The following is a 61,582-nucleotide window of genomic DNA, read 5'->3' on the forward strand; positions in this document are numbered from 1 at the left end:
CCTAGGTTTGTCAGGATTTAATATCTTTAATAAGATGATTCAGCTTGGTGATGAAAAAGGAATGAACTTGTACTTGACATAATCTCTGGTCTCACTTGGGAGCCATGTTCCTCTTCTCTCTGTTTAATGTTATGATCAAGAGGAAAGGGAGGGAGGAACTTGTTGGGAATGAAAATAAAAGTTGTTGGATGAAAATTATTTGATGGGAAAAAAGTTTGAAGGACACTAAGAAATTCATTTTGTTGAAGCTGATCTAATGATAATCTACTCTGTTCTTATTGCTACCCAGCCAAGGATCTCTGAAAGGACTAATGCAAGATGGTTAGGAAAGCATTTGATTATTCTTGCTTAGTATAATTCCCAGTATCAGTGTTAAAAAGATTCAAATTATGATTCCGGATACCATATATGTACTGTACAGACAAGGCAAAGATACTTAGGAAGGCCCAGTTGATTCAGTGTGTGACCTACCTAGGCCAGGATAGTTTTTATTCAGTGATCCATGCCCTAGCAACCTCAACGCTGGATTAGTGATAGCTGCTGTACATGGACTTACCTTTGCCTATAGCCTAGAAGCTGCAACTGGTATAGAATGCACCTGCCCAGTTATTAAGATGGGTAGCTGTGAAAACCTACATAACATCCTTAAAATGCTGAACTTCCTGACTCTAAGCTATTGGATTCACTAATGTGTCGATTTTATAAAAATCTAAATAGTTGACACAAGGACATGTAGTCCTTGACTTACAACAGTTTGTTTAGTGATTGTTTGAAGATCTAACAGCACTGGAAAAAGTGACTTACAACATTTTTCACACTTATGACCATTGCAGCATCCCCATGGGCATGTGATCAAAATTCAGCCACTTGTCAACTGACTCATATTTATGACAGTCGCAGTGTCCCGGGATCATGTGATCACCTTTTGTGACTTTCTGACAAGCAAAATCAATGGGGAAGCCAGATTCACTTAACAACCCTATTAATAACTTAACAACTGCCTGATTCACTTAACAACTGTGGCAAGAAAGGTTGTAAAATGGGGCAAAACTCACTTAAACGTCTTACTTAGCAATATAAATTTTGGGCTCAGTTGTGGTTATAAGTCAAGGACTACCTATACATAAAACATGCTTCCTCCAATATCATCCGACCATGCCTAAAATCCACCTAGAGAGGACCTGCTTCTTGTTTCATCTATAACAGCAGTGTTCTGTGGGGATACTACAAATGTGTTGCAAAAATCTAGACAACTATTAGAGATGGAGAAAATTCTTGTTCCTGGTAACATTATGAAACTCAGATACAAATTATAAATAACTTGGCAGGCCATACCTTGTTCCACATGTACTGTATGTATGTATGTATGTATGTATGTATGTATGTATGTATGTATGTATGTATGTATTTTTACAAAATTGTCAGTCATTGTTGCCCTTTCTGCCTAGAGTATGCAGCAAGTTTCAAGGAATCTTTAAAGGGCCTGTTTAAAAACAATAGTTGGCTGACTTCATTTCTTTTGTTGACAGTTTAAATATTTGCTTGCTCCTTCCCCTTGGAAATTTGTCTATTACTTCCACATTTGAAGGTTGCTAGGTTATTGCCTGTTTTATTTGGGTTATTATTTTTTTTAAAAAATGGCATTACGTCAAGTGCATGGGCCCAGGCCAGGCAAGGACTTCCTTCCGGCTGTCCCGGGGCCGTCTCCGCCCGTGCCGATGGGGCTCCATGGCCAGTTCACCATTATGCAGGACAGCCAGCAGGCTGTGCTGCTGATGGACACAGTCGGCCCCCATGCGCTCACTAGGCTGTGTGTGTGGGGGCCAATGGTGTCAGGCAGCAGATCCGGAAGCCACCCATCCTCACACTGGTGAGGGCGGCGGCGGGGGAAGGTAGGATCTGGCATGAGCCCACCCTTTGCTGCTGCTGCCCCACATCGTTCCACATGTGCCTCTGGGATGTGTGTGCGGGATGATGTGGGGTGGCAGCGTGGAGGGGTGAACGTGCGCCACAGCTCACCTTTCCCTGCCACTGCCCCCACCAGCGTGAGGATGGGCGGCAGAGTTTCGCTTCCAGATCTGCTGCCGGCCAGGCTTGGCAATGTAGGGATCACCGCTGCCGCCTCCTGCTTTCCTGTGTGGTTGGCCGGTCAAGGGGCTCAGAGCATCAGGGGGAGCAGCAGCAGCCGCCCCTGTCAGAGCCACCGGGTAGACAGGGTCCGCACCAGGTGAGAGCTCCTTTCCAGCTGTCCTGGGGCCGTGTCTGCCAACGCCGACAGAGCTGCACTGAGGAAGGGAGATGGTGGCTCTGATTCCCCCCTGACAGCTGCTCCCTTAGCCCCTTCTATGCAATCCTATGTGACTGCAGTGTGGATGAGAGGCTCGGCTGGCGGGGGGATGGCTTTCCTCTGTGGAGGTGTCCCAGCCCTCCCGCAACCACTCGCCAGACCCCCTCACCTTCCCCTAGCTGGGACCTGATGACCCCCACCCTCCTTCCCCCACCCCAGCTGATCCCCCCGAGCAGCCCAGCCCAACCAAGATGGAGGGAAGGCGAGGCAGAGAACAGTTGTTAAATGATTTGAAACCCACCACTGGTCGCTTCCAAAGGCCGCTCACTCACTCTCCCGCCAAAACTACTCCTTTTATAGGTTCCCTCACCCCGCCCAGCTCTCACAGCTTTTCCCAGACTATGCATGCATGGAGAGGGGGAGGGGAGCAGCCCAGCCCTGTGTCTGTGGCAATGGCGTGCATGCCCACAGGGATGGGTCTGTGTGCCACCTGTGGCACGCATGCCATAGATTTGCCACCCCGGGCTTAAACAATTGTTCCAACTTCACAAAGAGTTGTTCCAGCTCTAGTGGACATAGGCCAATGCTATTCCAATAACTCCACATATGCTTTAAGTTAACAATCCTTCTAGAATGATTAGAACATTTCCAGTAACATTGAAATAGCTGTTTTGAATGTAGAACAGAATATTTCAAAACTTGAAATGTTTCAAATTCAAAATATTGTGTATATCTCAGCATGGAAACATAAAAATGCAAGATGAAACCAATACAATAAGACCATCAGCAAATCAGTAGCAACACATCCTACAAAAGAATCAAATGTCTAGGTAAGAATGTGAAACCTTGGTATCATCCTTATCCCTTCCTAGCCAGCCATATAAAGTCAGTACAGGTTTTTAAACTCCAGAATGCAATTGCTCAATAAATTTCTTACATTTGCTTACACAATGATCAAGGATAAAGAGAAACACCACACCTTACAGTCTTATTCTCCTGGGTTTGGTGTTAAGCATCTGAAGTATTTTTTAAAGGAATGTTCCATTTTGGAACTTGCTAGTGGGGTTTTGTGAGATAAGAATAAACATAGGAAACAATTTAAAAGATGAATTTTTCCATAACAGCATTAGATGTTACCTATCTTGTGAGCTATTTTATGTTTTCCACAGGAGCATGAGAATATATTAATATGTCACATTTCTTTGTCTCTTTAATTATTATATGCAAAGTATAATATTTTCTGCAAAGGTTTTCATTTTCTGTGTGCTTTATGAAAAAGTACATTTTTTCTCACTTATTTAGGAAAAGGATGAGGAAGGGAAGCACCAGCAAATTGTGCTGCTGTCTCAGCATTTCTATGGAATTTTTGAAGTAAGCCTATGATTTGGAGACAATACAAAGTTTATATTAATAACTGAATTAGTTTCTTGGGAAGAATAGTTTAAATGTTGGGTTTTTCTATTTCAACATAATGAAAAGTTCTATAGCACCCGTTGAGATCCATTTTCATTGCTTGTTCAACTAAATTATCTCAAGTTGTTGAGAGAATGAAATTGGGGAGGTGCAGGCAAGTTAAAAACCATATATATCACTGTAACTTTCTTGAAAAAGAAAAAGGCCATTTCTGAAGATTATATGATTTTTTAAAATTACTCCAAAATTGTGTTTGAATAAGTGCATAACACTGCATTATTGCAATCTTGTGATGTATACAGTCTTATGTCTTAGATGTGGAAGCAACCACTCCCATAACTGGTTTAAAAACTCAAGCAGAGTACTATGAGCTTATGCAAATATGTTTCTAGTGAGAATCCAATAGAAGACTCATTCAGCTGATGAACAAATTTCTCTGTTTATAATCATTTGTCTATGTAAATGGTTGTTCCCTGAAAGATCTTTTTGAGCATTATAGCCCTATCCACTCCCTGCATACTCTAAACTGCCTAAGGGTATGGTGCAACCTAAACAAGGAGAACTGCCTATTTAATTCCTCTGAAAATTTCACATGATTCTTAAGCAAAGCAAAACTTTCTGATTTGAACAACAAGTTTCAAACTTGAACAAAATACTTTACACATTCTGAAGTATTGTATATATGTTACTAATAATAATATACTGCTTACAGTAAGCAATGCTATTCTGTAAAGAATCATTTGCTCCCCATTTTTGGAGTTATAGATTTCTTTATGTGCCCTCATTAAGATTTTAATATATTCACCAACATACTTTCTGAAAGTAAAGTGGATAAATATCAAGATGCTGACTAGGCAGTCTAAAGATTTTGTGCTGAACTTATGTCTGAAACCTAGCATAATCTTGGCAAGGATGTGTCTGTAAATTGATAAGATTCGCCTACACATGGTAAGAATGAATGGTTCTTATATAAACTGATGATAAAATGAAATGACAATAAAATAGAAAGATTTTGCTGTACTGTAATCTGTGCGTGATTATCTGTATATAGAGCACTACTGTATACAGTAGTTACTGTGATAGTATTCTCTACAGAGAGTGGTTTTTGTGATTGTGTGTGTGTGTGCTTTCAAGTCAGTGTTGACTCCTGGCAACTGCCTGGACAAACTCCTGCAATTTTCTTTCTCAAGAAAGATTTCTCAAACATGATTTGCCAATTGCCACTCCTAGGCCTAAGAGAAAGAGGATGATCCAAGGTCACCCAGCAGGCTTCATATCTAAGCCAGGTGTAGAACTCACAGTCTCCAGTTTCTAGTCTAATGCTTTAGCCACTACACCAAATAGGCTCACAGAGACTACTACTGGATTTAAATTCTTATTTATCAATGAGTAGTAGACAAATCTCCTAGAAGAAGCTAGGATTGGTCACAGTTCATGGAAATGAAGATTTCCACTATGTTTATTAAGGTGACCAACTTTTTTACAATGAAAAGGAGGACACAAATAAATTGAAGAAAAAAATATCGTAAAAGCTGGCTCGGCCCATGGAAGGTCAACCACCTGCCGTGCTCCCGCCCGCAGCCGCCCCGCCAGCACCGCTGCCCTGCCATGTAGAGCGCCCCGCGATTCCCAAAGCACCAGTCATGCTGGCTCCGGCCCCGGGGGGCAGCCCGCTGTCGACACACCCCTCCTGCAGCCGCCCCGCCAGCACCACCGCCTACCCTGCGCAGCCCCGTGTAAAGAGGGCCCCACGGCTCCCACAGCACGGGGGGCAGCCGGCCGCTGCCGCCCCTCACACCCCCACCCGCAGCACCCCCACTGCCCCTGCCTCTTGTGCCCACAGCCATTATTGCCCTAGCAGAGCCGAAGATCAAGATAAACTTACCGCTCCAGTCTCCTCCAGGTATCTTCGGAACTAATTAGGAGATGGTGTAGTTGGGTAGCAGGGAGGGGTGCTAAGTTCCTGCCAATTCGCCTTCACTGCAGACAACTTGCATGTGCAAAGTTTGCCGGCCGGGTGTTTTGGCGCGCTCAGCAGCAATTCCTATTGGCTTTCGAAAGCCAATAGGGGGAATAGCACAGTTCATGCAAAAGTTGAAAAAAAAAACCATCAAAAAAAGGTGCCGGAACCCCGTTCTGAGCGTTCTATGACAAAAAAAAAAGCCCTGCAGATTAGTCTTCAAATATCGAAAAGGAGGACATGTAGGAGAACACTTTTCGAGGGAGGACAGAACTTACAAAAGGAGGACTGTCCTCCCTAAAGGAGGACGGTTGGTCACCTTATGTTTATATTAATCTCATACCTGTCTGGCATAGGTGTATAAGTACATTTATGTGCTAAATGTAAGATGTTAAATATTAAAGTTGTCTGGACACAGGTGTTCATCTAGAGAGCTCTGCCAGTTAAGTGACTTGAGGTGATAGTCATAATGGTCAGTAGAGTGCTTTTGAGAGACTGCCGTGTACGATTTGGTCCACCACTGTTGTCCCAACACCTTACTAAGATTGCAGAAGAATGTCCCATTGAAGATGAGATCTTTGGAGGGCTTGCCTTGATGACTCCCATAATAAAGTGGTGATTGTTGGTGTGGATTTGGACACCTTCCAAACTGCATTAACTTCACTTGGATCAAGGAGTTAAGAGCAGAAACCTGATTTGTATGTATTCCTGGGCATAAAGACACAGTAGAGTTTGTGGAAAATTACTGAGGATTTGAAAATGATTGGAGTGCACAAGAATGAAGGTTGAATTTTGGACCAGGCTATAGAGCAGTATTTCTCATCCTTGACAATTTTAAGGCATGTGGACTTCAACTCCCAGAATTCCACAGCCAGCATTGCTGGCTGTGGAATTCTGGGAATTGAAGTCCACATGCCTTAAAATTGTCAAGGTTGAGAAACACTGCTATAGAGCATAGAATCAGTGGTGTGTCAAGGAGCCTGGCTTTTAAAGGCCTTGAGCCAGGGAAACTAAGTTAAGGGAATCTGGTGACCTCAGGCAGGTCTATCATCACAATAACTCCAAGTGTGAATGGAACTGTAACAGTTGTCTTGGATGAGAGAGAAAATTTATTCATTGTAGGCATAGCCCAACTCCAAACTGACTCTGGGCAGCATACAATCAAGGCAGCAGACTAAAAATAGAATATAGTAATTATTACAAAAACAAAGAAGAACCGGCTAGCCACACCCACATACAATATGACAGGGAATTCAAAGTTGGGGGAGAATCACTAATGAGGGAACTGTAGCTGCATACACTAGTAGTTAATATGATTATTGGGTGGGATTGGGTGTTTGTGGAGGTTGAAAAGTACTTAGTGTTAGTTACCACCTTTAAAGCGCTCCATGGCATTGGACCTGGCTACCTCCGAGACCGCCTTCTGCCACAGATTCCCTCCCATAGACCGGTACGCTCCCACAGAGCGGGCCTCCTCAGGGTGCCGTCGGCCAAGCAATGTAGGCTGGCGACCCCCAGGGGGAGGGCCTTCTCTGTGGGTGCCCCCACCCTCTGGAACGNCATTTTCTGTGTGCTTTATGAAAAAGTACATTTTTTCTCACTTATTTAGGAAAAGGATGAGGAAGGGAAGCACCAGCAAATTGTGCTGCTGTCTCAGCATTTCTATGGAATTTTTGAAGTAAGCCTATGATTTGGAGACAATACAAAGTTTATATTAATAACTGAATTAGTTTCTTGGGAAGAATAGTTTAAATGTTGGTTTTTTTCTGTTTCAGCATAATGAAAAGTTCTATAGCACCCGTTGAGATCCATTTTCATTCCTTGTTCAACTAAATTATCTCAAGTTGTTGAGAGAATGAAATTGGGGAGGTGCAGGCAAGTTAAAAACCATATATATCACTGTAACTTTCTTGAAAAAGAAAAAGGCCATTTCTGAAGATTATATGATTTTTTAAAATTACTCCAAAATTGTGTTTGAATAAGTGCATAACACTGCATTATTGCAATCTTGTGATGTATACAGTCTTATGTCTTAGATGTGGAAGCAACCACTCCCATAACTGGTTTAAAAACTCAAGCAGAGTACTATGAGCTTATGAAAATATGTTTCTAGTGAGAATCCATTAGAAGACTCATTCAGCTGATGAACAAATTTCTCTGTTTATAATCATTTGTCTATGTAAATGGTTGTTCCCTGAAAGATCTTTTTGAGCATTATAGCCCTGTCCACTCCCTGCATACTCTAAACTGCCTAAGGGTATGGTGCAACCTAAACAAGGAGAACTGCCTATTTAATTCCTCTGAAAATTTCACATGATTCTTAAGCAAAGCAAAACTTTCTGATTTGAACAACAAGTTTCAAACTTGAACAAAATACTTTACACATTCTGAAGTATTGTATATATGTTACTAATAATAATATACTGCTTACAGTAAGCAATGCTATTCTGTAAAGAATCATTTGCTCCCCATTTTTGGAGTTATAGATTTCTTTATGTGCCCTCATTAAGATTTTAATATATTCACCAACATACTTTCTGAAAGTAAAGTGGATAAATATCAAGATGCTGACTAGGCAGTCTAAAGATTTTGTGCTGAACTTATGTCTGAAAGCTAGCATAATCTTGGCAAGGATGCGTCTGTAAATTGATAAGATTCGCCTACACTTGGTAAGAATGAATGGTTCTTATATAAACTGATGATAAAATGAAATGACAATAAAATGGAAAGATTTTGCTGTACTGTAATCTGTGCATGATTATCTGTATATAGAGCACTACTGTATACAGTAGTTACTGTGATAGTATTCTCTACAGAGAGTGGTTTTTGTGATTGTGTGTGTGTGTGTGCTTTCAAGTCAGTGTTGACTCCTGGCAACTGCCTGGACAAACTCCTGCAATTTTCTTTCTCAAGAAAGATTTCTCAAACATGATTTGCCAATTGCCACTCCTAGGCCTAAGAGAAAGAGGATTATCCAAGGTCACCCAGCAGGCTTCATATCTAAGCCAGGTGTAGAACTCACAGTCTCCAGTTTCTAGTCTAATGCTTTAGCCACTACACCAAATAGGCTCACAGAGACTACTACTGGATTTAAATTCTTATTTATCAATGAGTAGTAGACAAATCTCCTCGAAGAAGCTAGGATTGGTCACAGTTCATGGAAATGAAGATTTCCACTATGTTTATATTAATCTCATACCTGTCTGGCATAGGTGTATAAGTACATTTATATGCTAAATGTAAGATGTTAAATATTAAAGTTGTCTGGACACAGGTGTTCATCTAGAGAGCTCTGCCAGTTAAGTGACTTGAGGTGATAGTCATAATGGTCAGTAGAGTGCTTTTGAGAGACTGCCGTGTAAGATTTGGTCCACCACTATTGTCCCAACACCTTACTAAGATTGCAGAAGAATGTCCCATTGAAGATGAGATCTTTGGAGGGCTTGCCTTGATGACTCCCATAATAAAGTGGTGATTGTTGGTGTGGATTTGGACACCTTCCAAACTGCATTAACTTCACTTGGATCAAGGAGTTAAGAGCAGAAACCTGATTTGTATGTATTCCTGGGCATAAAGACACAGCAGAGTTTGTGGAAAATTACTGAGGATTTGAAAATGATTGGAGTGCACAAGAATGAAGGTTGAATTTTGGACCAGGCTATAGAGCAGTGTTTCTCATCCTTGACAATTTTAAGGCATGTGGACTTCAACTCCCAGAATTCCACAGCCAGCATTGCTGGCTGTGGAATTCTGGGAATTGAAGTCCACATGCCTTAAAATTGGCAAGGTTGAGAAACACTGCTATAGAGCATAGAATCAGTGGTGTGTCAAGGAGCCTGGCTTTTAAAGGCCTTGAGCCAGGGAAACTAAGTTAAGGGAATCTGGAGACCTCAGGCAGGTCTATCATCACAATAACTCCAAGGGTGAATGGAACTGTAACAGTTGTCTTGGATGAGAGAGAAAATTTATTCATTTTAGACATAGCCCAACTCCAAACTGACTCTGGGCAGCATACAATCAAGGCAGCAGACTAAAAATAGAATATAGTAATTATTACAAAAACAAAGAAGAACCGGCTAGCCACACCCACATACAATATGACAGGGAATTCAAAGCTGGGGGAGAATCACTAATGAGGGAACTGTAGCTGCATACACTAGTAGTTAATATGATTATTGGGTGGGATTGGGTGTTTGTGGAGGTTGAAAAGTACTTAGTGATATTTGATTGAGTTGGGACGTCACTTTTAGTTGGCATCACTAAATTGCTGGTTTCCAGCGGGGCTGGATGAGGCCCTGTAATAATAGCCAGAAGAACTGTCAGGTTTAGAGTGTTGGATGATCTTTATTACTATAATAAAATTTAATATTTTACACTTACACTTCTTCTTATTGGCTTCCAATGCTGCTTTTAACCCATACAACCTAATATGGTTTAGCACTGAGGTAGCTGCAAGGCCATTTTCTTCAGTTAGAATCAGTCAGTCCAATTTGAGTATCCCAGAAGAAACAGCTGCTACTCCATGTTTTCTGTGTGGTGACACATGCTGAAGTTTGCAACTATTGTTATGGGTATACCTTTCTTATGGAAAAGATTCCTTTTAGAAATTAATCTTGTCCCTTTTTTTTGTTTTCTGCAAATTATGAAAAACAACTATTTTGGAGAGCTTATAATAAATAAGCATGTGCCAGTTGGGCTGGTAGTTTTAATTATTTGTTACAGTCGTGCTGATTTTAGTTTATCATTGATGCTTTAGTGAGCATTATGTTATTGTTGCATTTTTTTTGTTATTGTTAACCACTGAAAGGCCAGATGATTGCAATAGAATATACAGTGAATGAAAAGAGATGAAATACATACAGTACCTTACTAGGAGGGCATGTACATTGAATGGCAATTGTATAGCAACTTATGTGGACTGAGACAGTAGGGCAACTTGCTGGCAAATAGTGCAAAATCTTTAGTTCTCGGAGAATTGTTTTTCCAATAGTGGTAGTTTAAGTAAAGGTATAAAGTATGATATTTCAAAAGGTTTACAAATGAAAGGAGCAAGCTTCTTGTTCCTTATCAAAGCAATATGAAAACTTAGCATTTGCTAAATTACAAATGTTCATAAATATGACTAAAGTGTTAATTTGGTCACATTTTATGTATTGTGTGATTGCTATTGTCTTTTAATACATATTAATACTATAATATTTAATATTGTTTTAATATAATATATTGTAGACTGCGTAGTTAAGTAGGATTGAGATAGTATATCAATTTCATACTGTCAATAAACATACTACGGTAGCTTTCAATTTTAATCGCAGTTATGTTTCTGAGCATACTGTTTTATGTTTCTGTTTAATGTAAAAAAAAATCAAAATATAAGAAAAACGATGTTTAAATTTTTATAACCTAGCTTTCCAACTTCTTTATAACTTTAGAGAAAATAGAAAAGTCATATCTGATAAACATAGAAACTGCTTTCAGTGCATTGCAGCTATAGAATTCTAGAATAGAATCAGAACTGAACAGAACAGAACAGAATAACAGAATTGGAAGGGACCTTGGAGGTCTTCTAGTCCAACCCCCTGCGCAGGCAGGAAATCCTATACCATTTCAGACAAATGGTTGTCTAATCTCTTCTTAAAAACTTCCAGTGTTGGAGCATTCACAACTTCTGGAGGCAAGTTGTTTCACTGATTAATTGTTCTAACTGTCAGGAAATTTCTCCTTAGCTCTAGGTTGCTTCTCTCTTTGATTAGTGTTTATTCATTCCTTCTTGTCCTGCCCTCAGGTGCTTCTAAGTAGCACTGATAGTATTATCTGAATATTCAAATTGACCTTTGCTTTAGTTACAGTCATGAAGTTGATCTTCATTTTGGTTCCCATCACTTTAGTTAAGGATTATTTCTGGAAAATGTATCTTAGAGTTGTGTTTCTAGGTACATAAGGACAGAACAATGTGACTACATTACTTACATGGGGAATGAACTGCTTAAAGCAGAAAACAGTATTATGCAAATATTGTAAATCCATAACAATCACCTACTTGGTTTTCTAAATTCTGAAAAAACTACCACTCCTTTTTTTCTTACAGATTTCATAACATAAAGTATCTGATTTGCCTTCAGGAAGAATCCTACGTATTTCTGTGAAAATGGCATTTAACAATTTGACTTCGAAGGCTGTACTGATTTATGATGAATGGATTAAAGATGCTGGTATGTCCTCTTCTTGATAATGTTCCCTTAATTGTGTAATGTATTTCATTATAATTTAACACTTGCTCATAACAACTTATGCATAAATAATGCTTGAAGATATTTTTATGGAAACATGTAGACTGAGAGTAGTTGATAGATATTATTAAATTTGGGTCTTCACAAATTTCTTCATTCTTAATATAGTCTATTTGCATATAGTGTAATTTTTTTGAAGATGCTATTTTAGCATATACTTTTAACATTGTTTTTGAGAAAAGAGAGATGGAAATCATATATCTTTAAAAGATTCTAGTTAAGAATTGGCTTGTGCATTAAGCTGAACATGTAAGAAAGATTAATGTAAGGATGATACAAATAATCTAACTGGCATGTTATAGCAATAGCAATAGCACTTAGATTTATATACCGCCCCATAGTGCTTTATAGCAGGGCTTTTCAATCAGTGGTACGCATACCACAAGTGGTACTTTGGCATGTGGCAGGTGGTACACAACCCTCCTAGACAAGTATAACGGGGGAAAGGGAATGAGCTGAAGTGACGCAAGCCTGAGGGAGAGGAAGCTGGAGCTTCAGGACTGCCTGGGCTCAGCAGAAGCCCCAGGAGCGCTGCAGGGCTCCAGCTAATTGGCTGCAGCTGATTGGCGCTTCCGTAGCTGGAGGTGAATTGAAGAATAAAGGAGGGAGGAGGAGAGGATATAAAAGGAGGTGGTTTTGGCGGGAAAGGGGATGGAGAAGGAACTATGGAAGGAGAGCTCAGCAGGCAGGGAGGAAAAAGAGACAGTGAAGAAGAAGAAACTGTTGCTGGAAGAAAAGGCCCCCTGGTTAGTTTTCTTCAGCCAGGAGAATGCAATCAGCGGTGATGAAATGAAAAGCTGGAAGACCAGCATGTCGGAGAGGAGGTTGGTTTATTTAGTTCTGGATCAGCTGGCAGCTTGATTGGGTTACCATAAGGATTTTTGTGCAGTTTTTACAGCGTTTTGTAATTCAGAGGCTCGGTTTGTGTGCTTTGGTTATTGGAATATTTTAGTCTGTTTCACAAAGGCTAGCAATGAGTCCAAAGTGTTGGCTTCCGTAATTAGTTTTACCCCCTTGAGTTTGTCTATGGCTTTTAGCAAGTTTTCTTTGTAGGTAAACAGGCTTAATGTAAGGTTATCGCTTTTTGCAATTGCCGGAGCCTTTCAAGCTTGGGTTGCAACATTGTGACACACCTGAGGCAGCTTAAAGACACCCCCCCCCCCCGAGTTTAATGTTTTTTTTTATTTTGGGAGGCTTTTATGAGCCTTTCTTGCTTTGTGCTTGATTCCTGTGTCTTTAAAGGTAAGTGAAGGAACTGGGTGTGTATGTGTGCATTCTTACCACACTGTGGAAGGAGAGGAGAGGGAGACAGGAAGAAGGGCCGACCAGCCAGCTGCTAGTGGTGCATATTAATAAATACAGATAAATTCATTATACATTTGTCAGTGCAAAGGGAAAGTGATTCAGCAAAGGAACAGTCACCAAAGAAATTAAAACTGGTACTTTTTTCCTTTTTTTCTACAGTTTGTAATGTTTTATTAAATTATAGAATAAAATACAAAAATACAAAAGCAAATAGGACACAGTGGGGAGGGGAAAGGGGAAAAGTGAGGGGGAGAAGGGAAAAAGGAAAGAAAAGGCATTGACTTCCGATTTCCTCTGTTGCCGTAGAGAAGGAAGCATTAACATTGAACTTCAATTTTTTCTTTTCCATAATATTATAAACTAGCCATTTCTATAACAACAAATGAATTTAATCAGTAAAACCCAAAATCCTCTCTCCCCTTTTTTCAGTCATCAAGTTTTTGACACCTTGCTAAGCACTGGTGGTACTCAAATATCGTCATGTCCTAAAAGTGGTACAATCTGTGAAAAGGTTGAAAAGCCCTGCTTTATAGCACTCTCTGGGCGGTTTACAGAGTCAGCAATCCGGGTCCTTATTTTACCAACTTCAGAAGGATGAAGGCTGAGTCAACCTGGAGCCAGTCAGTATTGACCTCTTGGATATGGACACAGTTAGCCTGCAATTCTGCATTCTAACCACTGCGCCACCAGGGCTCCCACTGTTATTCCCAATGAATAAGATAAGGCAGTGTAATATTTGTTCTGCTTACTGTAAAGATAGCTAATGTCCAACAATCTTAAGGCGTTGACTTCTTTCTCATTTTTCACTAGCTACCAATAGTATCCTTTAAAGAGACACATCAAGATGCTGAATCTAATCTGGCATTTTCCACTCATACCCCCACTAAACATTCATTCAGAAAATGAGAAAGATGACACAATGGAACAGGGAATTTTTATAATCAAAATATATAAATACTTTTGTTTTTGGAAGCATGGGGGTTCACATGTTTTAGCAAATAAAATAATGATTATGATTCAATTCTGATATTCCTTGCTATTGTTTTTAAAAGCATGTATCAATTAAATATTGCAATGCTATTGTTTTAATACTTATGCATTATCATATTCTTTCATGAATCAGACACTGAACTGATGACAGTTGGTGCATTTGGGAAGATGGGGATTGAAGTAACAGGTGACCCTCAGTAGCTTATGAAAGTTTGTGAAAGAACTGAAAATAGAGAAGCTAATTACATATTGAGGACACATGGCAATTTTTTCCCCCTGAACTAGCTTCAAGTCACAATGCAGAACTAAATGTTCCTGCTCATCAAAGGCTTTCTGTCATTAAAACATAAAACTTCTCTAGCTTGGCCATCTTTTATATGAAAGGAAATTATTAGAAGATTTTCCACAACTGATGAAAATTAGTGGTCTGTCATTTACCACAATATAAATGGAGAGATAAAAGTCATGTTTTATTTGAATCTCATCCCAGCATCTATTAAACAGAAGTGAAATTATCTGCATTTTAACTGTTGATTTTAACCTATGCTAGAACACCTCATACATTGACAATATAGATGAATCAGTTTTTCCAATAAAAGAGAATACGTGGAGCGTAGAGTTGTACTACGCATTCTTAATGTGCTGATAATGTTATCTAGTTGAGTAGTGAAATGTCTGCAAGCAAACATCCAAGCTCAAAGCACACTATGAACTCTATGAATTAGTCTTTGTGTTGAAAACTATTGATCAAGCAGAGATGAACTTTTACCTAGATCTTAAAGGAGGAAGCAAATATTGCTAAATTAATAGAATACATTTATGAGGGAGGAAAAATATTTAACTACTGTTTCTTCTACTTATAAATCTCATGAACATAGGTAATTTGTAGATTCATACAAATATTTTAATGTTACCAGTTATGATTTTAGATTTGGCATAAATGAGAAGCCCTTGTGTAATGTATGTGTGAAGGAAACAAGAAACTTAAGATAAAAAAAAAAGTGTTCTTGAACAGATAAACACCCAGCTTAGGTAGGCAAACATTTAGGTTAAGAATATGCTTGTCAAAATCTAAAAAATACTTTTAATATCTCTTTTCCAGATCCACGACTTGATGGCTACCTACTCATGTCTTCACCTTTTCCACAAACACTTATTATTTCAGCTTACATATATTTTGTCACTAATCTGGGGCCAAAGTTCATGAAGGACAGAAAGCCTTTTGATTTGAGGCAAATAATGTTTTTTTACAATTTTGGTGTAGTGGCTCTTTCAGTTTATATGACATATGAGGTAAGTAGAAGATTGCTAATTTTTTCTAATAGTAAGAAATGTACAAAGGATTTCCTCAAAATATTAATGGTTTTATGATGTGAAGAGAAATGTAACCTAGGTATATAGAAGTACTTTTGAAATCCAAGACTACCTTTTAGTTTCCCAGTATAGTGTGTACTGCTATGCACAACCTCCTTGAGATATAATCAGGACTTATAAAATGAGTATTGCCTACTCTTTCTTCTATCACAGTCATATAACAGGTGTTGTAGATAGCTTTGGGTGTAACACACTGGGGACTACTCCAAAAAAATGAGGGATGGGACAAAAAGAAATTTGATTTAATTTCTACCTGAATAAAAAATACAATTTAATGCAATTTATGGGATTCTAACCCAGCCATATAGTTAATTATTTCTCTTTATCAAAGTGATAATATTATACGAACTCTGGAATACCCATTGCTTATAAAGACTGTAAGCAAACTTGGGTCTTTGATATTCTAGGTCAGGGGTGTCAAACTGCTGGCCCATATGCCAGTTGCATCATACGGAGACTGCGCCCAGTTGCCAGTTGCATCATATGGAGGCTGCGCAAAAAAAGCCGTGATATGTCGTGGCACGTCATGTGACGTGGAGAGTTTGACACCCATGTTCTAGGTCAACTTCTTGGAAAAAATATTATGAGACATAACTTAAATAAAATTCTCCTTGTTTCAAATTACATATGTCCCCTGGTAATTCCAAAGGTGCTTTTTCAAAAGACAACTGTACTTTGTTTTTTCTTGAAGACATTTCGCTTCTAATCAAAGAAGCTTCTTCAATCCAGAACTGAAGAAGCTTCTTGGATGAGAAGCAAAAGGTCTTCAAGGAAAAACAAAGTACAGTTATCCTTTGGAAAAAGCATCTTTGGGACAACCATGACCTGGATGACTGAGAATCTCCATAGACATGTCCCTTGGTAGGCTAATCAGAGTATACTTTTAGTAATAAATGATAATAAATAGTTATTTGAAAAAAAAACTTGGGTTTGTGTAGCCATTTAATATGTTCTCTGCTCAAATGCTTCTAGAAATTGGGATATAGCATTACTTGCTTGGCAAAGGGAAAGAAAGAGAGAGGCAGGCCATGGACATGCCCACTGAACCTAGTACACCATTTGTTGTCTACCAAGTGCTTTGGACTATAACTCCTGAATTCTCCAACCTGCTCACTATAAAGGCTGTGCTCGCTAGGAAGTTTTGAGAATTAAATTCTACACATTTTGAAGGCATTGTTTGTAAGAAAGTCAGCCTGCTTGTATATATTTAAGCAGTACACTCAGCAATTCAGGCTGAGTATACATGTCACACTAAGCCATTTAGAGCTTAGCAAATCTCGACATAAAAAGCATTTCCTTGGGGCTATGTAGTATTCATGAATGGTGTGTATGGTGTGGGTCCTCCTTACTGTAATTATTTATGCAATTCAATGTTTTGTATATATATATATATATATATATATATATATATATATATATATATATATATATATATATATATATATGTAGGTCTTTGGTCATTCAGAAAACACACACACACACACACACACACACACACACAGACATATATATATATATATATATATATAATTATTTTAAAAATGCAAGTCCCAGGTATATTCATAATAGAAAAAACTACTAAAAACGTTGATCTCCGAGACAAAAAGTTTTTTGTCTCAGAGATCAACGTTTTTAATAGTTTTTTCTATTTTATAAATCCTTTTCTTCTCTTTCTAGTTCCTCATGTCTGGATGGGCTACAGGCTATACATTTCGTTGTGATATAGTTGACTATTCCAGGTCACCTATGGCTCTCAGGGTGAGTATTGTAATGATACTATGTCCCTGGCCATTTTACTGCATTGCTCATCCAAAAGTGTTGCAAGAGACTGAATTTTGTAAAACTGAACAACTAGCCATGAGATACATCTACTCAAATTTAATATAAAGCAAGAGATGACTTCTGTTTAGGCTTATGGAAATTTCTAAAAAAATAAGTCATATTATATAGCTTCATGATTGCTAGGAGTCAAAAATGACTTGATGGCACATTATCAGTTAATCAATTATGTAGCTTCTCTTTCCTTTTAGAGGCTTCTCTGTATTCTGTCTCAGGAATAATGATATGGGGATATTTCAGTTCTACAAAAGTGTTGCATGTCAGTTTGACACTGTAGGTATAAAATATTCACTGTGCTTAATCAAATGGAGAATTTTCATACAGTACTGAGTTTAATCAATATTTTTGCTGTTTATAGATGGTTCGTATCTGCTGGTTGTATTATTTTTCCAAATTTATTGAGTTGCTAGATACTGTGAGTATGATTATATGGTTTAATAAATATATTCTGGTCTCTGTACATAATCTAAGGTTAATTAATAAATAATATCATATTTCAGGCATTTCTTTGTCTATTGAGAATTTTTCATCACTGGAAGAAATGTTAAGTTAGTTCTACTGGATGAGTGAAAACTTTCTGAATATTATAGTCTAATTAGTATGGAAAATCAGATAGCTTAGCTCTTCAGATATCCTTGGAATGCAAGTTCCAGAATTCTAAGCTATGCTAGCTGAGATTTTTGGGAGCAGCATTTTTAATACCTCTAAATATGTTAAAGGAAAAGTACACTATAAAACTGAGATCCAAAGAGTTCCAGAAAACCCTTTGGCTCTTTGTTAGAGGAGACAATCTTTCCAATTTTTATTTCCCAATCCAGTTATCCAATCTTATGAAGTTGGTTTGAAATAGAGTTCTGTATGATAGATTTATGATTCACATGCACTATTCAAGTGCTTTTAGGAGGACCCATGGCTCTTTAATAGGGTATATGACTTACATAATGGACAGAGAATATATTTTATAGGTCAGCAAGTGAATGGCCACAATTCCCAGTAGCTTCTATGACTGATTGGGGGGAATTCTAGGTATTGTAGATCAACAAAGTTGAAGGTTTTTAATAGCTAGTACTGGGAATAACTCTGCCAGAGATGGTAGAGAATTGATGATAAGGAGGAGACAATACTTGTTAGAAGGACCAGTAGCCTGACTTGATCTAAATCAACTTCTTTTATTTTGAACCAATTACTTTGGTCTTTGAAAGTGTGCTAAAGTTTTTAGTTTATTTTCACCTCTAAAATGTAAATCAGATGACACAAACTTTTAAATATACTGTATTGACTTTTCTATTCACATTGCTCATTTTAAATATGATTCATTTCAGATCTTCTTTGTCCTTCGAAAAAAGAATGCCCAGGTGACATTCTTACATGTCTTTCATCATTCAATCATGCCATGGACCTGGTGGTTTGGAGTCAAATTTGCTGCAGGTAGTCAAAACTTCAGTTTTCAAGTTGAAGATTGCCTTTAAATAAAGGCAGAGTTTTGTGGACCGGGGGGGGGGGGAGTTGTGTCAACAACTGGCCAAGTCACAAAACTAGTATTCTATTGCTTTGGTGCATTTGGTCTCCAGATAGCTTACCTAGCTGTTGAAAAAAGCAGTCTTTTTCTTCTAGTTTGTGTCAGGTTATTCTGCAACACTTGAATTCTCTCAGGTGCAAGATCTATCATGAGCCAAATCAGAGCATCAGCAAACCCATAATTAAGCTGAGATCTATAAATCCTTGAAGGTCTCAATAGTGTTATAGGAAAAAAATGAGAAGAGGACAGGAAGCAGATAGGAAAAAAAACAAAAACTGTGTGTGATCGATCATACAGCATAAAGACTGTTTGAAACCTGCTCCCCCCTGCCCCCCCCCCGTGTTAAACTCAAGTGCAAACAAGGTGAACTTCATGTAATGATAATGAATATTTGAGAAAATGTTCTTAATGATACCATTGCTTCCTATTTTGAGGAAAGAGATTATTTGGAAGAAAAGATGAAACAAAGAATTACTAATTATCTTTTCATATAAAAGAACTGGAAGAGGCAATTCTGTTAGTCTACTGGAGAATCTATGAAAAAATAAGGGAATGGGTGCCCAGCTAGAAAGCTCCTTGAGTTCCTGTCCTCTCTTCCCACTTTTTAATTCTGGCATTTTGAGGAAGGAAGAATGAATGAATGAATAAATGAATGAATAAATGAATGAATGAATGAATGGAGGGAGGAAAGAAAGAAAGAAAGAAAGAAAGAAAGAAAGAAAGAAAGAAAGAAAGAAAGAAAAAGAGAAAGAGAGCTGAAATTAGGCAAGTCAGAAAAGATAATGTTTATGCCTACCTATGGTTTGTCTGTAGTGAATAAAGAGGGGAGACTGGATCTTCATGATGCAGACACCAACTGCTACCTATAGAGCACTCCCCCATTCATGTCCCTTGTTCCTTCCCCCCTTCTGAGAGGCATAATAATATGCTCCTGTAGATTTCTAAGCCAATTATTTTTGTATTAGCAAAATAGATTATGATATTCAGACAAGGGAATGAGAAAGATTATTATTTGCTGCATAACAGATAATCAGCTTGACTCAACTCATAATGTCTTTCTTTCAAAATAAATATCAAGTTTATCAAAGCATATTCATATATTATTAATAACTAGTAGGGAAACATTTCAATTTGCAAATCTTTGTGATTGGGTTTATGTCACTCAGCAAGCTATTATTTATCCATGGTTTATTAAATAAATCATACTTTAGATTTAATACAATATGAGACATCCACATTATGATACACAATTTCCTAGGGAAGGAAGCAAAGCTTAATGGAAGAAGAAAATCAAATTTATGCAATAAAACTAAAATCTTAAGAGTCCTAATGAGTTTCCTTTGAAATGTACTATATGAAACCAACACCCATCTTAATTTTAGAAAGCATTAGGCTGAATTAATCTGCCTGAATAAATAATTGATTGTGGACAGTAACCAATTAACAGCATAAAATTTAGAGAAGGCTGATATGAGGAAGAGATTGCTTTAGTTTCTCATCTGTTATCTTGATTGTGATCAAAAACTCGTTGAATATAAGTTATCTGAGACTTTATTTTACAGTATAAGGAAATTTAGTAGCATAGATTTTTATCAGGAAAGGAATATAATGTATGATCTTTTTTCTACTAGGCAGTTTGAAGAGAGATAAAATTAACTCTCTGCTAATAACATAATAACACTATTGCTGCACAGAAAGTGTAATGGAAACTTGAAACCAACTTCCAGTGCAGGTAGTGTTTAAACATACTTGGAATAAACATTGGTCTATCATCTAAGAAAAACATTAAAAATAAAATCAACAAAAAATAAAACTAAATTTTAAAATAAAAATAAAATTAAAAATTAATAACAATTAATTAAACAGAAAACAAAAAAGCAGAACAAAAACTCAAGGGGTAGACTTGATGGACCACTGGGTCTTTTTCTGCCATCAGTTTTCTATATTTTATTCTGTTTTAACATGATCAAAAATGCAGTTTATGAATGCATGTAGCATAGGTTCAAAGGCTTTTCAGCAGTATGAATCCTCTAAAACAGAAGCTAATAGCTCATAAATATTTATGGGACTCAGTTAGTTAGCATGCCAATAAAGTACTAAATGCCAAACAAAATAGATGTGAGTGTTTTGGGTTTCCATTAGGTGTGTTCTATAAATTCTGCCTCTGTCAGAGCTAATAATTAAATATTTAAATGAGAGGTGATTATTTCCATATTTGATAATGCACAAAGTTCAGCCATGGAGCAGTAGTTGGCCCTGTGACAGCTCAAGGAGAAAAAAATAGTGCCTAGACTATGCACATTACAGATGTCTATTTCTACATATTTGTTTGGTTTCTAAAATATTGTGTGAACTTAGCTGTATGGCTTATTCAACAAACCATGCTTAAGCCAACATGTCTAAATCAAACATACATCAATAAAAATAATTATTTCATTTTTATATGTTAGTACTGTGAATCCACATTGTTACTCTCTTATAATGAATAAGAGATGCATTTAATTTAACCTGGAAAAAGCTACAGTATAGTGTCCCAAAGGTGCTTTTTCAAAAGACAACTGGACATTTTTTTTCCTTGAAGACGTTTTGCTTCTCATCCAAGCTTCTTCAGTTCAGAACTGAAGAAGCTTCTTGAATGAGAAGTGAAACGTCTTCAAGGAAAAACAAAATCTACTTGCCTTTGGAAAAAAATCACCCTTGGAACAACCTTGATCTGGAGGACTGAGAATCTCCAGAGACAGCTTCAGAATAGTGCTAAATACATTAAAGTAGCCAAACTATGAGCCTTTTATACCAGATTTCTAGAGGTGCACTTGAAAATGGGATCAAAAGCAGTATGATTGTGTTTTAATTTAGTGCATTACCCTTTAAAGTCCATTCATACATTTTCTGGACTTATACTAGGAGCTAAGCTGCCTTTCTCCACTTTTTTTTCCTGACAGATAAGTTGGGCTTATTGAGAGAGACTGACTGGTCCAAATTCACTGAGTAGGTTTTCATTGCAAATGTGGACTTGAAGCTGTTTCCTGATTATATTTTAGTCCAGCAATTTGATCACTATACTGTGGTGTAGCATATTACAAAGTATAGCAAAAAGAAACCCATTGAATGGGTAAATTATTTGTAACACATGACACAGAGGAAGCATTCCTCTCCAATGCCTATTTTATTTGACACAGAAGATCATAAAATTAGAAGAGACCTTAGAAATAATCTAGGCCAACTCTTTGCCCAGCACAAGATTCACTAAAGGGTCTTTAATGACCCTCCAGGTTTTGTTTGAAGTGAAGTACTCTGCTTTATGTGGCAGTTTGTTGACTGACACTCAGAAAATTCCTCTTGGCATACAGCCTTGTTTACTTCCTTGTAGCTATAACCCATTGGTTCTGATTCTGCCCTTTGGGCCCATAGAGAATAAATTTGCTCCCTTTTCTAAATGCAGTCCTTCAGGTATTTAAAGACTGCTATCATATCTTCCCTCTGTTGTCTTTCCTGGCCCCAGACCCTTTAACCATTGGGCTTGGTTTCCAGACCCTTCATCATCTTGGTAGCTCTCCTCTGAACTTGCTCCACCTTGTCTTTTGAACTATGGTGCCCAGAATTGTGCCAAGCGGAATCTGACCAGAGCAGAGTTTAACATTTATTCCCTGTGATCTTGACTCTGTGTTCTTGTTAATACAGCCTAGGATAGAAATTGCCTTTTTCACTTGCTGAATCACATTGCTGGCTCATGTTTGACTTTGACATGGATTCCCAGATACCTTCATACATGTTTCTGCCAAGCTGCTGATAAGGTTGCTGCAGCAACCTTTTTTTTAAAAAAAAGGATCTTATGTGCCTTTCTTTCTAGTGACCTTAAATCAGGGGAGTCAAACTGCCGGTCTGCGGTCCGGTTGCATCATGCGGAGGCTGCATCCACCCCAGCTCCAGCAATATGAAAAAAGCCATGATAGGTCGTGACACATCACGTGACACGGCGAGTTTGACACTCATGCCTTAAATCCTTGTTTTAGCCAGCACAGCTGTTAAGCAATGAAAGAGTCTGACTAGAACAATGGTAAATTTGTCTTTGCTGGAAGTTTTCAAACAGGCTGGTTGATTATCCACCAAGGATGATTAAATGGAATCCTGTACTGAAGAGGGGGTTGGACTAGATGACCCAGAAGGTCTCTTCCAACTTATATATTCTTTAATTCTTTGAAGCCAATGCCTCCCCATCCAATACTTAACGCCTTTTATTATACCCATTTCTCCCCATTAAATTCTATTCTATTCATTTTAGTTCACAGCTGAAGTCTGTTTAAAACATTTTTGCATTTCTTCTCTCTCCCCACCTCCTGCTTTGTATTATCTGCAGACTTGATAAATCTCCCCTCCCATCTCTCCTCCATGACATTGATCAACATATTGAACAGTACAGTGACATTTAACTTTGGATACTTCCTTGCAAACTGAAGTGAAGCCTTTAATGAGTGCTCAATCAGCCACTTGTGAGTGCCTCTAGTATTTTTACCACTGTAGCCCATAACTTATCATTTTACTAAGCAGAATATCATGCAACTTTGATGAAGGCTTTACAAAATGGCTACAGCTTTTCCCTGACTACTAAGCTAGAAAGTCTGTGAAAGAAGGTCAGCTTCACAGCCTTGCAGAAGATATTGACCCCTATGTTCCATGGAAGGAGGGGGCTCTACTTAGGCCCACGTATGGGGTACCTGAAGCAGAGACAGGGCTTTCATTTTGCAGACTCCCTACTCACAATGGGCAGGCTATTCTGTAGGAGATGGGCTTCCAAGCTCAGAGTCACATAGGAGTATAAAATTAATAACCAGCACTTTGAATTATGCCTGGAAAAGAACTGAGAACAATAATGAGTGTACATGGACAAATTTAGGGATATGTGCATCAAATTCTTTTTCTCTTTAGGTAGAATCCATCCTAAGCTGCTAAAGGCAGTATTCTCTGATGCCCGTTAGAAAAAAACTCTCCAGGTGAGATTTGAAGACAATAAAGAATGCAACCTTGCTTGTTCACTAAGAACACAATACAGGAAGTCCTCGACTTACGACCAAGGTTGAGCCCAAAACTTTTGTTGCTAAGTGAAACATTTGTTAAGTGAGTTTTTCTCCATTTTACAACCTTTCTTGCCACAGTTGCTAAGTGAATCACTGCAGGTGTTAAGTCAGTAACACGGTTGTTAAGTGAATCTGGCTTCCCCATTGACTTTGCTTCTCAAAAGGTTGCAAAAGGGGATCACATGACCCTGGGAAACTGCAATTGTCATAAATATGAGTCAGTTGCCAAATGTCTGAATTTTGATCACATGACTACGGGGATACTGCAATGGTCGTAAATGTGAAAAATGGTCATAAGTCACTTTTTCAGTGCCATTGTAACTTTGAATGGTTACTAAATGAATTGTTGTAAATCGAGGACTACCTGTAATTAATTTATGTAATAGAAAATCATTTTCTTTCAATAAAAAAATAAAACAAGTAGAGTGATATTGCTCTCCTGTTGAGAGAGATACAGCCAAAACATACGGGCAACAATAATGTAGGCAGCTTGGGTGAGCAACAGTCCTTTTCATCATATTACTATGCACAATCTGAAACAGATGGCAAAATTTAGTTAAAATGTGTGCCATAACACTATGCATCTAAAATAATTGTTCATGAGCTTGAATGTTGTGGTAAGCTGATGCTGCAACAAACTTAAATAATGGTAAAGTACTAAATGCCAAACAAATAGAATGGATGTGAGTGTTTTGGATTTCCATTCTATTTGTTCTATACATTTTGCCTCTGTCAGAGCTAGTAATTAAATATCTAAATGAGAAGTGATTATTTCCATATTTGATAATGCACAAAGTTCAGCCATGGAGCAGTAGTTGGCCCTGTGGCAGCTCAAGGAGAAAAAAATAGTGCCTAGACCCGTGGTGGCGAACCTATGGCATGTGTGCCACAGGTGGCACGCAGAGCCCTCTCTGTGGGCACACGTGCCGTCGCCACAGTCCTAGGCCTTCAGCTGGGTTTTATAAAACCTTTTCGCTTTAGGCCTCCGCCTCCGTGTGCAAAAAAAAAGAAGGTTCAATCAATCAATCAATTTCAACTTCTCGCGGGAAAAATAAAGATCTCGCAAAGTTGGAATTGATTGATGGAACTTTTTAGTCCCACCCAGTCTGCCATTCCCACCACAGCCACGCCTACTCAATTGGCCACACCCACCCGGCACCCGACAATACATAAGTGGGTTTTGGGTTGCAGTTTGGCCACTCAGTCTCTAAAAGCTTCGCCATCAGCTTCGCACACTACAGATGTCTATTTCTACATATTTGTTTGGTTTCTAGAATATTGTGAAAGAATCATCAGAGCTGCATGTGGGATTAAAGGAAAATAAATAACTTGCTGGACAAGCTCCATACAAATTATTTAGGCACTCTTGCTTAACACGGCTCCAGTTTTAACTTGCTGTAGATTCTGCTATAGGCTTCCGGTTTATTACTTCCCTTAGGCTTGACAGAAGATCTAATTAAAAGCTGCACAAAAAGCACTCTATTCAGTTTCCACTGTTGCAGATTGAGTATAATCGATGTGAATTTTTGTGAACCAAACAGCAGTATTAGATATTTTGAAAAAAATTTCAGACCTACAACAGCCATTCTTTAGGCATAACCATATCCTGTTTAAAACATGTTGAGCCCTAATCACTGATTCCAAACGTTGGCTGTTCTCCGTCTTGATGAAAACTAGTTAATAATTTCCCCTCAATAATGGCAACGAGATACCAGTTCTCTGTAACTGAGAAGTTACTTCATCCTGTATTCAAAGACTTTCAACAATCACTTCCTAAAAAAAAAAAAAATTGAAATAGGTTTCAAATAGAAGTAGTGATTAATTAGATGCATGATAGTAAAAGGAAAATTGATAAAAATATAAAGTTTATTATTGTAGCTGACTGAAAATCAGCTAAAGCAGAAATAAGGAACAGTGATGTAAAAATAGGATGGAGGTAGTGGAAGAGGAAGAGACTGAATAGAAAACTGCTTTAAAATGAAATATAAAAGAAATAGTCTGGAAACAAATGCAAATAAGCCTAAATCTATTCCTAACTTATGCCACTTGTTGTTGTTGTTTAAATAGCAACCCATGTCTTGTCATTTTAAAAAGAGCAAGTGCTCAAAAACCTGTCTGCAAAACTTGTCTGTTATTGTATCTGGAGGTGTGCAAGATATACTAACCAGCTGCAATTAAAGATATACAACCTGCACATTCCGGGAATTGGGATTTCAATCATGTTGTGGGGAAAATAGAGGAGGAAGTTGTGTTGCATATATTTGCCACCTTAAGTTATTTATAAAAATAATAAAGATAGCATATAAGTATGTCATGGTTCCGATAGATGAAACCCTTCAAAAGAACTTCAAGGCAAAAATTCTTCCTTAAAGAACATTTTATTCAGGAAACAAAGTATCGGCACTACATAGTTGAACCCAAAACTAGATCCTCTTCCCCTAGATACAAAGTAACAAATTGCAATTCCCACTCCCAAAAAGCAGTCATAAATCACGTTCTCCAATTAACCTGAAATGCGGGCTTTCTCCCAGGTCCTCAACCCGCCAAAATGTTATCAGTTTGTCCTTGGGTTCCCACAGGGCAGCATTATTATTATGGCTAGCTGAGCTCAAGCATTCACCCAACCCCCTTCCTGAACCTGATTTCTAAATAGAAGAAAAAGCATGTTAAAAGCAAAGAGAAAATGGCTGCGATTTTCATCAGTTGTCAGAGCAGGAACATCCAATGTTTATAGCGTTGACAAAGTAAATAAAAACAAAAATAAATTAAAAATCATCTGTTTGTTACTGTATGTCTTTGTTTTTCCATACACTGTTTAATATTTATGAGATATTGTAGTTACTATTTTTGTGTGAAAATAAATAACCAGGATAAAGCTTGGGAAACCTGAGTTCAAATTCCCATTCTGTCATGAAACTCTCCAGAGACTCTTTGGAAAGTTTCTCAATCTCATGACCCTAAGGCTCCAAGAGGACCAGAAGGGAATGGTTTTTGGGGTTTTTTTGAACCCTGCATACTTTCTCACAGCTTCTGATGTAGGTGCACTTTTATCAGTTATTTTTCTATTGATGTTAATATGAGCAGGAGTATATAAAAACCTCCAAAATATAGAAATAAATATTGAGGCATTGCCTTATCAATTAGATTTATTTGTTTGAGCACAAAAATCTGATATGTTTTATTCTTATTTTAACCTGAGAACCACTTAGTTCTTAAATACCACAAGTAAACAGCCGTTTTACTTGAATCCACTCTTGGTTACCCCCCAGCTTTCTTCACTTCATTAGGTGAATGCAAGTTATTTTGCTGCTAAATAAATAGAGAGCCTGATCAGGCTAATGTAGAGGGTGTCCAGCATGGATAATTATTCCTTTTGTGAAGTTCCTTCTTAAGTCTTCCTCCTACTCTTTAGAATTACTCTATAGTGAGTTTGTTTGCAAATAATGGTGGTGTTGGTACAGATTGAGCTCTATCCATTCATTTTAACCATTCAACCTCTCTAACCATGTGCCCTCCAAATGCACGGAAACATATAATTCCCAGAATTCCTAATCAGTATCTATTTATGTAATCAGTAGGAGTTGAAAACAGCTTGATGGTAAATAATCACTATGTTGAGTGCAAATCCTGTGTGTTGTGATTGGGCTTCATTTGAAGGGTAGCACTTTGGGAAGTTTGCACTGTAGCACCACATGTAGCTTTTTGCCATACAGAATTTTTTTTCTAAATGGTATCTACCCATTGCACCAACATACAGTTTAGCTTTATATTAGATGCTAGGATAAAATGTGTTTGGTTACTTTATAGCTCAGAATGATATATGAACCTAGGCAGCTATGTTAACTGAGTAAATTGTGTATTATTAGTTAGCCATGCATTAGCTGGTCATAAACACTATAGTAGAAATCTATGAAAACAGGATTGAGGTACATTGTTGAATGCTTATTATTTCTTGTGTTTCTCTGATATGTCTCAACTATGACATGCTTTGGACTGATAATAAAAAATTGATTACATGACTGAGACAGATCTTGCTTCCCTTTCTACAGGAGGTTTAGGAACATTCCACGGTATGCTCAACTGTATGGTTCATGTGATCATGTACTCCTACTATGGACTTTGTACACTGGGGCCAGCATTCCATAAGCACTTGTGGTGGAAAAAATATCTGACAACTGTACAATTGGTAAGTAACTTTGAAAGGAGGTACAGGAAAAAAAAAGGCTTAGATTTGAATGATTTATACTTACAAAAGATAAATAGGCACATTATAAAGTTGTGAGCTAGCTAGATATATCACATTTTCCACTCTGGTGCTTCCATACAGCCTGAGGTCTCTCAAAACGATGATTACATAGTGAGTATAAGATTATCTGTATTAACAGATGTTATTTATTTGTGATTTTGGGTATCTTACAAAGATTAAAACAAAATATAAAAGAAAATGATACAATAAAGCAATGAAATAAAACATGCTGAGGAAAGGCGCAAGATTCATATAATTAAAATAGCGTCATATATTATCCTGGGATAGCACAGAGTGAAAAAAAACAGATCTTCAGAGCTTTCTTAAAGGCCATCAAACTCAGAACCATCAAAATTTTAGGAGGGGAATGTTGATCCAAGTTATTTTAGTTTTTATTGTTACATCTGAGTCTTGATATTTTACAACCAACTGCTTTAAGAAGGATGTAGTTTATCATTTGTCTGCCTGCCTGAGCAGATAGGAGCATGTTGCCAACTTTGCCTGGATTCCACAGCTAAGCAGGTTAAGTCTAGTTTGAAATGGGGCAGTTTGTGAATATTATAAAATGGGTGGATGGATGGATGGGCTCTCCAGGGAATTTGCATTTACACCAACCCAACTCACCACCTTGGCTTGTTGCCCCATCTTACAAATGCTCCAGGTGAGAAGATCTGATCTCTTGTTGGCATTTCCCTTTCTCTTCCTGATGCCCTCTTCTCTCCAACTGTTGGTCTGTACAAAGGGGACAGAAATACTTATCACAGCTCTAAAATGCTTTTGTAGACATGTGTCCTGAAATGTAATAATAGGCCTTAAGGAAACTGCAATCCAAATAATTCCATCTTAGTTCTGTCCTAATTCTTCTTCTCTACTTGATTTAAAAGTAATATCTTTTTACTAATATATTTATTAAATTTCAAAAACAAATATTAAAATACAAGCTAAAATAAAGGAGAAAAGTGACAAAAATATCTTCAGTATAACAAAAATGACTTCCAACTTTTTTTTAAAGCAGAGATAACATAATACAACTTTTCTAAGTTTAAATGAATATCAATATTTAAAATATTGTAACATACTAATAATCATAATTCTAAAAATTCAATATTTACAATATATTCTTAATTTTAATCTAACTCAATAAATTGTCAAATATGAATAACTATGTATTTAAAATCCATAATATTTCTTTAGTCACTTCATATCTAGTTTTCAGGTCCAAAGTCAGAAAGTAAAATTTCTTCTTCTCTTATAAGAAATCTAAATGAATTTTTTTTTACAGGTGCAGTTCATCTTGGTGACAATGCATATAGGGCAAATCTACCTCATGGATAATTGTCAGTATCAGTATCCTATTTTCATGTTCATCATTGGGCTCTACGGATCTTTGTTTTTAATCCTGTTTCTACATTTTTGGTATAATGCTTATACTAAGGGTCACCGGCTCCCAAAACATTTGCAAAATGGTATTAGCAGAAACAAAAATGAATGAAGGCTCAGCTACAAAACAAGATCTTCAACATGCAGTACTTGACAATCAAGAGGCTTCAGTGCACAGCACACTGGATGTTTTGTATATGGTTTTCCTGGACAAGAAAATATATTTTATTATAAATTATTTGGAATTTAAATTTGATGTGAGGAAAAATAAAAACTATTACAACCAGCAAATTTCAGCAATAAAGTACATATTGGGAATTTAGTAGCATATTTACAATTTAGTGGCACTCTTAAATGCTTATGTATCTTCATTATGAAAATGAAGTGTGTTTGATAAGTATACAACAATACTTTGAGCACTGATGAGGATACATTAATTTCAACTGGGTCCCAACTTCTTTAGGCTGTTTTTATCTGAAATGGAAAAGTTTCATGGATGGTACAAAGGGTATGAACCTCACTGTTAAAGTATCTATCAACTTTGTTTTATACAAACTGTACTATTGTATATTAAAAACTATGATTCATAAGTCTTCAACTATTTAATTTTTTTTTACGTGTCTTAGGGTTTTAATAATGGGATGGTTTGAAGGAAACATTCCCCCCCCCTCTGAATTTGTAGAACAATACCCGTATGCTTGCTAAATTGCCATCATGTTTTAAAGTAAAGGCCAGCTTTTTCTGGAATCAGCTCAAGTTTATTAAGATGAAGAGTTTGTTAGACTGACAGGACCACAGCAAAAGCCCAATGATCGTCTCTGGGAAAGGCTATTAGCAGTTTAATGGATCCCAAGTCAGAGTAAAAGAGAATTTCTTTAGTGGATCTAAAATTCAGTTTTACATTTACACCAACTCTTTGCCTAGGTTTCAGTCTCTCCATTGCTTGACCCAGAAGCCCTGGACCACAAGGAACTGTTTTGATTACAAATGCCAGAATATGTAAACAAGATTTGAGATACTACCTGGAACTTCTGCCAGTTGTAATCACTTGATCTAGAAGGCTCAGTGATTTAGGGAAATCTGAATATAATCAAGCATGATTTTAAAACAAATAACTGTTAAAGGGATATGCTTATGAAGCAGAAAAACGAAGAAACTCTCACGTATTAACCTAAGATTATGCAAACCATGACTAAGCAAATTATAATTAGCTCAGTTGCCACCAAAGTTAAGAGAGGCTTAAAGGGCATCCTCCATTCTTGGCTAGCCTTTGTGCCAGGAAGGTGGAGGAATTTAAGGACGTCAATCCTTGCACCATCCATATAATGGGAAGGGATGGATTTCTCCCAAATTCTGCGATTATGCAGTATCGATTTTAGCAAGAAGCCACTGAAGCCAGAGCAGCAACGTCACCTGCTTGCAATACAAAGTTGAAACAGCAGAACAAGCGCGCAAAAGCATTGCCTGACATTATTAGCCCGTTCCTTTTATCTCGCTACCACTCAGTGATTGGTGACGGAGAAAAGGAGCGGAAGAACTCATTGGGGGTTGTCGGTAAAGCACACCTCTGACGTTTCTAGCAGAGAACCCAATCACCTGCTTATCGGGGCAAAGAGCGAACGCATGGTTGTTTTTTTCTATGAGCGGAGTGTTTCTTCAAAGAACTGCCTCCAATCGGCTAATTCTGAGGTGTCATGTGACCTAGATTTGGCCCAATCAGAATGCGGTAGTCTCTGATTCAAACTTTCCTTCGAAGATTCTATGCTGTGTCCATCGGTCGCCTTGGAGACAGACCGCGGAGTTTTGTATTTTCGGGGCGACCGATGGAACCTCGACTCGTGGGCCCCGGGCCCTACCGAGCAACTCGACTGGTGAGTAAAGCACGGGTTGTTGCTTGTTTACCGAAGTCTTTCTGTCAGCACCTGCCTTTTTTTGACCCTGGAGTTAAGCAGGGAATGCATTCTGCATGTCACCTGGTACCTCCACCCCTTGATAGATTTTGGGCATAGTAATTCCTAAATCTTCTATAAAATCCTGCTTGCGTAGAGGTTGTAAATGTAATGTACTATAGGTAGAATTGTTGGTAATTGAGTTCAGGCTGACAATTCTCTGTAGGGCGAATGATCTTCTACGTATAGTGAAATTCAATTCTCGTAATTTGCGGCCAGTTTTGGAATTAGTCCAGCACATCTGGGCAGGTGCTGCACTGAAGAAAGCTGGTATTTTGAATATGCTGTCTTAGGAACGTTTGCACTTCTGTACGGTCTCTGATGGAAGTGGGGCTTTTTTTATAAATTAACATTTCAGCTGTGGATGCTGGGATTGCCTGCTGCATTCATTGCCACTGAATGTGCCTGATTCAGTGTTCTTCAACTTCGAGTGTACTAATGCATATACAACTTAGCTCGCAGTATGTAACTTGAAAACACTAAACCTAGTTGAACTGCTTAGTTTGGGATGGGAGACTACCAGACTACTAGGATGATAGCCTAGATAGGGAAGGAGAATCAAAAAGGAAAACTTCCTGGAAAAAGGCACCTGAATACTGATGCAAGAAAACTACAAGTTCATGCTGGTGCATTTGGGTATTTTAATACATACTGAGATATCCTATTAATGCATATATGTATACAGTACAGTTCTTTCTGAGCTGCAGCCAGAGCCTGCATGATTGCTACTTTAACTGCAAGACAAAATCTGCCATATCTTACCAAGTCAGAGTAGCATTCAAATTCTAATCTCTTGAATGATATGTATCTGTAGAGTTTCAGACAGAAACATTAGTCCTGAACATTTCAGAGATTCAATCAGATCTTTTGCAGGCAAAATGGAAGTCAGGTAAGAGCTGCTCATCTTTGTTTTATGCCTTACCATAATCAAAACTGAGTTATATTTTGAGGGGTCCTTGGTGCTCTCTGAGCTTGCTTATTTTCTTGGAGACGTTTCATTACCCTAACTAGGTAACATCATCAGTGCTAGTGCTTAAAACCACCAAACTCTCCATAGAGGTGCAAGAAAACATTAGACAAAACATCATTCCACAGATGAGAAGACAATAGGAACAGAATCAACTTACAGCAGAAGATAGAGCAGCCCTCAGAAACATAAAAAAGGACCAGAACATCATCTTCCTACCTGCAAGCAAAGGCCAAACCACAGTGATTATGGACAGAGCACAATACCAACAAAAAGCGAAAGAAATAGTAGAGGACAAAGAAACATACATCCCTGTGAAAACGAATAGAATACAAAAGCTAGGCAACCAGATCAAGAGAACCCTCAGTGACCTCACTAAGAAAGGCCAAATTACCAAAGAAGAACAGTGGCAGATTAGAAGCAGAGGACCTGTCCTCCCATGCTTCTACAGACACCCCAAAATAGACAAACCTGGCATACCCCTCTGTCCAATTGTATCTCTACCAGGGATCCCTACATACAAAATTGCAAAAGAACTAACAAAAAAGCTTAGGCATCTCACAAGAGGAAGCCAACACTCCATTAACTCCCCATTATTAGAGTTATATTATATTATTATATATTATATTATATATTATATTAGAAATATATTCCACAAATTAAGACAGTCTATTTTACTAACATGTTTTTTAAATTAACACTTAATATTTTGCATCTAGCAAATGGTGATTCCATGTACTGAAACAATGGCCTTGTGCAATATTAAACCTAACCAGGGCACTGAATCATTGTTTGCTGGGGTGGTAGTGGTTTTTGGATGTGTTATGCAGTTCCAGCCACTGGGCTTTGTTTATTAACCCATGATTAAAACATTGTCATTTAATGCAATGTGTGGACCCAGTTTATGAATTTGTACAGGTCCTTGAACAGTTTGAGAAAAAAAGTTCCTAGTTTTCTATAGTGAGATTTTTATGACCAACATTACTCTTGATTTGAATCTTTACCTCCTGCCCCTAATATGAATAAATACACATAGATAATGCACACTTGATGAAGATAAGTAAAGTAGGGCCACCAGAGCTACAAAGAGTGGCAGGAATGATGATTCTAGAAAAAAATGCAACTTCATAATTGCCATAAATGTTATTTATATGACGATTTCCATATAAAGTGTAAGGAATAACATTCATTTGCAACAACTGACTTTGGGCAGCACACAAAATTAAAACAACTACAAACATTACAAAACATTACAAAATACAAATGTGGTTATTTGGTTTTCCACTCATCAGTCCTAACAGCTTTGGGCAGTGGCTCAGCATTCTGAAAACTTCAGTAAAAAAACGTGTTGCATCCTCTGAACTATAGGGAGCGTTATTCTCCTTCCTCTGTAAAAAGAAATCAGCTTTAAGTCTTGCCTGTGATATATGAACAAAGACAGGTGGTGAAGGGAATCAATTTTTCTCCATATTTTTTATCTCTTGTGAGCAATGAAACAGGATGCAACTTTTTAAGATAAATAAAACAGTGTAAAATGGTCAATATTAAGACAAGCATGATTGAGAATTTAAATGCACCATCACCATACCACAGTTTTGTGCACCTATTTATATACACCAATCAAGGCAGATTTCTGCTCAAGTAATTTAAAACCTGAATGTAGTCAAGCATGATTTTAGAACAAATAGCTGTTAAAGGAAGTGTGCTTATATTGGAGAAGGTCTTGAAAAACAACCTAAGAAATGACGAGTCATTTCTTAGACTTGCTTATAAGAAATAATATATAAAAACTGGGAAGATCTTGGCTAATATGGAAAAAGCCTAAAAGCTTAAGTTAGAAGGTACAAGTTAGGCTTCTTCATGCAGTCTTTTGTTCCTTCTCAGGTGCTGCTCAACAAGTACTAACTTGTGCTTAGATAAAGCTTTCCTATTTTCTTTTCAGTGGAATGAAACTGTTGAACTCTTTCGAAATGGAATGCCTTTACGGAAACATCGTTTTCACTTCAAAAGCTACGACTGTTGCTTCACAGCTTCTGAGGCTGTGGAGTGGTTGCACAAACTGCTAAGATGCAACCAAAACTTTAGCCCAGAAGTAACTCGTGCTCAAACAGCTCAACTTCTCAAAAAGTTCCTGAAGAATCACGTTATTGAAGATATCAAAGGAAGATGGGGCAAGGATGATTTTGAGGATAATGGTAAATTATATAGGTAAATAACTGAATGGATTCTTGGGGCAGAAAATGTATGTGCGTTCATTTTTAAATGACTGTATTTCAATCAAGTGTTGAATCCTTAGCTACCAGAAACAAAGAAATGGCATCATTCCTGCAGCAATATCTGTAGTCACCATTTAACAACTGTAATTGCAACCTGGAATTCCATCACTAAGCAGTGTGGTTGTAAAACGAAAAATCACATGACTGCCCCAGCTTATGAAGGTCATTGTGGATTTTAAGCAGATTGTGCTTGGTTGTTAAGAGTGATGCCATGTCACTGTGATTTGCAATTTCCTGCAAGCTTCCCGATTGACTTTGCTTGTTGAAAGCCAGAATGAAGGTTGCAAATAGTGATTACATGACTCCTGAAGAGTGCAACCATTGTAATTGTTCCCCTGGTTGCCAAGCACCTGAATCACAGTCATGTGGCCATGGACATGCTGCAACAGATGTAAGTCTTGTTCTGTGCTATCATAACTTTGAACAGTTATGACAGCACAGTTATTGCATTTAAACTGCCCAGAGCTTTGCATTTAAACTACCCAGAGCTTGCTGGGAAGAGCTAGAATCTGTGAGTTAAAAAGGAGGAGGGTGGAGGAGGAAAGTAGCTGAGGCGCTGCTGATTTGACCTCCATTGCATTTAAACTGCCCAGAGCTTGCTGGGAAGAGCTATAATCTGGGAGTTAAAAAGGAGGAGGGTGGAGGAAAGTAACGGCTCACGTGTCTAACAGCGCGCGGATCATATAACTAAAAATCAAAAACAGCAGCAGTACATTCAGGGCAAGTGCATCTGAGATTCCTTGTATCTCAGAATATCTGGCTTAGTACAATGCAACACTTGTTTTGCAGCTGTCTTTCGCAGTACTCTTTTGAAATTTGGAAACTGTCCTATCTGTAAACAAATCACTAGTCTACAAGGATATATTATTTATCTAGGGTCTGTAATCTGTGCTCTTCAGGCAGAAATTAGGTGTCCAGTTCAGCCCTTCTACTCTATTGAGCCTCTGTGCTATCAGCCCCCTCTACCACAAAGATCCTGCAGGTGAAGGGCAGTGTGGACAACTGTGGGATCTGGCAGACCTGTGAACCATAAACACAAAGCTTTTGCTGTGTCCCTGCACAACAGATACAGTGCCCTTGCTGACCTTAATAGGGACATTAAGGAGACAGGTAAAGGTATTTGTGATGATAACTCAAAAAAGCAGGGGATTGTGGTCCGAGATGGAGAACTTGTTTTTGACAGGGAGAAGTGCGAATCAGGTATTACACATCAGTCATGCAAGAACAGAAAGTTATCCAAAAAGAGAAGCCACCTTCTGGTTGGTGATTCAATTATAAGGGATGTAAATTTAGGAAAGGACACAGAGGTTTCAAAACAGGTCAGGTGTCTTCCAGGTGCTACTGCCAGTAGGGACAAGAAGTGTATTTTTAAAATAGTCAAGAATGCCAGCAAGGACTGTGATATGGAGGCTATTGTACATCTTGGCACTAACGATCTGTCCCAAAAAGATGTACTCTCTGTGCAGAATGATTTCCAGAGCTTGGGGCAGGAACTTAGCAGGATAGGCTGTAAGCTTACTTTTTCAGAGGTTTTACCAGTGTATAAGAAGCAAAATGGAAAAGGCCAGCATATAGCAGAATTCAATTATGTGGCTAAAGGAGTGCTTTGGTTATATTAGTCACGATGTCTGTAGCTGATCCAATGAAAAGATGTACAAAAGAGATGGTTTGTATCCATCCAAGAAAGGGACTGAGTTACTTGGCAATAAATTCACAGATTTTCTGGAGGAATATTTAAACTAAACAATGGGGACAGTGAGTTAATTGATATAGAACATCCCTGTCCCCAGCAATCTAAAAATTATAGGGCTATCAGTGCATGTAACATAGATGTGTGGACAAGAATATCAACCTTGCTGTAAAGCAAAATCAAGCTTTTAATAGCGAGTGCCACACAAAGTGCACTAATCAAACAGGTGGTAAGGAAATAGGGGAACTCGGGCACCACACAGATTATGTAGAAAGTAAACACAGGGTCAGCCATAAAGGACTCAAATGTCTATATGCACAACGTATGAACAGTAAACAGGGTGAACTAGAAATTCAGATTAATGTGGGCAGATATGATATTGTTGCCATTATGGAAACATGGTGGGATAAAACCCACAAATGGAACACATAGCTAGAGGGATTTCAATTATTTAAAAGAAACAGACCAAATAAAAGAGGAGGTGGAGTTGCTCTATATAAGAAATAAGTACATCTCCTCAGAAATAGAGTACAACAATGATGAAAACTGTATTGAATGCATTTGGGTCAATATAAAGGGGGGAAATGACATCGCCATAGGTGTATACTATAGGCCACCTAACCAAACAGAAGAAATAGATTAACTTTTTGCTAGTCAGCTAACTAAGGTATGTAGGAAGCACATCACAATAGTAATGGGGGACTTTAATTACCTTGACATCAACTGGGAGACAAACTCTGCACCAAGTGAAAGATCAAACAGATTCCTGACAAACCTAGCAGACAACTTTGTCTCTCAAAAAGTAGAGAAGGGAACTAGGGGATTAGCTATATTGGATCTAATTCTCACTAACAGAGATGAAATAATAGAAGGTGTTGAAGCCACAGGAACCTTGGGGGGAAGATATCATACAATAATGGAACTCAACATTATGGAAGCACAAGCAATAGAACACAGTCAAATTAGAGTCTTGGACTTTAAGAGAGCTAATTTCAATAAACTTAGAGAGGGCTTGGGAAGGATTCCATGGATGAGAATCCTCAAGGGGAAAACAACTCAAGAAGCTTGGGAAATTTTGAAAAGTGAGATAATAAAAGCCCAATCTAGCACAATACCAACAAAGAAGAAAAATAACAGCTCTCAAAAGAAACCAGCATGGCTGCATAAAGAACTCTCTGATAAATTGAAAGATAAAAAGGACAAGTATAAAAAGTGGAAAGAGGGGCACATAACTTAGTCAGAATATCAGCAAATAGCCCGAGCCTGCAAAGATGAAGTGAGGAAAACTAAGGCTCAAAATGAATTAAGGCTTGCGACCAAAATAAAAAAGCTGCTTTCAACATGTAAAAAACAAGAAAAAGGTTAAGGAAATGATTTGTCCATTAATGGGGAAAGTGGCAAGAAGGTGACAAGCAACAGGGAGAAAGCAGAACTATTTATCTCGTTTTTTGCATCTGTCTTTACACGAAGAGAAAAAATAGACCAACCTATCAAAAACAGTGCCATAAAAAACAGAATAGAAACACAAGATAGGCAAGAAAATGGTAAGTGAGCACCTATCCAGCCTAGATGAGTTCTAATCACCAAGACCAGATGGATTACACCCCCAGGTTCTCAAGGAACTGGCAGATGTGATCTCAGAACCACTGAACCATATTTTTCAAAGATCCTGGAGCACCGGGGAACTACCAGAGGACTGGAAAAGAGCTGATGTAGTTCCCATCTTCAAAAAGGGGAAAAAAATGGATCCAGGAAATTACAGACCTATCAGCCTGACCTCAATACCTGGGAAGATTCTTGAAAAGTTAATCAAACAACGAATCAGCGAACACCTAGAAGCAAATCATTACTAAAAGCCAACATGGGTTTGTCAAAAACAGATTATACAAACAAATCTTATTGCATTCTTTGACCAAGTGACAAAATTAGTGGACCAGAGGAATGCTGTGGATATACTTTACTTGGACTTCAGTAAGGCATTTGATAAAGTAGATCACAACCTACTACTTGATAAGATAGAAAAATGTGGGTTAGACAGCATCACCAACAGATGGATTCGTAGCTTGCTGACCGGCCATACTCAGCGAGTGGTCCTCAATGGAACCGCATCTACATGGAGGGAAGTGTGTAGTGGAGTGCCCCAGGGCTCTGTTCTGGGTCCAGTGCTCTTCAACATCTTCATCAACGATTTGGACGAGAGGATAGATGGGGAACTCATCAAATTTGCAGATGACACCGAGCTGGCAGGAATAGCCAACACTCCAGAAGACAAGCTTAAGATACAGAAGGATCTGGACAGACTTGAACACTGGGCACTATCTAACAAAATGAAATTAAATGGTGAAAAAAGTAAGGTTCTACTTTTAGGCAAGAAAAACTAAATGTACAGGTATAGTATAGGTGGTACCTTGCTCAATAGTAGTAACTGTGAGAGGGATCTCAGAGTCCTAGTGGACAATCAGTTAAATATGAGCCAGCAGTGTGCTGCAGCTGCCAAAAAAGCCAACACAGTGCTAGGCTGCATTAACAGAGGGATAGAATCAACATCACGTGAAGTATTAATGCCACTTTACAATGCCTTGGTAAGGCCACACTTGGAATACTGCATCCAGTTTTGCTCACCACCACCATCTGTAAAAAAGATGTTGAGACTCTAGAAAGAGTATAGAGAAGAGCAACAAAGATGATTAGGGGACTGGAGGCTAAAACATACAAGGAACTGTTGCTGGAACTGGGTATGTTTAGTTTAATGAAGAGAAGGACGAGGGGGGACATGATAGCAGTGTTCCCATATCTCAGGGGCTGCCACAAAGAAGAGGGAGTCGAGCAATTCTCCAAAACACCTGAAGGCAGGACAAGAAGCAATGGATGGAAACTAACCAAAGAGAGATGCAACCTAGAACTAAGGAGAAACTTCCTGACAGTTAGAACAATTAATCAATGGAACAATCTGCCTCCAGAAGCGGTGAATGCTCCAACCCTGGAAGTTTTTAAGAAGAGACTGGACAGCCATTTGTCTGAAATGGTATAAGGTTTCCTGCCTGAGCAGGGGGTTTGACTAGATGACCTCCAAGGTCCCTTCCAACATCATCATCATCACCACCTTTAAAGCGCTTCATGGCATAGGACCCGGTTATCTCCGAGACCGCCTTCTGCCGCAGATTCCCTCCCATAGACCGGTACGCTCCCACAGAGTGGGTCTCCTCAGGGTGCCGTCGGCCAAGCAATGTCGGCTGGCGACCCCCAGGGGGAGGGCCTTCTCTGTGGGTGCCCCTGCCCTCTGGAACGAACTACCCCNGATTCCGGATCTCCTTACCTTCCGTCGCGCCCTCAAGACATGGCTTTTTCAGCAAGCGGACCTGGCCTAGGGAGGATTTTATACTGGGTTCATTTTAAGGAATTCGAAATAACACAACTTTAAAATTTGGTTTAATTCGGTTTTACAGGGGGGGATTGTATATATGCCTTTGTTTTAAATATGTTGTGAGCCGCCCTGATTCCCGTCGGGAGAAGGGCGGGATATAAATTAAATTAAATAAATAAATAAATAAATAAAATAAAATCATCATCATCATCATCATCATCATCATTATAATTTGCTGAATGAGTAGTCACTATGTTTCCAAAACCAACCAAACAATTCTGTTCCCACTCTCCACCCTCCATGCAATTGTAGTGGGGCTGGCTGAAAGGCTTTGCAGGAGCCTGCCCAGGGAGAGGGAAGCTCGGACAGCTGCTGCCGGCTTTGGGCGCGGCAGGCGTGGATCGAGTGGAAGGAAAGAAAAAGAAAAGAAAGGGGATGGCGGTGGTTGCTGTTGCTGTTGTCGGAGAGAGACTAGGTGAAGTTGAAGAGGGATTTGAAGTTTTAGCTGATCCCTTTCTGGGATGAGCTGTTACTGCAGAACGCTAACTACCTTTGTTTGTGTTCCTATCGCTGCCTGGAGCCGGTGTTTTCTCCCACCACTTGTTTCCAAATGGCCGCTGTGAAATCATTGACTATTGCTACTACGATTGCCTAAGCAATAAGGAGGAGATGGCCAGAGTAGAATGTTCTTCCCTATAGTTGATCCACTGGTGCCTGGATATTGATGTTCATGCTAATGGGCAGAATTAGATCTCATTTATCTCTGGATGAAAATTACAAAATACAGACATACAGGATCACATGCATATTGTGGGGGCCAAGCCTATTAAATGTCCAGTGAAGACACCAAACTCCAGCATGCTCAGAAATGGGCTGCATTCAGTCTAAGAGGAACTCCTCGATTGGGGAACTATAGCCACTTACCTAGTTGCAACTCCCAATTACAAAACCTTGTTGGGCTTTATAGGCACTTGACCTTGCCTATAAAGATCCAGACCATTGGTTCTTACTCAAACCATTATTAATTGTGGAGCCACCAGTAATTTCATGGACTTGATATCTTTGGAGGCCTTTAGAATTTGTGACATGCCATACAGCCATCTGTGTCTCTAGAAACAATTGATGAGAGATCCCTGCTATTTGAAGTGGTATGGGCCTAGTGGAAATGGGGTTAGAAGGATATGTAGATGAACTATAACTACCTGGCCCCTGCCCTTAATTTTCCAATGATTCTGAGAAATGCCTGACTCTTAAGCATGACTTTCAAATCATCTGTCAAAAGGAATTAATATATTTCAATTCATCCATCTGTAAGGAGCATTTCTCAGCAAAAATAAATTAGAGCAAAACAATCTTCCAGACAAATATTTATTTATTTATTTATTATTTAAATTTATATACCGCCCTATCTCCCCTACGGGACTCGGCGGTGAACAGGCGACAACAAAAATCACAATAAATATTGAATAAAAAGCCTGCTCTAAAATACCTCATATAAAAGCCCCTACCAAAAACACAATCAGAACTACGCCAGGCCGGCCGCATGGAATAGATGGGTTTTCAAGGCTCGGCGAAAGGGGCGCAGGTCCGCAGTTGTACGTAGGTCGGGGGGTAGGTCATTCCAGAGGGCAGGAGCTGCCACAGAGAAGGCTCTCCCCTGGGGGTCGCCAGCCGGCATTGACTGGCCGACGGCACCCTAAGGAGGCCCTCTCTGTGGGAGCGGACTGGTCGAAGGGAGGTATTTGGTAGGAGGCGGTCTTGCAAATACCTAGGTCCATTGCCATGGAGCGCTTTAAAGGTTGTTACTAACACCTTGAAGCGCACCTTGACTTCAGCTATGCCTTCAGTGAACATCACTACAACCATATTGTCCCTATGAATGCCTTGCTGACATGGTCCCTGGAGCCTAGATTCCAGTATAGATCTACTTCCTTTCAGAAATTGAACTTTTGCAACTCTGCAACATTTCATTACAAAAAAAACCTCTCAAGATGGTTAATTTATCTCTCCATCTGTAGCTGCTTTTACAGTATTCTATTGTCAAGAAAATGTCTGGAGAACTGAGGTTCTGCAATGATTGCTTGGTCCTCAACCAGGTCATAATCCAAAATCAGTACTTTTTGCCTTTATCTCAGAACTTCTGGGGCATATGTGGAAGGCATGAAGTTTTACAAAACTCAGCCTCAGAGGGAGTCACATACAACTTGGCATGAAACTGGGAAGGCAACTAATGAAAAGCTGCCCTTCCCACCTGATATGGGTGTTTTGAATATATTTTGATCTCATTTGGTTTGTGTAACACTGCCACTATATTCTATCACTTGATGAATGACATTTTTCAGGATTTCACAAACCAATCTGTCATAATCTATTTAGATGACACCTGATTTATTCATGCTCCCTTCAGCATCACAAATGCCCTGTAAAAGATGCCTTGCAGTGCCTCAGATAACATAATCTGTATGCAACTCCTGAAAAATGCAGCTTTGAAGTCAATGCTATTAATACCATGGACATTGCATCTCTACAAAAAAAAGGTCCAGAAAGACCCAGCCAAATTAAAAAATACCCTAGACTGACAACTCTCAAAGTGGGTCAGACCTATGCAGAAGCTAATGGCTTTCACAAACTAGTAATACATCTTCATTCCAAACTTTGCAAAACTCACAGCTTCTTCAGCCAAGCTGTGCTGGAAACGTACTCCATTCAGTTAGAATATCCTATTCAGTAAAGTTTCAAACAAATAAGAAAAGGATTTCTCCACTCACTCTATTCTCCAACATAACTGACTGTATTCAGCCATTTGTAGATGAAAGTGACATTTTTGACATGGCAGTGTGAGCTATTTTGCTACATGCTACAAGAAAGCTAAAAACAGAAGAAAGTTAAATCCGTCAGAACAGTTCCATGATATCTGGAACAAGGAACTGCTGGCTATTAAGGCAGACTTTGAAACTTGGAGGCAGTTGCTAAAAAGAGTTCAACATCCTGAGCAAGTTGAGACCAACCAGTGTAACTGAGGAAGAGAGAGGATGAGGTTGAAAGTGCCCTCTATATTTGGGAATGAAGTGCTGCAAATGCTTCCCCCTTTTGTAAAGGCTAGGCTTAACTCATCCTCCCCCAAGACAAATGTTTTACAGTGCTGGAAATTGATAGGGGAAGTGCTCAATTTCCCCTCACCATCTACTGAGAGGCAAACTGGCCCACATAGACTCAGTCCCTAGGCATACATGCCAGTGTTCCAGCTACTCAATTGGCCATTCTAGCTGACTAGTTTAGCCACACCTAACTTTTTCAAGAGCATCTCATGTCTATAGATAACCAGGTCAGCACCCCTATGGAAGGATTTATTCTCTACTAGCTGTACCCGGCCACGCGTTGCTGTGGCTCAGTCTGGTTAAATGGAAAAGAAGTGTGTTGCTTTTACGTCCAACAGATGGTGCTGTTTTTCAAAAAAAAGCATGTTTTTACCTGTCACAGGTGTGACATCTATATAATAGTAGGTTTAGGTATATAAAAACACGCGCGTATTCAAATGCAATGTTGTGTCAAAATTTCAAAGCAATCGGTGAACTTTCGGAGATTTAAGATTTTGAACAAACGAACATTTACATTTTTATTTATATAAGATGGTTTGTTCCTTGCTCAAGTCAGACACCAGATATCAGAGTTCAAAAGTTTATTCTGTACACAAGGCAAGAGCATTAAAAGAAGCTGAGTCCGTGCCAGGGATGCAACACCCTTTTATAGTCAAGTACAAATGACAAATTTATGCATGTCTGCTTTTAAAGTTCTCAGATTCTAACTTTCCTAATATAGTTTAGCTCAATTTCCTACTTTCTAGTGCCTTATCCCTATTGCTAGTGTTGTAATGGTTCCTTCTCATTCATCCCTTATTCTGTCCATATGACACTCTTGCTTCACTAAATAGTGGGCTGCCTTTCCCTTCTAAAATGGTGTTAGTTCGGCTTTCTAATAACTACTGTCTAGCAACTCCATACCCTCAGGCTCAAAAGGGAAAGCCAACCCTGAGGGATATGGGTGAATAGGAGAACAGGAGACAAAAAAGCAGGAGGTGACATTCAGACAAGTGCAACAACCACAAACATTCAGTTGTTATTACCACAAGCCATGGTAAACAGCCCATCTTGGCTTGATCCCTACCTGGAGTTTGGGTTGGATGTTTAATAATAATGCTTAAAAACAAAGCTTGAAAAACAGCCTGGAGCTCAGCAGCAAATTTGTTTTGCAGCTGGTTTTATGAAAGGAGCTAAGGGGCTGAGGCAATATCTAATCCCCAACAAACGCAAGAGCATTTGTAGGGAGCCAAGGATTGTATGCCACTTCAAAAACGTTTAACTACTGTGGGGACTGAGCTTCAAAGACTTGTTTACCTGACTAAGTTAATTTGGAAAGGCTAGGAGGGTGGAGTTAACCGATTGTTATCGTTGGGGAACATGTGTAAGAAGTAAGGCATTGTATAACATTTCCATCTAAGCCAGTGTTTCTCAAATTTGGCAATTTTAAAATGTGTGGATTTCAACAACCAGAATTCCCTAGCCCGTAATTTCAAAATTGCCAAGTTTGAGAAACACTGATCTGAACTGTAGTGTGTCCAGCCATTGCAAAAGACATTACAATATACTGGAATATCTTTTAGACAGGTATGAAGCCAAATCAACACCAGATCACTTTTTCCCCGTTCATATTTTGAGTGTTATCATGATTTTATTGGCTGAAATTCTTCTGTGTGATGGTAAAAATGCAGTTGCAACTAAAACTTCACAAAAAATGGATCTGACTGGGGATAACATATTTTTGATCATAATGGAACATTTATGGAATAATTTCAGGTTCATGATTAGATTGTCAGGATTCATACTTGATCCTAAATAATCCTGATATTATTTTCTCTGACTGATACCTTGATAGGATTTAGAAATTCATAAAAAAAATAATGATCTGATGGCTACTAACCATGAGAACATTCTACCATCAAAGGCAATCCACTTGATTAATGTTGTGCATATATACTTTGGAGATCCAGGAGCATCTGCTTGAACATTGGAAGAGGATGATTTATTAAATTACTTGATCTAATCCAACACTATTCTTATGTTCCTGTGATAGACACTTAATTTATTATTGCCTATGATAAAAAACTCCACTCACTTGTGGCAAGAAAATACATCATCCAATGATTTGTAATAGTGAATAAACTGAAATATTTGTACAGTTTTATAATGCAATAAACAGCTTGCATGAAATAATGTAAAATAAAACAAAATAGATAACATTGTCAGATTTCATCATTTGTTTCCTAATAGCACAGGCTTTAAAACAGAATTTGTATACTTTGAAAATAATATTGTCAATAGAATTTGTGAGAATTGAGATACAAATTGTATCTGTCCTACCAGGAAACATTTAAAATTGGGCCCAAATGATAACTTCCTTTGAATAAGAGTAAAGGAAAAATATTGAAACAAGTGAAGGTGAAAATAATATTTTGCAGTCACAAGTTTATCTATTTATAAAGATATTAAGTTTGGATAAAACTTTGTTTTGATTTCCCCTCTCAAAGCAAAACGTTTTTTTAGCATGATAATGTTATAAATTGATATCATTGTTTGTGTATCTTTAGTTTTGGAGAAATTTTGAAACCTCTGTATTTAGTTTGTAGTTGTGTTATTTTGTCTCCAAAGTTCTTTCAGCTTAAAGAAAGGTTATCTAGTAGCATCAATGGGGCTAGATTCTCAGGGCAGAATGATAATCTTCTTATGAAGATTTTAATAGATTGTTTTTAAATTTTAGGTTTCCTCCTTTCTCACCATTAAAACCGTACCCTAAACGATCTCCTTACCGAAAAGAAATAGTGAAATTTCCAAACTGGGACTTTGAAAAAATTACTTTCCAAGACCACATCCCAGTGAAACCTATCACATTGGTAAGATACCTTCCCATGCATTAATGTATAATGCGTTGAGAAATTCAAACACATGATATTATGTCAAGATTATCATCTTTTCTGCCTTCAAAGACATTAAGAAAAATTAAAATTGGTGGATTTATGGAACTTGTTTCATTAAATTTGAATTGTACTTAGTTGTGACTCTTTCCATAGAGTTGGTTAAATATATTGCTGGGGAAACAACATTGCCACGAAATTATAGATTAACAATAATTAGAGTTTTTCTCCTCGCATTGCTACAGAATTCTGAAATGTGGTTCAAACGTCACAGCATTGCAATTGGAGAAGTACCAACATGCAAACTCATCCATCGTCGACAATTAACAGAGGCAAATGTAGAAGATATATGGAAGTCCAGGACTTTATCATAGTAAGCCTGTTACCTGAGTTGTTCTTTCACAAAATAAATGTGGTGGAATGTAGTCCAGGAGGGAGGGCGTGCATTCCAGAAGAATAAGAGAGTAAATTTTAGATAGTTTGATTGGCAGGGTCAAGACAGCTCTTCCCTAGAAGTTATGTATAACTATAATGAGGCAAATAGTTTGCTTTAGTTTGGCAATATTTCTGTCTGTAGGTGAAGAACAATAAGGGAAACTTCTTAGAAGTTTTGGGGCTTGACATCAATCTGTCTCATTCCTTTGGAATATACTCTGTCCCTCCTAAGAATCTGACTTTTAAGGCTTTTCCTGAAGGTCAGAAGAGAGAGAGTAGATATCACCTGCTACCAGTATGTCAAGATGTTCCAAAGGGCAGAGAGGCATGGCAGAAAAGGCTCTTCTGGACCCTACCAGCTACAATTCCTTGGCTGATGAGGTCCAGAGTATGCCCCTTCTGCCAGCATGAGTGGGGCAGGCCAATCCCATTGAAGAAAGAAGGCTCCTCAGATATCCTGGACCTCTACCATAGAGGGCTTTAAAGATAAGTGACCAACATCTTTGATCGGATCCAGAAGCAGTTCTGCAGCCAGTGCAGTTTGCGTAACAATGGTGTTACACTGCCTCTCATCCAGAACTAAACATGATAAACCCCCAGATCTCAAGGCTCTATGTATCCACAGCATTCTGTCTTACCAGGTCTCTGTTGAGGGCAGCCACAGCATCACTTGGATCACTGGAGATGGAGATGTAAAGCTGTGTCATCAACATATTGATGATAATTCATCCCATGGTGTTGGATGATGTCATCCAGCAGTTTCATGCAGATGTTTTAATAAAGAATGCTTTTAGTCTATCGACAATATACACTGCTAGAAAAATGACTACCTTTCCTTTAGTGAGACATTTTGTTACAGCAATTAAGCAAAGACCTAATTTGGAATGTAGAGTGAAACATTTTCCTATCTTTTGGGTGTTTTGTTCTGTAAGTCATATTTGCCAAAGTGTATCATACAGGAGCTGGATGAGTTTGTTACAGGTAGAATAATATAACTACAATTGGGTGGTTTCAGAATTTTGAACACTAAGTAATGCAATCATTAAGCGAGTCATTGTATGACTAGGTCCAATTTTACAAACATTTTTACCGCAATTGCTAAATGAATCACGTGATCGTTAAGCAAATCTGGCTTCCCCAATTGACCTTGCTTGTCGGAATCTGATTGGGAAGATCGCAAATCATGAGCACATGACTGCAAAAAGCTGCTCGAATTGCAGTCACATGGCCACATGGATGGTGCAACGGTCATAAGTTACTTTTTCTAAGGCCAGCATAACTTCAAACTATTGTTAAAGAAATGGTCATAAGTTGAGGACTACATGTATGAAACACTGAAGAGAGGGTGGTGTAATTCTCTGGTCTATCCTTTCATTTTTATTATAGTTTAAGGTATTTTATATTAAAGTAGCACTATCATATGTAATTTGGTTTGCATCTGAAAGATGCAAATAATTTTTGTTTAAAAACAAATGAGGTTTTAATGAGGTTTACTAATGAGGTTTTAGTAAGTAAGATGGTTTTATTATGCAAACAAGCACATAATCTATTCATATATATGTACATAATCCAGTGACAATGTGAACTATTTAGCTGTAAATTATTTTCCAGATAACTGCTGCTAGCCTATTGAAATCTGTTTTCTTTATGTCTTCTATAGCTTGCAAAAAACTTTAGGTTTGGATTCTCTGAATGATATTTTAGACACTAAACTTGTCAATCCAAAGGACATCATTCAGAATGTGTACAGTGTCAACAAACAAGGAACTGTCATTTTAGAAGATAAATCAAGTAAGTGGAACTGTTTAACATGTTATGGTTTTGTTGGAATATATTCAGGAAACAAATATATCTTGATCACTAAACTGCTCATTCAGTGCCAATAAAGTTCTGGGTCAGATCTGTCTAAAGAAATAAAAAAAGAATTTATGATAATTTGATTCCCCTTGAAATCTAGGAAACTTCGATAAATTCTAATTACTTTTTGCTGTCTTTCCTTGTACTACCCTCCCCCCCAACTCAAACTAATTCCAGGAGTGAGCACAGCACACCTATGTGGGAATGAGGGACGTTTTATAGTCACTCCATTTCTATCTCTGAGGTAGATGTCCTTCAAATGAAACTGTTATGGGTTGTCCCTCAAAGCTCCATCTGTCTCTAGTATTCCTCAGTGGCTACATAAACCTGCCAGGACTGGTCATCAGGAGATTTGGAACCAGATATTCTCAAGAAATATCTTTCCATGACCTCTTCTGAAGACAGTATGGCTTCCACGATAGTGCAACTATAGTTAAAAATTGGCTGGATGAGGGATAATAAATTGAAACTGAATCCATTAAGTGTTGTATGAGTTAACTTTCTGCAAGTATGTTTCACTACAGTATGCCCTGTTGAAATGATAAGCAGCATCCTTAGCAAAACTGAGTGTATTCATTTAGGTTGTGCTTTTTAAAAACGCTTTATTACATAGAGTTCATCTCTGCACAAAGAAACAGAATACTTATTATCTTATTCTGTTAAAGTTATTGCTTTCTATTGCAACATTACTACTGGTACTGTTTTCTGTACACTAAAATCATTTTCCTTAATGCCTACATGAAGTCATCCTTAGCTGATAAATGAGCAGCAGCCTATAAAGACACATATAATTCACTATATAGCTGAGAACTAAAGAGGAGAAATATTAATCCTACTATGGGAATAAGCATAAAATCATTAAATAAATAAATGCCTGCAGTTGTAATTTAAAACCCAATTTCTTTGGTCTAATAAGTGCTAGCATTTTAAACCACTTAACATTCTTTCATGCAGAAGAGGTTCCTCACTGGGTTCTATCAGCAATGAAATGCTTAGCAAACTGTAAGTATTTTTTATTTCTGTATGTTGCTTTTCAAACATATGCTTTCTCACTTACTTTCTCATTATTTTCCTTTTTAATAGACTGATTTTGATTAGATGAGTCTGTTTTCCATCACAGTTTTTTCCTAAAAATAATATGATACTTTCTTCAACAGAGTTGGGAGGAAATAAATCTGCAACATAGCATGTCTCATTCTCATCACCTATCACCCAATTGTTTCCAATTTGAGTGGAATATTTTCTAAGGAGTAGTCTGATGATGGGATTAATACAGGTAGTCCTCGACTTACAACAGTTCGTTTAGTAGCCTTTTGAAGTTACAATGGCGCTGAAAAAAGTGACTTATGACCGTTTTTCACACTTATGACTGTTGCAGCATCCCCATGGTCACATGATCAAAATCAAATGCTTGGCAACTGACTCATATTTATGAAAGTTACAGTGTCCCGGGGTCATGTGATCTCCTTTTGCACCCTTCTGACAAGCAAAGTCAATGAGGAAGCCAGATTCACTTAACAACCATGTTACTGTCTTAACTTCAGTGATTCACTTAAAAACTGTGGCAAGAAAGGTCGTAAAATGGGACAAAACTCACTTAACAAATTTCTCAACAGAAATCTTGAGCTCAACTGTAGTCATAAGTCGAGGACTACCTATACTTTTGGCTGTCTTTGACCCTCAGATACTATAGGGCCAGTCCTCTTACAAATTTTCATGTGTCCTTGAACATTTAAGGTTACTGAGGAAAGCAGGATGAATCATGTTGAACTTTCTAAAAGTTGCTAATACAGGTGAAGAAGAAATTTCCTTTTATATCATTCATCGATAATGATGCTAAAAGACTAAGTTAAGCTTGGTTTCTTCAGATTGAAAGTGTCAGGTGGATTGCATGCTATTTAAAATTTGTATTGCTACCATCCCATGTCTTACTTAACATCACGCATAGAGGCAATTTCGATTTGGTAATAAAGAGAATGTTTTAAAGTTTTTTGGAATGGCCATACCACACATGGTGGCTATATGAGAAGAAACAATTACTGAAAAAGGTATGTTTGTAAGTTGCTTTGTGGTATGGTTTCAGGTAGTACCGTGTTTCCCTGAAAATAAGACCTGGTTTTTTGTTTTGTTTTTTGCCTCCAGAAGAGACACCAGGTCTTATTTCTGATGGGTGTCTTTTCCAGTCACCTTGTGGCGGCAGCACCGACAGCCCCGCCCAGCTGGCCCACTTCTGCGGCCAAAGGAGCAGCTTCATTCTGCAGCTGAGAATGGAACTCCAGCCTGCATTTCGCAGTCAGAACTGAGCCACAGATTGAATCCATAGCTCTGTTCTTGGCTGCAGAAGCCTTTCTGGAAAGGCCACTGACTGTGAAATGCAGGCTGGAGCTCCATTCTCAGCTGCAGAACAAAAAGGCAAGTGTCGGGCCTGTGAGGCGAGGCAAATGTTAATCCATAGGAGGCCTGGCTGCAATGGTAAGCTCCACCCCCCCACCCTAGCTTGATTTTTAAGCGTGTGCTTCTCCCGAAAACTAGGGCTTATTTTCGGGGTAAGTCTTACTTTCAGGGAAACACAATATGAGTATATTGTTCTTAGTTATAGTCATTCCCTACTATTAGAAAGCCCTTTAAATTGTTCATCATGGTAACTCTTTGTGTTAAAGATAATCCATTTTAAACTAGGGATTATCTAGCTGGAGAAGCAGGGAGATAGGGAGTATGTTGGGGTGTTACCAAACAGATAATTCCCTGGGTCTATTCTGAAGTGGTTTGGCTGAGAGAAATCTGTGCTGCAAACATTTAAACCACCAAATTTTTAGGAAGTTTGAAACTATCTTGAAATTACTGAAGTTTATGAATAGACATGACATGTCATGTCAACATCCAGCTCGAGAATTCAAATAAAACTCCGGGTTCATTCTGTTTCCAAAAATCTTAGTGTTTATTGAATATACAGCATGGTCATGTCGAAACAAATTAACTCTGGGATTCCCAGAGTTTAGTTCATAAAACTAAACAATAATTTCTTCGGCCAAACCCCCACCCTCTCACATAGTCCATGTAAACAATTTCACTTTGTTATGGGAACCGTCTACTTCCTCTCCACACCTGCTGCAAGTGTCCTTGGAAAGGTTTCAGGCTCTCATGGTCTTCAGCGGAATTGTAGAGGTTTCGTTTCTCCATCTAATCCATTCTAAAGCAACACCTTACTCTAATGGCAAGTTGAAATGAAGAGGCATGTAGCTGCCAAAGTTTCATTCTTGACATGTTGGGATTACGCTTCAAGTTTTTAGAAGGACACTAGCTTAAGTCCTTGTTAACAATTTAATTCCTATTTTCATTCCTATACCTATGTGACAGCATAGTGTTGTTGTTGGTGGAACATTATTCCCTCTGAGGTACGGTTGGCCCCCACCCTGTTGCTTTTCTGAAAGGTTCTAAAAATGTGGATTCATCACAAATGGGGATAGAGCCAATCATGTGGCGGATTTGATTGTGTTATTGCTGCCATGGAGGTGGGGTGGTTATTATTAAATGGGTTTTTATTCTCTGGTGGATTTTTAAAATTTTGTAAGCCACCCAGAGTTACCTATGTGTGAACTGGGCAGCTATACTTCTAATAAATAAAAATAAAATTTTCATTATGACTACACATATAAATTAGCACTGTTTTTGCCACCTACGTAATCCAACCAGGAAACCTTTTTTTTTCTTTCTACTTCCCCCCTTTCCATCCTTTTTAGGGCCCAGATGTCCAGATCTGAAACAGCCCACCTATTCAGGTTTTGAAAGAGATGTCTTTAGAACCATAGCAGATTATTATGCACACATGAAGGAGCCTCTTCTAACTTTCCAGTTCTTTGATGTCTTTGTCAGTGTGCTAGGTAAGTTATGCTGCGAAACACGTATCTGGCAGGCTGAGTGCACTGTGTTTGTGCTGCAGAATGTTACTGCTGTCCTTCAGCATCTTTCTTAATGAAAGTGACTCCTTTTAGAACTTGATATTCAGATAATAATTGTTGTTTTTCCTCCTTATTAATTTGAACCTTTAGGATCCCCAATTCAGACAAGCTTCCTAAAGGCAGACTTCAGCAATACAAATAAACCTTGAGGCAGTTTATTCAGAGGTTTGCCTGGAGTGCCATTAGAGGAAGAATCAAACCTACTCTGAACAGACCAGAGTAAGAGCCCATAATAGGGATTACTTCATGACAATAAGGGCAATAAAATGTCAATATTGCTCCACCCTTATTGTGTCTATTGTTTAGGGTAGGCAGAGCCCCTCCAAATAGCTGGTGCTCCTCTGTGAGGATTATTCTTTTAGAGAGTTGTTGAGGGCCCTTGGAGATTTTCTGTGTCATCAGGGTCACCTGTTGTGCTTGCGCCTGTCTTCAACAATGAAGGGACACAGGGCAGAAAACATCCTGCAGCCAAGAAGGCTCCACACACATTTGCACTACTCAGGTGACCCTGAGGACACAGAAAACCTCCAAAAGCCTCAGCGACTCTCTAAGAGAATGCAAATGACCAGCTATCTGCAAGGAATATAAATCCTTCCATTCCCCACCATCTAGTCAAAGCCGAAATAGCTTTTTGGATGAGAAGCGAAACAAGGCGCCTGAAGGCAGGACAAGAAGCAACGGATGGAAACTAATCAAGGAGAGAAGCAACCTAGAACTAAGGAGAAACGTCCTGACAGTTAGAACAATTAATCAGTGGAACAACCTGCCTTCAGAAGTGGTGAATGTTCCAACACTGGAAGTTTTTAAGAAGAGACTGGACGGCCATTTGTCTGAAATGGTGTAGGGTTTCCTGCCTGAGCAGGGGGTTGGACCAGATGACCTCCAAGGTCCCTTCCAACTTTATTATTATTATTATCAGGGCTTTTTTTCTCATAGAACGCCCAGAACGGAGTTCAGGCACCTTTTTTGAATGGAACCTTGTAGGATAGGCAAGGTGGGTTGTATGACGTGTGTGAGTCCCGGCACCTTTTTTTTTTTTTTTTTAGAAAAAAAGCACTGATTATTATTATCTTCAAACAAAAACAAGAAAAGTCCAGCTGCCTCCTTAAAAAACACCTTAATTTATTCGCAACATTACTTTGTATTAGAGTTATATTACTTACAAATATTACTTTGTAAACGTAACAAAAACATTCCCAAGAAAAGATCAGTAGGCATGCCTCAAATGCTCAGCTCAGCTCAAATATTTTAATGCTTTTCCTTTTACTTACAGCTCATATTTGGAATGCCAAAAAATGAATTAACAATATGAATGATAAAATTCTCATTTTCAAAGAAACTCAACACTGAAGTTTTTTTTAAAAAAAAGTACTTAAGAACATCTTTTAAAATCATGTTTTGATTCAGGAATCTTGCAGGAAAAGAAGCTAGCTACTGAAGCCTTGCAGATTTGTTGTCTTCTTCTGCCACCAGCAAATCGGCGAAAGCTACAGTTGTTGATGACGTTGATGGCTAAGATCCAGTCAAATAAAGATCTTCCACCTCTTTCAGATACACTTGGAACAAGAGCAATGGTGTGTATCTGCCGGAAATAGAAATACACTATGAAATCGTTTTGGAATTGCTCTGGGGGAGACTCTTCTTAGTTACAAAATAATGACTTGTTCTAGAAATAGCAGTAATCTGTGCAATGCAGGGTGTGGTTTGCAATATTCTCTTGCCGCCTTCTGCCGGTATAACTTGAAGTTAAATCCCCAGGCTGAATTTCCCTGCTAAAGTGGACGAAATTTGGCAGCTACAGCTCTTCCCACCTATTTCTCACCAGTCCTTTAACCTTTTTTGCACTTCTTGCTCTGTGACATGCCTGGTTTTCTTTAGATTTATAGTGCTGTCTGAATAGGTATGAGAACCAAAAGAACTTTGAAAGGGAATTCATTGTAAGGGGAAATATGTTAATTTTCATGTTTTTATTAGGTGTTCTATCCCTAGGTTGATACCATCTGAATGTGTATATCTGAATCAGTGGGCTACAAAAATTGATGTTGACAAATGTGATAGCAGGCCTCCAACAGTATCAGATCAGTTTATAAATACTTAAATCGTTGGGTTGGGAGGAATCTTGAAAGTCACATAGCCTTTGGCTCAATGCATGATCTGTAGTACAAGATGTAATAGCAATTTCCATCACTTATGGGATAATAAATAACAAATTCAATATATATTGTGAGATCTGATGTCACTGATTTCCTCTTCTGTGTTTCAGATGGTTCAAACCTTTTCTCACCGCATTCTTTGCTCCAAGGATGAAGTGGATTTGGATGAACTGTTAGCAGCTAAATTGGTTTCATTCATGATGGACAATTATCATGAGATCTTAAATGTTCCTTCAGCCTTAAAAACTGCAGCTGAGGAATATATAGCACATCTCCAAAGAGTCCAGGTGAGCTGTACATGGTTGAATTTTGTTCTCATGTATTTAACTTTTTTACTACATTTTGAAAACCCACCTACTGTAAATAAGCAGATTAAAGTTTCCCTTGTAGAATTGCTATTATTCCTCCTTTAGTTAATAGCACATTATATGAATTAATATAAATTAGGTTGTATGTGAGTTTGGAAATAGGAAATCATAGTATGGTAATAGTTCCATGTGAATAGTTACAGTGAATGGTGATAATGGAAAAGCTAAATATGAGTTCTGGGTAAATTATGCAATGTTCTGAATGACTATGAATGAATAATTGTCTAATTGGCATAGATGTTTGGGTGAGTACACAAGGCATTCTGAAATCCAAGAAAGGGAAAGGTGACACTTTGATGAGTATCTGTTTAAGGGAAACAATTTTGTTTCAGTTATGTGACGTAAGCAATAACTTATTCATAGATACACATGGCTAAGAAATGAATATAATTCTAAGAGTAAAATTGACTGTAACAAAAGTTTGAAATGATTAGTAAAGGATTCAATCGTGATGAGAATTTTCTAAATTTGGAACAGTCCATTTTTTTTGGTAGAATCAAAGGGTGGGTCGTGGAGGAAAATGGTCATGCAGAAAAGGAAGCGAAAGAAGCAAAAGTAAAGTTACATCAACTTCAGGAAGAAAACATATGAGTCCTATATGAGAAAGTATCAGGAGATGGATTAATCTCTCAATGGATGAAATGGAAAATGGATCTAAGAAAAGAGAATGTAACATTGTTAACCAGAGAGTAAAAACAAACATGTTCAGATTACCAAAGAGTTGTGTGGAGTTATGCTAATGGAATATATGAACTCACAAAATATGAAGTGCAGTAATGAAGTGAAGGAAGCCAGGGATTAAGAAAGCGCGCACACACAAATAAGAGAATGTTTCTGCACAGTAGAGAATGAGAGAAAGATATAGCATATAATGTATATTGAAAAAAAGAGTGTTGCAAAGAATGTAGTCTCAAAAGGGCATGAAACAGTTAATATTAAAAGAGCCAGAGAAAATGCATAGCAATTTCAATGGAAATGTACGATTTATAAATAGGTAAGTGATCTAAACAAAAAGCCTCAGGCTAAATGAATAGAATTTCAACAATTAACCCCTTATTTTATTATTTTAACAATTATTTTATTGGCCAAATACTGTTGAAATAAAATAATTTGATGACTCTGAATGACAGGAGATCAGAATCATACCTATCTCCCATGGAGTGTATTCCAAAATGTGACGCTATCACCAAGAAGCCCTGATGTCTAGCCTTTACACTTGCATCTCACATAGGGGGGAAACTTTCAAAGGACCTTCTCTAAATATTTGAACTGGATGCATTTCCTGATAAATCCTATCCCACACCACATAGGATTTTATATGTAATTATTAGCATTTGTATCTGGAAGCAATAGTGCGGTAACCTCAAGATAACAGCAATTCTGCCAGAACAGGTTTTTCTTGCTAATCAACTGGTCACTGTGTTTTGCATTAATTGCAGCTCATGACTTATCTTCAAAAGCAACCACATAAATTACATTGCAGTAGTTTAATTGTGCAGTGATCAGGGCATGAGTTGTTGTCATAAGAATTTTACAATCCAGGTACAGTCATGACTGACACACTAGTTATAGCTAGACTGGGTAAAGGTCCCCTGGCCATGGCTTCTCTCTGATTACATGGAATGAGGGAATACTGGGAAGCATAGTTTAGAGATTTTTATAGAGCTAATAGGGAAGTGTTAAAGAGTGCAATTAAGATGGATGCTATAAATGGTTAGCGTCCCCCCAAAAATGAGCTTACTAAATAGGCCTATGAAGAATTCTAATTAAAGACTTCCGGTTCCAGTACGCGGCGACGCCAGTTGTGTCTGGAGACTCGTCTCCACTTCAGCCGGATTTTCTTCGCCGGTAGACCCCTTAGTGCAGCGGTTCTCAACCTATGGGTCGTGACCCCATTTGGGGTCGATCGACCATTTCACGGGGGTCGCCAAGCAAGGCTGTCCACCATTTTTTCCCCTTTTCCGGTGAGTGCCTTACCTCCCTTGGGCTGGGCCAGCTGGTGGTCGGCCTGCTCCGTCTCTGCCGCTTGCCAGCTACGCCTCGGCCGGCGCAGGGGGCGGAACCACGCATGCGTGGCGCTTCCGGGCAGGGAAAGTCCTCGACTTATGACCGGTTGGGTAGTCCTCGACTTACGACCGGTTTAGTCCTCGACTTACAACCGGTTTAGTCCTCGACTTACGACCGGTTGGGGGTCGCAGCATTAAAAAGGTTGAGAACCACTGCCTTAGTGGGTTGAAAGTCGCCCTGGAGGGGCGACCACCGAGGAGGAGGCTTGCTGGTGACTGCGGGAGGGCGGCAGCTTCTCCCGTGGCTCCAGCTATCTCCTTAGAGCCGAAGGAGCAAAGATTGTCCTGCAAGATGGCCGATTACCCTGCTGCACCAGCCAAAAGTCACAATTACATCTAAGCGTAACAGACCCACCGCGAATGATCCGGGTGAGACCCCTTCTGCTCCTTTCTTCACCCTATTCTGTTTTTTTTTACTGCCTGTAAAAGCTTTGTTGGAATTATTTCCCTGTCTTGAAAAAGCAGCTTTTATATGCGTGGGAAGAAAGGCACTGAACAAAAGGATAGAACAAAAAAATTTAAAGACTACACTTTATTCTCATTTACTTTGGGGTATATAAAAAACTCTTTTCTGAGCTGTACTATTATTTTATACTGGAAGATTATTTCTTTTTCCACTTTTTCCTTTAAAAGACAGAAAAAAGGGAGAAAATGGTATCTGGAAAAGATTTTTTAATCTACTGAGGACATCTAGTGGTGAAAAGTTAACATCGCAACTGCTGATTATTGTTTGGAGATGAGATAGACTTGACCTTCAAACTACTCTTGAAGAGAAAAGATAAACTGATCCAGCTGTGGGAATTGTGGGGGTGGATACTGTTTAACTTTTATTAATTACAACCTCCACTAAAAGAAAAAAGGGATTCTCTTCAATTACTATCAAAATAGAGAAACCTTATACACAATTAAACTGTAAACTTATATTGGAAAAGATTTATGAGGCTATTGAAGAAATATGTGCTACAATGAAAGAGATTACTACAGAATTAAGAGACAGCAACTCTACCCCAAACCTTCAAACTGATTTTCAGACTACAGCTGACCATTCTAAAAACCAAAACATACTAGAAGAGGATCCAATTGATATTAAAGAGGAAATTATTTTACCTTACAAGCATTTCATCTATATCTTCGAGGATCAGAAAAATCAAAGACTGAGATTTGAACCTTTAAAGCAACGAGGCTTTAAGGATAAGAGAAATAGATATCCAATGCAGAGGTCAGGATGCTTTTTACTGTCTCAAATGATATTACAAGGGAAGCTTTGTTATGGAAACCTGCCTGGCACAAAAAGAAGGCGAGAATAAGACTGAAAAGAGAAATTTAAAATTATATGTAATGGATCAAAGGTACTGTAGAACTATGGATTGATTTAAGGATTAAGATTTTGAGTTAGAAGTAAGAGAAAAATGGGTGGTTATTAGAATATATACATTAAATAGATTAAGAATGTATTCTTTGGAATAATAGGTTTATTTGTAAGAAAACTATTATGTAATGGAATGAAGAAAATTGAAGAGGTGTTCTAGATCTGGATTGACTTAATAATTAATTGAACGTTAATTTAACAAGATTATGTTTTTGTTTGATAATATGGATGTTATTAGGTATGATAATTAACTGGATAAAATTTGAATCTCGTCCAATGGACTGAAATGATTTAAGGTTTGATATTATTTTGTAATCTTAAAGAGATTGATTGATTGATGGATTAGATATGTATAGGATAGACTAATATTTTATTTTAAGTAGGAGATATTAGTGGAAGAAGAAATAAACAAGACTTATGATAAAATTATGGAACTAGAATATACCTGGAAAGGATACCTGAATTGATAATGTGTTTATTTAAAGTTAAATTTGATTATGGTAATTGTAAATTCATAAAGCTCCAAAATAGGTTTAGGATTAATAGAAATTTAAATTAGAAATGGATTATTTTAAATATATTAAGCTATATGAGGGAAATAGAGAAGGAATATTTAATGTATTGATTTGAGTTAATCATATATGGTTTTATTTCTGGATGTTTGTTTACCCCAGCACCACGGTGTGTTTTGAGCACTTTGTTCTAAGAATTAAAAAATCAATAAAATTTGTTTAAAAAAAAAGAATTTTAATTAAACACAAGAGGTGACAGTAATCAAAATCTGGGAAGTGCAGTTGGAAAAATAGTGAATAGTACCTGGTCTGTTGTGCAAAGTGAATGTGTGTCAAAAGAAGGAAACTGTATGTTTATAAAACTGCTTCTGCCTACCTTGTTATCTGAAAGTGAGAACAGGATATGCTCAAAGAACCATAAAAGTTGAATGCAGTCAGAATCAGGTACTTAAGAATGTGTAGGATCAAGAATGAGTATGGGTAGAATGAAAAAGTGACATGCATGAAGGAGGTATGAATGGACGGAGAGGATGAGAAAGACCAACAAAATCCTGGGTGGATGAGAACCAGCAAAAAAAAAAAAAAAAGAAAGGCAAGAAGTTTAAAGAATAAAAATCAGTGTATAGAAATATAGTGAATGGCATTGGTGTAAACTTTTCCTTTTATTTTTATTATCTCATGCCTTTAAATGTATTTGGTTTACTGTTGTGCTGTGCCTAACATTATTTACCTTAAAAGGGAATAGCATGATGGATATTGTTGTTGGTTTTATATTGTTTAATGTGATTTTATACTGTTTTATTGGTTGTATGCCATCCAGATGTTTTAAGATGAGTAACTCCGTATATACATTTAATTAATTAATTATGCAGGTATGTATGTAGGAGGTACATTATAAATTAACAAATAGAAGAAAGCCAGTTAGAAAACATGATCTGATCATTAATAGTTACTTTATGAGCCCCCTGACAGATTGAAATTTCTCTTTACAAGTATTTTGTGATCCTTCCTCCCTCCCTCCCTACCTTCCTTCCTTTTTCTAAAAAAACTTTTTATAACTCAATGAGGATAACTATTACAATTAAAATATAAACATGCCCTCCCCTCTTTCCATCACATGTAGTATGTCTTCTATAACAATTAATTTCAAAACAAGTCTTATCATTCAAAGCCTTTCAGTGGTCAATTTTGTTTCAGGTGATGATAGCATATTTCACCTGCCTTCAATTCATAATGTTTATTAACCATAGAGACAAGCAGAAACAAATTCTAAATGTCTTCTTGCGTTGTTGTTGTTGGTTGTTGTTGTTTTTTGTGTGTGTATGTGTAAAATTCAGATAAAATATCCAGAATCTGATACAGATGCTATTTTGCCTGTGCCATCATTTGGTCATCAAATCAGCACTGATGAATTTGAACACCAAAAAACAAATTGTCGTCAAGGGCCACTGGCAAATTTGTTGGAAGAAATCACAATGAATATGGAAATGTCCATCAAAGAAAAGAAGAAAAAGTTGAAACAGGTAAATGAAATTGCTGAATTTTTCTACAGTTCTCTCTTCATTTTTGCTGAAACATTTAAGTAATTCCCTTTTTATAAATAAGTTGGAAAATGGATTCATATTAATTAGGTTTTTTGATTTATATTTATTATTTTCATTTATCAAATATGGTTCCTATTTCATGGAAAGTGCCTCTGGGCAGCATACAAACAATAACAAAAACAATAAATATAACAATATAAAATAATAATAATAATCCAACCATTATTTGTGGAAAGATCATGTTTTACAAATAACTCAAGGAGACAAACATATCTAAAATAATAATTATGAAAAATCATTACACTAAAAGCAGAACCAAACAAGAAAAGAAAATAATAGAGGAATGTTAATAATAACGGAACCACCTCAGAAGTTGATCCATCCCCAGGGTCTCAAGCCTACTGACAATATACAGGTAGTCCTTGACTTACAACAGTTCATTTAGTGACCATTCGAAGTTACAACAGCACTGAAAAAGGGGCATATGACCATTTTACACACTTATGACCGTTGCAGTATCCCCATGGTCATGTGATCAAAATTCAGACGCTTGACAACTGATTCATATTTTTGACAGAAGCAGCGTCGCAGGGGCACATGATCACCTTTTGCACCCTTCTGACTGACAAAATCAATGGGGAAGCCAGATTCACTTAACAACCATATATCTAACTTCACTTAAGTGATTCACTTAACAGCTGTGGCAAGAAAGATCATAAAATGGGGCAAGACTCACTTAGCAAATGGCTTACTTAGCAAAAGAAATGTTGGGCTCAATTGTGGTTGTAAATTGATGACTACCTGTATACTTCCTTTGCACCCAGCTTGAGCTGTTAGCGCAGGGTACAGTCATTCAAGATTCAAAATTCAATACAAAACCAATGCAAACAAACAATAAGAATAGATGAGAGATATGTTGAGTCTCCTCTAAAGGAAGAGATGGTGGATGCCAAATATAATTCATTATCTTTTTTGCCATTAGCTTCTAGAGAAAAGGCAAGCTGTAAATTCTGAGCATTTTTTTAATAGCAAATATGTTGACACATTCGAGAATAAATATAACCATGGTATAAATAATTGCTGTTAAATCTGACCAGCTGACAAATGGTTGAAGTTGGCACACCAACCGTAATTGTGCACATGCATTCCTTGTCATCATCTCACAACTTAATCCAATGATAGCTGAGATCAGCAAGCATTCTCAGAAGTGAAATTGCTCTTTCAATAGAAGAACAACCTCAGGGGAAAATGGCTAAACCACAGATTTGCTATTGACTAGCATCACCTTCATCTATTCTGAATTCAATTTCAAAAACTGTTCTCCTTCATCCAGCCATAGCTTCTTTTTCTGTTCCCATGTAGGCTTTTTAGTTGCTCCAGAAAGTAGTTATAGCAACTCATTGGGTGCACTAAGTATTCTTTTTTTT

At 38.0% G+C, this 61,582-nt stretch overlaps 2 protein-coding genes across 2 annotated transcripts; both read left to right on the forward strand.

Annotated features, from left to right (window-relative positions):
* Positions 1-11,767: 11,767 nt before the first annotated feature.
* On the forward strand, positions 11,768-30,250 carry ELOVL7 (ELOVL fatty acid elongase 7). Its single transcript, XM_015825088.1, has 7 exons — positions 11,768-11,872; positions 15,348-15,538; positions 17,297-17,377; positions 17,817-17,873; positions 18,781-18,886; positions 28,102-28,238; positions 29,581-30,250. The coding sequence occupies exons 1-7, from the start codon at positions 11,809-11,811 to the stop codon at positions 29,788-29,790; spliced, it is 846 nt and encodes a 281-aa protein (XP_015680574.1). The 5' UTR covers positions 11,768-11,808; the 3' UTR covers positions 29,791-30,250.
* Positions 30,251-34,557: 4,307 nt separating this feature from the next.
* On the forward strand, positions 34,558-60,134 carry DEPDC1B (DEP domain containing 1B; the record flags this gene model as incomplete). Its single annotated transcript, XM_015825087.1, has 9 exons — positions 34,558-34,802; positions 45,739-45,871; positions 46,138-46,265; positions 47,988-48,118; positions 49,139-49,186; positions 51,925-52,065; positions 53,551-53,717; positions 54,407-54,583; positions 59,949-60,134. Coding segments are annotated over exons 1-9 (1,344 nt in total), but the record flags the coding sequence as incomplete, so codon positions are not given.
* Between the last annotated feature and the right edge of the window lie 1,448 nt (positions 60,135-61,582).

The sequence above is a fragment of the Protobothrops mucrosquamatus genome, unplaced genomic scaffold (genome assembly GCF_001527695.2).
Source record: "Protobothrops mucrosquamatus isolate PMUCROS unplaced genomic scaffold, P.Mucros_1.0 scaffold2478, whole genome shotgun sequence".
Classification (NCBI taxonomy): Eukaryota; Metazoa; Chordata; class Lepidosauria; order Squamata; family Viperidae; genus Protobothrops; species Protobothrops mucrosquamatus.

Coding starts and splice junctions, on each gene's coding strand:
- ELOVL7 (XM_015825088.1), top strand. CDS start 11,809: ATGGCATTTAACAATTTGACTTCGAAGGCTGTACTGATTTATGATGAA. Junction 17,378..17,816: donor GGTCACCTATGGCTCTCAGG/GTGAGTATTGTA, acceptor TGCTGTTTATAG/ATGGTTCGTATCTGCTGGTT. Junction 18,887..28,101: donor TGGAGTCAAATTTGCTGCAG/GTAGTCAAAACT, acceptor CCCTTTCTACAG/GAGGTTTAGGAACATTCCAC.